The sequence below is a fragment of the Leopardus geoffroyi genome, chromosome E3 (genome assembly GCF_018350155.1).
Source record: "Leopardus geoffroyi isolate Oge1 chromosome E3, O.geoffroyi_Oge1_pat1.0, whole genome shotgun sequence".
NCBI lineage: Eukaryota > Metazoa > Chordata > Mammalia > Carnivora > Felidae > Leopardus > Leopardus geoffroyi.
The window spans coordinates 12,310,717-12,382,805 of NC_059340.1; the positions used below are offsets into that span (position 1 = coordinate 12,310,717).

At 45.8% G+C, this 72,089-nt stretch overlaps 1 non-coding gene across 1 annotated transcript; it reads right to left on the bottom strand.

Moving 5' to 3' along the window:
* Positions 1-23,311: 23,311 nt before the first annotated feature.
* On the bottom strand, positions 23,312-23,396 carry TRNAQ-UUG. The gene has a single exon. It is a non-coding gene; the product is annotated as a tRNA-Gln (tRNA).
* Positions 23,397-72,089: the final 48,693 nt, after the last annotated feature.

Genomic DNA, 72,089 nt, shown 5'->3' on the forward strand with positions numbered 1-72,089 from the left:
TGGGTGTCTGGGGACACCCAGACTTACCAAATTGTATCTGGGTATTTTTTGTGTATCAATTATATCTCAATGGAACTGTTAAAAAAAAAAGGTGTATGAAAGATGATTCTAAGAAGGCTGGTTGTATATGAGAATAAGGAGGGTGTTAAAAATTAAGTGAAAGAATGTGTTTGCCACAATGTGGTACACAGAATATGCGTCGTAAATGCACCTGCGTACAAGGTATTTCTCAGAGTGTTTGAAAAATACAATAAAATCCTAGTTTTAATTTTTTTCAGGTTTTTTTTTTTTTTTTTGAGAGAAAGAGAGAGAAAAAACACAAGTGCGGGAGGGACAGACAGAAAGAGAGCGAGAATCCCAAGCAGGCTCCGTACCATTTGCTCAGAGCCCCCTGTGGGGCTTGAACTCAGGAACCACAAGATCAGGACCTGAGCCAAGATCAAGAGTGGGACACTTAACCAACTACACCACCCAGACATCTCTAAAATTCTGGTTTTAAGATCAAGGAGTTGGGGGGACACCTGGGTGGCTCAGTTTGTTGATCATCTGGCTCTGGATTTCGGCTCGCCCTGATCTCATGGTTCATGAGATCGAGCCCCGGGTCAGGTTCCACACTGATGGTGAGGACCCTGCTTGGGATTCCCTCTCTCCCTCTCTTGTCTGCCCCTTCCTTGCTTGGACTGACTCTCTCTCTCCCTCTCTCTCTCTCTCTCTCTCTCTACTTAAAAAAAAAAGAAAGAAAAGAAGGAAGGATTAAACTATGGAGTGAGTTCTTTGCTTTTCTTTTTATAAATTCCCGCAGACAGATAAGCCTGCCCACTGATCACCTCCATGCCCCTGCCCTCTGCCTTAGGAGACGGGGGAGCCCCAAGGAAGGACTGAGGAACTACTGGTGGCCGGAGGTACCCACATTGGTTTACAAAATCCTTTCTGGCCTTTACGTCACCTAAGAGCAAGGCCAGGAGGACCAAAAAAGCCAGCTTGGTAGGACCCATTTAGGGTAGTACCTGCCCATGGAAGAGCTCCAGGGGTGGGCTTAGCAACCACGGCCTCAGGCTTCCAAAGCCTTTCCCTTACTCCTGCTCCCTGCTTACCTGGCTTAAATACAGTGGTTCTCAAAGCAGGGTCCCCAGTCCAGAGGCATCACCATCACCTGGGAACCTCAACGAGCCCGATATGGGGCTCGAACTCACAAACCACGAGATCACGACCAGAGCTGAAGTCAGACACTCAACCAACCGAGCCACCCAGGCGCCCACCAGCAATTTGTATTTGTACAAGCTTTCCAGCTGATTCTGGTACATCCCAAACTAAAAACCACCCTTCTAATAGAAGCTTGGCCTATCTCTCTAGCCTTATCTGCATCCAGCCCAGGGATGCTTGCCCAGCTGGAAGGAGGGAGGAGAAGACTCAGTTCACCACTGTCATCCCCTGAGGGGCATATCTAGCAGGGAGGAGCCTGTAGGAAAACAGAGTTAGCAACTTAGGGTTCCCGAAACACGGAACCAAAAAAATCAGAAGAGAAGGCTCTCGTGGGCTGATTCATTTCCCGAATCAGCGCTTACAGAACAGTAGCTAGAGGTCGTAACATGGAGGAAACTACAATTACCTGGCCTCCCCCGAGGCAGGTGAACAGCCTGAGGAGGTAGCCATGTGGGCGAATCTAAGAACTATGCAGTTGAGAGACCAGGTGTGATTCGGCATGGAGAATCCTTGGCTGGGCCATCACAAACCTGGCCGCTGGCCAGAGATGGAGAAAAGCACCCAGGCATCTACAGGAGTGAACCAGAAAAGACTGCGCAGTACCTCTGCCAGGTACCTGGGCAGGGCTCCAATCCCAGGGAGTAGCAGAACTAACAGAGACGCAGCATCAGAACAGGACGTGGAGGAAGGTGGGACTCCACCCAGCTAGCTGACGGACCCCTGGCTGGTGCACCCTGCCCAGTGAGGGCTGGCTCAGGGACCGACGAGCCTTCACTTTGATAGAAAAAGCATCAGGCACTCCTGGGAGGAAACGCTGGGGAGACGAGAGCTGAGGGGTCCAATCCAACCTTGCAGAGTTGAAATAAATTCAAGGTCTTTTCTTCCCCCAGGTGAGGGATCTCAGGGGTTCCCTGGGGCCGATGCCACTGACTCCCTGGGCTACAAAATGAAAGAGCCGAAGAACAAGGCAGGAAAGGTTTCCAAGACATCAGGCAACTCTGAGAGAACAATATTTCGTCAAGTGAAGAGTAAATTAATAGAAAATAAAGGGATTATATTTCTCCCAAAATACACACAGTTCTGAACATCCAGGCGGGGAGGGAAACTGGTGAAATCTGTTTGGGGTTTGGCAACATCTCATGCGTTCAGGAGTGAGGTGTAGCACTTCAGGGAACAGGTTTTTCCTATTATCTTTCTTTTTTTTTTTTTTTTCCACCAATAGTCAAGGGATGCAAAGATTTTTAGAGGGAGAAGACCTTAAGTCATCCACACGAGAAACCAGAGGCTTAAGGAAATTGACGGGAATGGTTTCACAAATAAATGGTAGCGAAACTTAGAGTAGCTGAGAGCCAGACCAGAGACAGTTGTGCCAATATGCATTCTTTCTCCTCCGCTTGCCTTCACGTGATACATCCAGGAGCCCTTCAAGACCACTGTGGGCCACTGAATCCACAGATGTTAGGTAACGTGGATATTGGGTAGAGTGGAATCCAGTGGGTCCATCCTAGTCTTGGTTAGACAACATCCTCACACATTATGGGAGCTAAACCAGGAACGGAAGTTCCATACTTGCCAAGTCTGTGTCTTCCGACTCAGTCTATTACCTGAAAGACAGGGTCAAGGTCTGGGAGTGAGGACCATTAATTAGTGACTCAGAATTCTGGCCATGAGATGCCAAAACCCCATTAGCTACTGAAATATACATACATAATTACATAATGATAAAAGGATCAACCCACCGAGAAGTTACAACAATCTTAAATGTGGATGCACCAAGCAACATAACCTCAAAATATATGGATCAAAGTTGAACAGAGGAAATAGACTAATCCACAATTAAAGTTGGAGACTTCAACACCCCACTCTCAGCCGTTGATAAAATTACCAGATGGAAAATCAGCAAGGATATAGAATTGAGTGACACAATCAACCAGTAGGATCTCATTGACAAATATAGAACACTTCACTCAACATCAGCAGAATACATTTTTTTACCAAAGGCCTGTATAACATTCACCACAATTTATGTTTAAAACGATGGCGGGTGCAGTACACTTAGGTCTATCGACTTGCCATTTATTATCTATTTGTCCCTTTAGTTCTTTGTGTCACTCTTTTTCTTTTCTTTCTTTTCTTAAATTTTATTTTAGAGAGAGAGAGCACCCAGACAGAGGAGAGGGACAGAGGGAACAAGAAGGAGAATCTCAAGCAGGCTCCACACTCAGCTCAGAGCTCAATCCCACAAACCTGGGATCATGACCAGAGCTGAAATTAAGAGTCAGATGCTCAACCAACTGAGCCACCAAGGTTCCCTACCATTTTTTTTTCTTTTTTTAAATGTTTTTAAATGTTTATTTATTTTTTAACGAGAAAGAGAGAGAGTGTGTGAGCAGGGGAGGAGTAGAGAAAGAGGGAGACACAGAATCTGAAGCAGGCTCCAGGATCTGAGCTGTTAGCACGGAGCCTGACCAGGGCTTAAACTCACAAGCCATGAGATCACGACCTGAGCTGAAGTCCGACACTTAACCAACTAAGCCACCCAGGCACCCCTGTCTTTTTCTGATCTTCTTGTGGATTAACCTAGTATTTTGTTGTTTCCCTTTTATCACCTATTTTTGCATATAAGCTATATCCCTTTGTTTTGTTATTTTAACAGCTTTTCGATTTATCACAGTTTACCTTCAAGTGACATACCATTTTACAAATAGTGTAAGAACCTAATAATAATACACTTTCTTTCCTCTCTTCTTTGTGTTACTGTTGTTGTGTGTATATATATATATATATAATGTTATATGCTTTATATTATATATATTATAACCCCCAAACTATATTATTAATTTGGTTTGAAACAGTTAATTATATTTTTTAAATATTTAAATAATAAGGGAGCATCTATGTGGCTCAGTCAGTTGAGCCTCTGACTCTTGATTTCAGCTCAGGTCATGATCCCATGGTTGTGGGATCAATCCCTGCCTTGGGATTTTCTGCATGGAGCCTGCTTGAGATTCTCTCTCTTCCCCTCTACCTCTCACCCCCGCCCCACGCCCCCACTCCCTGCCGACATTGTGTGCTCTCTCTCTCTCTCTCAAATAAAAACAAATTAAATAATAAGAAAGCATTCTTACATATACATCCATGTAGTTACCATTTCTGGTGCTCTCCATTCCCTACATAGCTTCATATTTCAATCTGGTATGATTTTCCTGCTTGAAGACTTCCTGTAATATTTCTTATAGTGTGAATATGCTCATGATGAGTGATTGCAGTTTTGTTTATCTGAAAGCTCCTTATCTCACCTGAAAGATTTCACTGGGTATAGAATTGTAGGCGGGCAAATTTTTCTTTCAGTGCTTTAAAAATGTTCCCCATCGTCCTTTCGCTTGCATTGTCTCTGTTGAGAAATCTGATGTCATCTGTACCGTTAATCTATTTTTACTTGTAGTATATTTTTTTCCTCTGGCTGCTCTTGAGATTTTCTCTCTATTGGTGGTTTGAACGATTTGATTACACTGCATTACAGTTTAGTTTTGTGATATTGCTTGTGCTTGGAGTTCATTGAGTTTCTTAGAGCTGTAGGTTTGTAATTTTTATCGTATTTGAAATTTGGGCAATTTTTTTTTCTTTGAATGTTTTAAACTTACCCCTCCTCTCCTCCAGGAACTCCAATTGCATGGATATTAAGCTGATCAAAGTTGCTTCACATTTTTCCTTCAATTTTCTCTTGATTCTGTGACTCATTTTGGATCGTTTCTATTTGTGTCTTCAAGTTTACTAATCATTTGTTCTGCCATATCTAACTTCTGTGAATCCCATTCTGTGTATCTTTTTTTAATCTCAGACATTATGGTTTTCGTCTCTGCACAATGAAGTACATATATTCCACGATGCTACTTAACTTCTGGAACATGCGGAATATAGCTATAAAATCTACCTTCCCGTCCTTGTCTGCTAATTCTAACATCTGTTCCATTCTGGGTTGCTTTGATGGACTGATTAGTCTCCTCATTACAGACCACATTTTCCTGCTTTTTTGCATAATCTTTTGTAGTATGGCAAACTATGTAAATTTTGCCTTGCTTGATATTGGATGCTTTTGTATTCCCACAGCTACTTTGGAGCTTTGTTTTTGGATATAGTCAAGATATTTAGGAATAGTTTCATCTTCTGTGAGCTTGCTTTTATCATTTGTTAGGCAGTTCTGGAGCAGGACTATTATCCCCCACTCTTGAAGCAAGATCTCCCTGAGTATTTCAACTCTATGCTCTGTGCATCATAAGTTTTCCAGTCTGGCTGGTGAAAATAGGCACTATTGCTCACCCCAGGTGAACCGTGGCACTATTGTCTAATATTTTGGGTTTCCTTCCACGCACGTGCTCGTCAGTACTCTGCTGAACACTTGAGAGGGATCTCTGCAAATCTCCAGGTTTCTCTCTTCGTGTAACTCTCTCCCCTTTGGTAATCTGCCCTATAAACTCTAGCCACCTTGGACTCCCTGGACCCTCAGTTCCGTCTTCTCAGCTCAGGGAAACTTCCAGTCTCCTCCTGGGGTCTTCTTCCATCACCACATGGAAACCCAAGACTGTAAGCCGAAGCAGTTGTAGAGCTCGCTTCATTTGTTTCTTATCTCTCAGGGATCACTATTCTTTAAAAAGAGATTGCTTTATATATTTTGTCTGAGTTTTTTGGTTGCTTGTTACAGAATCATACATCCCACACCTGTCACACCATCTCAGATGGAAGCAAAAGTCCTACAGGCATTTATCTGGGGCAGGAGCCCAGCCACAGGGATTTTGGCAAATATGTCAGAGCTAAGAATTTATCATCCAGAAGGAATGTTGTGTTTGGAAAGCTCTCTGGGTGCCCAGAGTCAGCAATCTTATCAGTCATTTTTAATCCCAGTGGTGCTGCTAAAATGCACATCAGTAGTTTCTCCTTGTGCTCATTCTGGCTGAAGAAGAGACAAAAAGAAAAGTTCAGAGTGAGTTTTATTTAACATGGAGTGTGCTCATTTAACAAAAATTAAAAACAGCCCATTAACCCAGTTTTTATTATACGTTAAACTTAATTTATTACAACCTTCATATAGTAGAAGAATAACATCATAGCTTTCCAAATAACTTAAAATAATGGCATTAAGGATGACTGAGTCAAAATAACCCTTATCATTTACAAAGCAACTTCATCAGCATTATCTTTTAAAATCTTTTCTCACTTCTTTAGAACAGATGCATGCACCATGGCTCTTAATGTTTATTTAACCTCAAATTTGCTCAGTTAGAGCTAGGACTCAGACTTAGATCATTATTTAACTATAATGGATAATGTACAAACAGATTCTAACTTTAAAAAAAAATTGATGTCATGGGGGAAAAGTTGGGGTCTGTTCTAAATTAAGATCAAAGAAATAAAATAAAATGCAAAGTATAACTCTTGAGTGGATCCTGGTTCAAAGAAAAAGCTGGTGAAAGACACATGGGAATGTGTTGGGAATTAGATGATATCAGAGAATTATTTGAAATTTTAAATTTCACAGGCGTGGTCATGATGTCATCTGTAGGGGAATATACTTATTCCTAGGACACATGTGATGAAATAATTGGGGGTAAGATATCATCATCTCTACAACTTGTAAGTGGTTCTGGAAAAACTACCTGTGTATATTCACACATATATATAAGTAAAGCAAATAGAACAAAATGAAAATAATTGTTGAATCTAAACTGGCAGGCACACAGGTATTCACTGTCAGTGTTTCTGTATGTTTGCAAGTATTGATAATAAAAAAAGATAGAGGGATCAAAATGCAACATTAGACTCTAGAAGGGAAGAAAAAATATCTATAGATGCACAAAGAATAGCTATAGAGGAATCCCCGCTGACCACGGGAATCCCAGGACCATGAATCTTCCTTTCTTGCATCAACTCCTAGTGCCATTTAAGATTCAGGTTAAGTGACATTGGAACTGCTTTTACCTTAAACTGGAAACCTATTTAGAGTATTGTTATGGGGCACCTGGGAGGCTCAGTCAGTTGAACATCCAACTCTTGATTCTGGCTTAGGTCATGATCCCAGGGTGGTAGGATCGAGCCCCACATTGGGCTCCATGCTGAATGTGGAGCCTACTTGGGATTCTCTCTCTCTTTCCCTCTGCCTCTCCCCATCTCTCTCTCTCTCTCTCAAAATAAATAAAGAAGCTTCAAAAAGTTATTAAAGATTAATGTTATTATTAGCGATTATGTAAAATTATACATGTGATATAACATATAACATAGTAAGATTATAAGATATTGAATATATATAAATAGAATCTTCAAACTAAAAGGAATGAATATTGGTAGATTTTATTTTCCTTATTTTGCTAAGGAGACAATGAAGTTCAGGGTGTGGAATGACTTTTCTGATGCCACCCTACTAACAGGTGTCAGAGCTGGGATTCAGACCCATACCCACCTGGCCCCAGAACCAGAGCTTCTGGTACTACACCTTGCTGCCCTCTGAGGTCTTCATTGTCTGGTCATCTGTGTATGAACGTTAAAATAAGAAAGAGTATGGCCTTGTTTGAATTCATCTGGAAATGTGCATGTTGGACAACTCAAATCTTTCAGTGTTCTGTGCTGTTTGGGAACGATCATAAAAGTGAAGCGAGCACTGATTTGGGGGTTACAAATAAATTTCAACAAGTTACAGGATGCCTGGGTGGCTCAGTCAGTTGAACGTCCGACTCTCGATTTCTGCCCAGGTCATGATCTCGCAGTTCGTGAGTTCGAGCGCTGTGTCGGGCTCTGCACTGACCGTGCGAAGCCCACTTGGGATCCCCTCTCTCCTTCTCTCTCTTGGTGGTACTCATGCTAAATTCAGTCTGTTATGCTCAACAGTGCTTCTCCATAGAAGACACTCAGTGCATCGTTGATAAATAGTGGAACGTAAAGTTGATACTCTAAACCCAATAGACGGTGCTTTATAGGCAAGACAACAGAACAAAGATAAACCAGACCAGATGGAGGTTGCCTCTAATTCTTGCCTTCAACGATCCAAATCAAAGATGAGCAAACACTCTGAAAAATGTTAAGGCTCATGGCATTGCCTCCAGACCCATGGTGGAAGGGTGGGCAAGAACACGCATTCAACGGTCGCCAGGTAGTTCCTAAACTACAAAATAGGTAACATACCTATCGAAATGGCAACTCACTGTTTAAAAAATCAAGACAAGTTTTCTCAGGTTCTGAATGGTGCTTAGTTCCCCGTTCACAAAAGGCAAATATTACACACCGTGCAGCCGGTTACTGTGTTATGTTAACGGGAGGTAAAATGCATACAATACAAACTTCAGTGCTAGTCCTTCGGTCCACAAATTACACCACCAGTGAACAATCACGTCCTTTCAGAATCCATCGGTGATTGGCCACCGGACGTCTGTCCTTCAGTTCACGCTCGGACAGCAGCGTGTAGACAAGTTGCCTCCTGATCTCTCGGGAATACACCCCTGTGACATCTTCTAAAAACGCATAAAGAAAAGAAGGAGTTGGCCAACAGAGATCAAGGTGCCGCAAAGTAACAAGAAATGACACCAGTGGAAATGAAATTTGGGTCTAAGGCAGATGGACTTAGAGAAAACCGTGCGACTGCTGACACTGTCTCTGAGACCCTAGACACGCAGCCAGAAGAATCCAGTTATGGCAAACTTATCGACATCAATGAGGAGGAATTTACCAAAAAAAGCGTGAGGATGTCCCAAAGGAAATGACGCTTGCAAGAGATTTCACATTAAAGGAAAGTTCAGAGATATCTCATGACGTTAATAACACAAAGAATGGAATTTGGAGAGTTGATTCAAGCGCTGAAAGGGGAAGGATGGTTCACCAACACGCTCACCACTGTGTAAGCCGAGCACCGTCCCGCTCTTGATCTCAGGGTCATGTCATGAGGTCAAGCCCCACATTGGGATCTGCTCTGGCTGTGAAGCTTACTTAGAAAACAAGCAAAAGGGGCGCCTGGGTGGCGCAGTCGGTTAAGCGTCTGACTTCAGCCAGGTCACGATCTCGCGGTCCGTGAGTTCGAGCCCCGCGTCGGGCTCTGGGCTGATGGCTCGGAGCCTGGAGCCTGTTTCCGATTCTGTGTCTCCCTCTCTCTCTGCCCCTCCCCCGTTCATGCTCTGTCTCTCTCTGTCCCAAAAATAAATAAACGTTGAAAAAAAAAATTTTTTTTAAAAAAAGAAAAAAAGAAAAAAAGAAAAAAAGAAAAAAAAATGTGCCTTCCTGTGGAACAAGCAACATATCGATGGAGCTCCAGAGAGTTGGGACTTTCTTCCATAAAAATTCGTATTTCTGACATTATCAATAAGAAACAAAACGTGTAACTGTTTACATTTAAATCGGTCAGCCTGTGACCAGAAGTGGTCAGGGACTCAGAATTGCATCTGACAGTGAAAACCCCCGACTCCCCTTGTGACACGTCAAGGTGTCCCCAAACCTGGGCGGTCAGGGCCGTGGCTCCCAGCCAGCCCGCCCTTCTCGGTGGTCAGACAGCATTTTTCTATAGTCTTCTTTTGCAGCCTCAATGCCACTTAGCTGTCCTAGGCAGCTAATAATTCAGCCATCCTTGTTGATTTTTTAGAGGACTTAATTTTTTTTAATATCCACATTTAATTGAGATAAAGCTCTCACCCTCTTCAAGCCCAGTCTACCCATTGCCCAGAATTATCATCTCCAAGTAGGACACGGTCCTTAAAGTCCCCAATACTCCTTACTTCACTGTGGGGTGGGGCAAAAGACAAGACCGGCTCTCAGCAGAGGGACACATGGTGTCTATTTCACCTGAAAACATGCAACACAGCGGAGAACCTGGGTGGCTCAGTCCGGTGAGCCTCTTGATTTCGGCTCAGGTCTTGATCCCAGGGTTGTAGGCTCGAACCCCGCCCCACCCCAACTGCCGCATTGGGCTCCATGATTCTCTCTCTCTCTGTCTCTCCCCCTTTCTCTTTCCCTCAAATAAATAAGTGAATCAATCAATACATAAAAGAAAACACAAAAGACAGAACCTTAAAAGCCCAGTTTAGTCCCCAAGTGTTCATTAAGCACCTACTTCTCTAGGCACGTTGCTGGAAGCGTGGGGCACAGATGTGCAAACAATTCTACCTGCCCTAGAGCTCACGGGCACACAGCCAGAGGGACAAGTGCACAAATGATAGAGACCCTACGAGGCTCTGAGGGAGTGCAATGAGGGAGTCGTTCCTTCTGTGAAGGAGTGAAAGGGAAGGTCCCAAGGGAGATGAGGTGACCCCCAGGCTAGCTATTCAGTGACAGCTCCAGAAGCAAGGCACAGAGGGCGGAGGAAAGCCTGGAGCCCAGGTTGCCCGGTGGGAATGACTGGGCATTGACGCTCACGGGCAGGATGCTGCCCTGATGACCTGGGACCTCATTTGTTCTTGGTCAAGGGAGACTCTTCCGTTCCTTCAGACGGAAGTGAAGCCTGGCTTCAACCAATTCCCACCTCAATCACCTGCAAGCTCTCGATCCCACCCAAACCCCGTCCCTGGGCTCAAAACCATAGAAGAGAGGGAAACGCTGGTAAGAATACGCCTGGAGAGAATAAGGACCATGTGTGTGTATGGGTGTGTGTGTGTGTGTGTGTGTGTGTGTTACTGCTGTGCTCCCATCAGGCAACAACAATGCCTAACAGATCATTGTCGCCCCGTCAGTGTGTGTAGATATAGTCACCAATGCCCTTAAAGGGGCCTTTGGTTGCCCGAAGGAAAAATCTAGAAGTGCTGCTAACAAAGAGCTTAAACCTCCCTTCCGCAGTGAAAGGTGGCTTTGATTAAGGCGCTTTGGCAGAGGATTTTTTAAATAATAGATTTTCAATGGTAAGAGACTGAAAGTTTCCACTTGACAGGCTCGGAGAATTTAACCGGGGGCTCAGGCAGCTGCGAAAGGTATCACTGGGTCTTTGCTCCAAGGAGGACTGGGCCTCCAGAAAATAACATTTGGCCGAAATCAAGGAGAAATATAGCTTTTGAGGGACCACCTGCGGCGAGCGTTGGCCAATAAACGTGGGGAACAGCAATATCCGCTCACCGGTTTGAAGTCATTCCCTGGCCCGTGCAGTCATTTCCCACCAGGCTCCAACCCAGAATTCTCTAGGGAAGTCAAGTGCGGCTCGGTGGGGCTGTGGGGTTGGAGGCAGGGCACCTCGGTTCACATCTGGGGTGAAGCAGTGAGAAAGGCACAGTATAGGTGCAGACGACCAGTGGATCGGGGGGGGGGGGGCAGGAAAAGCCACCGGCATGCCCTGAGAAGGGGTGGGGGGAGTCCGGACTTAACCGCAGGATAGAGGCTCCAGGTGTGGATAATTCGGTTAATAGGGATGCCTGGGCAAGTCTGGGACACTCAGGTTACCTGCCCGCTCCCCCTAGGATATCTCCTAGCTTGCCGATTTCTCCTGGTGGCCTCGGCCACTTTCCAGTTATTTGAGCCTCCGTGCACCGGGTCGTGAATCCACGCGCAAGTCTTCCCGGGCTCACACCAGCTTTGTGGCCTAAATAGTCCGCCTGCCACCTGCTAAGACCGACTACCTATCCCCTGCCTGCCCAGCCTCATCAGCCCGGATCCCCTGCTGCAGGCACCAAATGGGATGCCTCTTCTCAGCTCTTTGCTGGGGCAAGAACTCGCTAACCAATCTCCACACCCCACCCCCTGCACCCCAGTAAGAAGGCAGTGCCTCTGGAATCCCACTGGATTGTTCTTCTTTTCTCACTCCATTAAAAAGCTCCTGATCCTTGGGGCGCCTGGGGGGCGCAGTCAGTTAAGCATCCGACTCTTGGTTTCAGCTCAGGTCATGATCTCGTGGTTCGTGAGATTCAGCCCAGGGTCGGGCTCTGTGCTGAGAGCGCAGAGTCTGCTTAGGATTCTCTCTCTCTGTCTCTGTCTCTCTCTCTCTGCCCCTCTCCCGCTCACGTGCACTCTCTCTTTCTCTTTCTGTCTCTCTCTCAAAATAAATAAGTAAACATTTAAGAAAGAAAGTGCCTGATCCTTGTTATTCAACCATATCTCGTCTCCTCCATCAGGAGGTTTGTTCCCAATACGATAAGCAAATTGTCTTGAAAAGTCCCCCAAATAGAGCGTGGCCGTCTGAAAAGGGTTCGCTCATGCAACAAATGTTTCTGAGCTGTGTGCGAAGTGTAGGAAACGCAATACGGATTAAAAACAAAAGAAGAGACACAGAATATGGCTGCTGCCTTGTCAAGCTCAGTCTGTGGAGGAGACATCCACTCACCGAATTATCCTGTGGCTGATGTGAGTGCAAACTGCGGGGGGTGGGTGGGGGCACGGAGGGAGGAAAACTCACTTCTCTGAGTGTTTTTAAGAACAGCCTGGTGGAGCCTGGGAGGCCAAGAACGGCTTCCCTTGAAGAAGTGTCATGTGTGTGAGGCAGGAGTAAGTGACAGTTATCGAGGCCAAGGGGCAGGGATGGGAGGGCAACATGGCGGGCGGTGGGTGGGGAGTGCATGCGGACCAGGGGAATAGACAGCACAAGGCACTGAGAGGTCTCCAGAGTGGGAAAAGTACAGAACGTGCGAGGCAAGACCACGCGTGGCCTCTACCGAGCCGGCGTGTATGGGAAGGGTCTCGTCGTAAGCTGGCCCCAAAGATGGCTCCCTACTGAGGCAGTCCTCCCGGGACTCATGCCCTTGGGGAATCCCCTCCTCTCGAATCTCCGTGGGCCCTGTGACTCACTTGGGACCAACAGAACACAGTGAAAGTGACTGTGTGTGACTCGACTGCGGGACCTAAGAAGGTTTATGGCTTCCCCTGGGAGATCTTGGAAAGCTTGCACGGTCCTAAAACTGCCATACCGTGAGGAAGCCCGGGCTAACCACATGGAGAGGACACAGGAAAACGGAGTGATGCCCAGCTCGCCCAGCTGAGGTGCCAGACACTTGAGTGAAGAAATTATCTTAGACACCCATCGCAGTTGACCCTTCGGACCGTGTGACAGACCCCGAGTGAGAGCCCAGTCCACCCATAGAACCATAAGAACCAAAGAGAGTCTGCTTTTAAGCCACTAAGTGTTGGGCTGATACAGAAATCGGTGTCTAGAAGTTGGATGCTGTCCCTTCCCCCCCCCCCAAAAAAAATCTAAAATAAGGCTCAAGACGTGAAAATGTTCGTGTCGATCAAGAGAGCTGTCGTTTCATGTCCTGAGTCGTGAATGCTACCCCCAAAGGCTCGGGGCACAATGCCTGCTGGACAGAAGTCCGGCCCCTGTCTGCCTGTTGAATTTCTTTTTCTTTTTTCTTTTTACCTGTTGAATTTCTAAGCCTTTCATTTGTTTGAGTCCGGTGCTTCCCCGATGCACGCTGACAGCTCGGTGTGTCCTTCCGAGCGTCACTGTAAAATTGTAACCAAGCTGATTAATAAGGCGTCTGTATTTCCCTTCACTGCCATTTACGAGAAAACGGCAAAAGTGGGTGGCGAAACATAGCCCTGTCAGGATCCTGCCTTAACAGAAATAAAGAAAAATGGGCGACTGTCAAATCTCAAGTGTCCTATATCCAGAGGACCATTCCTCTGGCATCCCTCGACATCCCGTAATGCTCCCGTCAATGAAAAAAACACAAAAACGAAAAACAACAGTGTGATGGGCAGATGGCTCTTCTGGGTTTGTTTTCGTCTGGCGGGGTGATGACCAGGGTGAATTTTGAATTCCAAGAAGGCAGTTAGTTACCCGCGGTGTTTCCGCCTTCCCAACTGGACGACAATTTTATTCATCGTTCCAGCCAGACTAAAATGCTCAGAAAGTTCTCACGTTGGTCTGTGAAAGCGTTCTAGCACTATTCGTAGAGATTGTAGACTGGTCTGTCTCACGACCTGATTCACTTATTTCTTCATGCAAAAATCTTCTTTTGAGGGTCTCCTGTGAGCCAGCTACTATGCTTTATTAAGCCACCTTTTTCCATCGTGGCAGGTGACTGCAGTCTTAGGCGTTAGACCTTCATTTACTTTCAGTTCTGAAGGCGCTACGTCTGAGCCCAGGTTTGGGCACCTGACGGTCTGTGCGTTTCTATCACTCAGGTGTCCCGACTGGCGTTGGTGTCTTTCCTTCTGGAAGCCTGCTATTCAGTTCTTTCTTCCACTCAAGAAGTATTGCCCGTCCTGGGGCTCCTGGGTGGTTCCGTCACTTGAGCATCTGACTCTTGACTTCGGCTCGGGACATTATCTCAAGGTTCACGGGTTCGAGCCCCTCATCAGGCTCTGCACTGATACTGTGGAGCTTGCTGGGGATTCTCGCGCTCCCTCTCTCTGCCCCCTGCACATTCTCTCTCTCTTTCTCTCTCAAAATTAACAAATAAACTTAAAAACAAGAAGTACTGCCCATCCTTTTAATAATCTCCTTTCCATTGTTTAAATTAGCTGAAGGCTCTTTTCACTGCTTACGGCTAAGGAACGCCACCTGATACATCCTTACTTACAGATCAGCTGCCGATGAGTTTTATTTTCTTCAGGACCTCAATTCAGCTGCAGATAAAACAGAAAAGCCTACTTTGCGTCAGTCTTTAAAAAACAAAACAAAACAAAACTTTCCAGTTTTAAGGTCACTTATATGCAATGAAGCAGTCACTTCAGTTCATATTAGCCTTAAGCCTTCAATGGCTGCCATATGCCAGGCCTATGGAAAAGTCCAGTTCCGGGGCACCTGGGCGGACTCGGTCAGTTAAGCGTCCGACTCTTGGTTTCGGCTCAGGTCATGATCTCACAGTTCGTGGTGTCGAGCCCCACACTGGGCTCTGTGCTGACAGTGTGGAGCCTGCTTGAGATTCTCTCTCTCTTTCTGTCTCTGCCCCTCCTCTCTCTCTCTCTCTCTCTCTCTCTCTGAAATAAAGAAAGAAAGAAAACTTTAAAGAAAAAAAAGGAAAAGTCAGTTTCAGAAAGCTCTCAAAGCTGCTTGTGCACATCTTATCCAACGTACTAAGCTATCAACCCCTTCCTGTGAGAGACTATGGCGTCTTGATTTTTGTATCCTCAAAAATAGTGATTGCTAGGCGTTTGTGCTTCAAGGGCGGTAGAGACGGTCTTTGAGACCCATTGGTACACATATACACTGCCACTAGATGGGTGGGAGTCCTGGAAAAAGGTGACAGTGTCTTGAAATGTTGAGGAGGATTTGAGAACTAAACCCTAGGTCACATCAACATTTAAAAAGAAGAAAAATGGGGGAAGGGGGCAAGATGGCGGAACAACATGAAAGTTTCTTTTGCGTCTCTCGTCCCTGAAATGCAGCCAGACAAGAAGAAGAAAAACGTGGAAAGAAAAGCCAGCAACAGAGGCAGAGAAAGCAATCCGAGACGTAAGAACCAAGCACGTTCACACAGAAGCCAAAGGGGACCAGAATCTGAAGGACTGTAGTCAACAGTATTAAATCCAGGCCAATCGTACACTGAGGGCAGTTCAAAGAACTGGGCAAGAAAAAAAGCCACTGGTGACTCAGAAGGTCGTTCCCAGCACGGCAATGGGAACCAAAGCCAGATCGCCCTGGTTGAGGAGCTGAGTCAGGGCAAGTCCTGTTTTCATGGTGGTGGCAGAGAAGGAGAAAGAATGGGCCACGCTCTGTGGCAAAAACAAGAGAGAGAGGCTGGAGAGAGGCTGTGACTGCTCCTTGCAAAGGAACAGAGCAGTGCATGAATAATTATTTTCCAAATGAAATGTCCTATGTAGTGCCTAACTCTCTGAGTACCACTAAAGCCCAAATTCCATGTTACGATAACAAAAATAATCAGTGTCTGTGCAGGACTCCGTGGTTCACAACGCATGGGCTAGCGCTCTCTCTCTCTCTCCGGTGTATAAGCAAAAGCGATCTACTCAAAACCCCAACCCAAGAATAGTCTTATATTGAATCTCCGACGAACTAAGACTCTAAAACCCTTCCTTTGATCAGGGACTGAGAGCACTTGAGAAGAATACTGTGGTAATCCTTCTACTCTCCGCCCTGGGGAAAAAAAAAAAAAAAAGTACCAAGCACTGATGCAAATAGCAAGTGCTTCTTTGTGCTTTGAACTAAAAATCGCACAATGCCGGGGGAGCAAGAGAAGTGTCCACGTGAAGATTTTCTCTAATGGAGACGAAGACAAAAACCCACTTCGTAATATGATCAGTGGGGCTCAGAAAGTAAAGCCAAAGTCATGTTCATGTTATCTGGATGCCCAGACTTCTGGCTCTGGAGTCATGCATTTAGTTTTTAGCTTTTTTTTCTTTTTACAAGAATTTCCTCTTGCTCTTGGATGTCGAGAGCACCCATCCTTGGGCAAATGACGTCTATACCCCATCTTCACTGTGCACTAGCCGGTCAACTTCTTGAGCGAGGGGACCTCGTCCGTCCAGTGTGTCACGTGTCACAGCCTTAGCTTTAGACTTAGCTTAAAGCCCTCATTGTTTCTTGCCTGAACCAGAATGTTCCCTCATAGATACCCCTGCCTTTATTCTCTTCCCTTAAGCAGCTCTCTATTGCTACGGAATGAATCCTCACAAAATGCAGTGTCTTGAAACAATAGTAATCCTTTCTCTTGCTCTGAAATGTGAACTTTGGCCAGGGCTCAGCAGGGACAGCCCCTCTCTGTTCCATGTGGCATTAGATGGGATGGCTCACCTAGGGGCTGGGCGGTCCACTTCCAAGATGGCGCCCTCACAAGGCTGGTGAGTTGGTACAGGTTGCCAGCTGGGAGGTCAGCCCTGTCAGCTGGGGTCCCGCATTCCTCTTCGTGTGGACCTCTCCACAAATGCTTGGGGATCCTCACGGCGTGGTGGCTGACTTCCAAGAGCAAACATACCAAGAGAGCCAGGTGGAAGCTTTATTTCCGTCTCTGGTCTGGCTTGGAAGTCACTCGCATCTTAAACCTGCCCAGACACTCCTCAGCTCGGTGAAAGGAGGGTCAATGTCATCTTGTAGGAAGAGCCTGTGGGATGGCTGATACTGCTTCAGCCATTTAATACAATGTGTCACATTCTCTAACCACCTTTCTCGATGTTTCCAGAATGTTCTAAAACACAAATCTGACGGGGGCACCCCTCTGCCTGAAAACATCCAAGGTTCGCCTTTACTAAAATAATAAACTCTACACTGTTAGCAGAGGGTGCAGAGATGATGAAAGGCAGGAGAGGCTTCCGTGACCTGGTCCCTGAATCTCTCCTGCTTTCACCTCTCACGTGGTCCTCCAAGGTCACACTAGTCACCCCTGTTCCTTACTTGTTCTTCTGCTATCTCCAAAAAGACATTTCACCTATCTGATCAGGTGCTTCCTCACCCGGAAAGGATGAGTGACCAACCCCACTGTCGTCCCCCAACCACCACTGGGGTTAAGGTACCCTCTGCCTTAGGTCAGACAGACATCCTCCCATTGACGTTAGCTTTCTCCATTTAATGTAACCATTTATTTTTCAGCCTGTCCTTGAAAATGACCTCCTGGAGAAAACACACCTTGTTTTATTTACATATATATGTATACATCGCATACATATATTACACGTATATGTATACATCTCAGAACCTCACAACAATAATACCTATCACTGTATTAAAGGATAAAACAGACACACACAGAATAAGTAATCCACTCAATATCACCAAGTGACACAAGATAGAATTTTTTTAATGTTTCTTTATTTATTTATTAATTTTGAGAGAGAGGAAGGAAGAGAGAGAGCAAGCAGGGGAGGGGCAGAGAGAAAGGGAGAGAAGAATCCCAACCAGGCTCTGCACTGTCAGCTCAGAGCCCAAGGCGGGTGTGGATCCCATGAAATGTGAGATCACGACCTGAGCTGAAACCAAGAGTCGGATGCTTAACCAAGTGAGCCACCCAGGTGCCCCTACAGCTAGAATTTTAAGCCGGAGTCTTTCTGGTTCTAAAGCCCTCTCTCCCCACAGAAAGTGATCGACACGGTTCTTGAATAGACCACTAAGGTACTACGAAGACACAAATCAGGCTCACGGTTCCTTCAGTTCTCCGAACGAACGAAATAAGTTTGAAAGATAAATGTAAAGCCACCATAAAAACAGGCAGTAATCAAAAAACAAAGGGCCACAGCTTATGCCATAATCCTTTTTGAAGATCTAGGAGAAAGTTCTAGGAATTAATGCGTCTTGTAGCCATGTCCCCCCAGAAAGCAGAACAGACTGAAGATGGTCAATAAGCAAAAGCCTAGAGTATCTCACAAATCCCTCATTATTTCTAGAGAGGCAGGCTGAGGGATGTGTACCAGTCAGGGGAAAAGATGCAGAAAAAGCTTCAAAATCAGAAGCCCTCCTCCACAATCTCAGTGTCTCACCTTTGCTTTCCCCTGGCGGAGAGGAAAGCTAGAGAGGGAATAAAGAATGATTATAATTGCTCAAAGCTAATTACCTTCAGCAATAACAGGGATTTCGAATTGCAGTAAAGACAATAAATAAGACAAGCTATCCAGAGGGAGGGAGAAAGTTAGAAGAGGAAGAAACACCGAGAGACCTAGTTTTGTCCCCCTCTTCCCGTGATTTGAAACATGGCGGCTGGAATCACTGGGTTTCTCCTTCTGTAACTACCACGGGCTGGGAACAGAAGCCAACCGACCCCTGGGGAGGAGGGGTGGGGAAGTTTAAGAGAAACACTGGAAACAAATGTCTGTTTACAGTGGAATTTTAGAATTCTACCTGGAATTAGGAAAATGGCCCGCAGCCCAAGAGTGACTTCCGTGACCACCGTAGGACAACACTTTTAAACAAACTTGCGAGAGGGAAAGCAGGAATTGGACCACCCAGCCTAACGCCCACATGCCCAGCTTGTTCTCCAGCACAACAGCAGAGTTGAGTAATTGTAAGAATGACCCTCCGGCCAGCAAATCTGGCCCTTCACAGAAAAAGATTACTGACTCCTGATCTAAGGCATTTGCAAAACAGAAAACAAAAATACGAATGGATGGGTTAAAAGAAAAAAAATAACATAAAATAAATACCCATCTACGATAATATGTAAGACAGGGTAGGTGATTCAATTGAAAGTGTTCTACGGTCCCTTATTGTTTGAAGAGAAAAGTCACTGGTTCATTTTGGATGTTAAGTTTTTTAAGTATATTGAAATTTTAAGAACAGTGGCCAAAAGAATAGAAATAGAGTGAGATCTTCAAAAATAATAGAGGGGAAACATGAAATTTAAAAATACCATTGATTCCCGCCCCCCTAAAAAATGGGGTGCCCGGGTGCCTCGGTCAGTTGAGCACCCTACTCCTGATTTTGGCTCGGGTCATAGTCCCAGGATCATGGGATCGAGCCCCAACATTCTTTCCCTCTCTGACCCTCTCCCCTGCTCATGCTCTCTCTCTAAAATAAAAAATACAAATACAAATACCATCGATCCACAAGAAGACAGAAAAAGAAAATCAACAAAGCAGAGAAAAGGCAGATTAAACAGAGAGTGAACATGGGCTTCCAGAAAGACATTTAAATATACCCATCATAAATGTACACAGACAGACTAATATTCACCAGCTAATAGACAGAATGTCAGACTTCGTTTTTGAAAAAAAACAATGATATGCCAGCATACGAAATGAGAATTAAAAATACAAAAAAAAAAAATCTGTCATAGCTTACCGATATCGAATGAAAGAGACTTCAAAGCCAAACCACGCTGTCGTGAATAAAGAGGGTTGCTATCACATTCAAAGGTTTGCTTCACCAGGATAATGCGGCAATTCCTTATTTGTCCTGATTAACAGCACTGCCTCATTTATAAGATTGAAATTAACAGAAATAGAAGAGAAACCGTCAAGGCCATCAACGGAGTGGGAGTGAAATATATCTTTCCTAGGAAAAAATAAAGCATATAATCAGGGAGCTATAGAAGTTTTGAAGTACACAGCGAACGAGTTTCACCTAACGAATATGTCATGTATATCCCTATAGCAAACAGGGAAGTCGTATTCTCAACCACTCAAAAAGCATTTATAAGGACTGCAATGCCACAGGTCAGAGAGCTCTTAAGACTTTTCATAGAACTGGCATCAAATAGACCACGTTCAGCCAAATCCAATTAAGCTAGAAATCAACAATAAAAAGATAGGTTTAAAACCAACGCATTTGGGCATTTCAGAAACACAGTTCTAAAAAAAAAACCTTTTTGTTGTGGGAATTTCCAAGCATACATATAATCAATCCTCTGTTTGCATCACCACCTTTGATTATCAATGTTTAAACACATGCATACACACACACACACACACACACACACACACTCTTTAAAATAGCTCATGGGCCAAGAAATCATCATGGGAGCATGACGGGAACATTTAAATACCTGAGACTAAGCCCTAATAAAATCATATACATCAAACTGTGGCATGCGCTAAAGCAATACTCCCAAGGTTAATTTATCATCTTAAATGCTTATATTAGGGAAGAAAAACCCAAAAAGTAATGATCAAAGCATCATTTAAGGAGTTAGTAACAGAACACAGGATCGACACAAGGGAAGGAGTAGGAAGAAAATAATAATACATACAAAGTAAAACTAATGAAGTCTAAAGTAGCTGTAATAGAAAGGATCATCAAAGCCAAAAACAGGTTACTTGAAAAGCCTTAAAAAGTAAGCCATCTTTCACTGAGAATACTTAAGAAAAAGAAGGTACCATATAGTGATTTATCAGGTATAACTCAAAGAGAAAAGACAAAGGTAAACAGAAGGTGTGTTATACATAATAGGAGAATGCTGTAAACACGCCAATACCAATGTATATGAAAACAGAAGAAACGGACATTGTTTTGGGAAAACGCTTATCAAAGTTAACGCAAGAAGAAATAGAAGACCTGAATGCTCCAAAACCACCTAGAGATGGTACCTTATCCAGTAACAAAGAACAAACTCATGGAATAGGTAGGCTTTTCTATTCAGCCTGCATAAAGCCATGGCACCTGCTCACCAAATGTGGTAACTATTGGGAGACTCAGGGGAACCTACACAACCAGATTCTCCAAACACCAAGCAAACAGGTCCTAGAACTACATGAACCCAACCCGTAAGTTCTCCAAAACCACAGAGCGAGTCGTGGACATTTAAGGAGCTTCCAACAAACTCTTTGTGAAAGCTGAGCTTCACATCAAAGACAGGTATCCAAAGGGAAAGAGGCAATCTGTCAAGTCACCCGGATGAGGAATTAGTCCCACCCCCCTGAGTTTTCCTGGAAATCCCAAAGCAGATCTAAAAGTGCCTAAAAGTTTCCCAAAGATGTGCGACGTATCCCCAACTGACAGGGTTTACGGTTCTCTGAGCTGCAGGTTTGAACCTTCCTTAGGTTAAACATTTTCTTGAAGTTTATTTTGAGAAAGAGACAGAAAGCACAGGTGGGGCAAGGACAGAAAGAGACAGAGAGAGAGAATCCCAAGGCAGTTCTGCACTGTCAGCACAGAGCCCGACGTGGGGCTCAAACCCACGAACCTCGAGATCGTGACCTGAGCCGAAGTCGGACGCTTGAATGACTGAGCCACCCAGGTGCCCCATAACCTTCCTTAGGTCAAGTTTGTCGTGGAGAACACTCGCTGTCCCTTCTCTCGGCTCTTAGCTAGTTTCTTAGAGAGCCTGTAAGAGTGGCTTTGCGCTGTCAGAACAGAAACTAATTTGCAGCTTTGCAAAGGAGCACACCCAGGCACGCGCGCACACACACGAACACCCCACAGCTCCTCTGTCATGTGGAGAAGGAAAGAGCGATCCCCAATTTCCCAAGGGCGCCTCTGGGTGCTACTTAATCCTGTGGCATCTAGTGATCCGGGGAGTGGACACAGAAGGAAGGAAAAGCAATCGAGCCCTGTGCTTTTCCTGCTTGACTCCGCCCCATCCACATTTAGTGCAAGCTTATTACCATCATTTGCTTCTCCAGTGAATGCAATTAAACACACCTCCATGCCTGATCCGCTGGGAACCTGAAATGTTGCTTACAAATTACCCACCTCCCTTGGCCATTAGCGGGCCTGTACGAGCCCCAGTGCGTTCTAACAACCAGAGAGGAACGCGGAAAAAGCGAGGGCTTGGAAGGGTCGTGAACCCGAGGTTTGTGTCCTGCATCACGGTGGTCCCCACCTCACAGTCCTTCAGTAAAACTGAATCCTAACATATGGCTACCCATGTTTTCGTGGAAAACCCCAGTCCCTTTGGGGGCGCCCGGGTGGCTCAATCGGTTAAGCGTCGGACTTCGGCTCAGGTCATAATCTCACGGTTCATGAGTTCGAGCCCCATGTCAGGCTCTGTGCTGACAGCTCAGAGCCTGGAACCTGCCTTGGATTCTCTGTCTCCCTCTCTCTCTCTGCCCCTTCTTCGCTTGTGCTCTGTCTCTCTCTGTCTCTCAAAAATAAATACACACTAAAAAAAACAAACAAACAAACAAACAAAAAAAAACAACCCAGTCCCTTTGACTCACTCACTGTCCCGGATTCAGTCACGCCCTATCCCGGATCCACGATTGCCTTGCCTTCTGTCTGAGGGGGCCCTGGGTGTGGCCAGAAGTGCCTGCGGTTCTGAAACAAGGTCTCTGCTGCTGCTGTCATCGCCACTACAGACGCGGTGCCCATGGCGACAGCTGCTGCTGGTCCCTGATGTCACGAGTCAGGTGGCATCCTGCCTCACACCTGTGCCGTGCACCTCGGCTTCCCAGCCACCGTTCTGGGGCTTTTGCGTGGCCGCTGAGTGCAGGATGCACCCCTAAGCACCCACACTTAGCCTGAAAATGCAAGGAAAGCTTTGCGCAATGGGACGTGATGTCGGTAAATAAATTCTTCCTCCTTTCTCCTCTTGGCAACGTGGCCTCTCTGAGGGCTACCTGAGAGCCTGCGGGGTTGCCCTACGGTAAAGCTGTCGTCACTGGGCAACACCCTCTCCTACGTTTGTTCCCCACTTTTCCAGCCCCACTCTTGATCTCTGGGATCGCACTCCCCAATAAAGTGTTCGGCCTTCTGCTCTTTTCTTTTTTTAATTTTTTTTTTTTAACATTTATTCATTTTTAAGAGTGAGAGACAGAGTATGAGTGGGGGGAGGGGCAGAGAGAGAGGGAGACACAGAATCCGAAGCAGGCTCCAGGCTCCGAGCTGTCAGCCCAGAGCCCGACGCGGGGCTCGAACCCACGGACTTCGAGATCATGACCCGAGCCAAAGTCGGACGCTCAACCGACTGAGCCACCCAGGCACCCCCGGCCTTCTGCTCTTAAACCCTAGGCTCTGTTTTCTTGTTTGTTTGTTTGTTTGTTTGTTTGTTTGTTTGTTTTAGGGAACCCAGAATGAGATGCCATTCTTGAAAAGAAAATGCATTTTCTCCTTTTCTCTTTGTGCCGCCTCCTTTAGGAACTGGAACTCCTGTTCTTTGGCTGTGGGGCTCTAAGCAACCTTGCCTGGTCCCCACCTTGTACTAAATCTATCAAGGCACTGGCAATTGATTGTGTACGAAACAAACACTCAGCTGCAACTTTTACAAAGGCACTTTCTGCTGGAGGATTTCACAGCTCTGTTTTTGTTTTTGTTTTTTCTTTTTCTTTTTTTTTTTCACATAGCCAGAAAGCAAATCCTGACGAATCCAAATCCATTTGCAAGCAAAGGGTGGTTCAATAAAGTCAGAGGCAAGCAAGAGGGAGGAGCATCTGTCTTCAGGGTGGGTTTCCATCACAGATTAAAGTATGTTAGCATTCAAATATAATAACTTAGTTTCAGACGGTCGGCTGGTTTCTCTCGACTTCATTGACAAGAAAAAAAAAATTAATTGTAGAATTCCGAGTGTTTAAAAGCGATTTCTCTAATCGCACACAAGAGTGATGTAAAAAGGAGATATAAGGAGAAAATGTAAAATGGTGTTAGTCCACTAGGTATTGTGTTATGCTTCCCATTCCTGGATCAAAAAAAAAAAAAAGGTTTCAAAAAAAAAAAAAAAAGAAAAGGAAAAACACAAACAATAGGACTATTGTGATGTAGTTTTTCTATTGCTGGTTAAAATGAAACATTTTTACATGAAATATTCATTGTTATGTTTTTAAAGGCTTAGGATTTTAATTAGCAGAGGGAATGACGGGAAGATTTCATATTCCCTAGTGGCTATTCTGCTACCTTAGACTCTCCCCCTTCACAATCGGGAGCAGGGAGCTCTTGAAATGCCTGTTGGGGTTTTGAAAAACTACATCTTGAGATGTGAATTTTTCTATTGGAGCATTTCAGCCTTTTCATAAACCTCTCTGTTATCTTCTTTTGGAGATGCTAAATATATAGCACAAAGATCGGTTCTAAAATGAAATGTGAAAGGCACCGCAGGCTTTATATAAGCAAGCGTGGTCGCGCATTGGCCATTCATCCCGCTGAAACACCTGTTTCAGCCACAATTCGAGACTTTTCAAACAGACTTCCTTGGGCATATCAGGTCTCACAAAGATGACAACTAAACGAATGTGCTGTCTCGTATTAGATTCTGAATTGGCAGATAGACATATATCCTTCGTTCATTCAAAGGGATGAATAGAAACATTTATGAGCACTCTGTCAGTCACCGGGCTAATACATTTTGTATACAGTGTCGCCTCTGATTCTGTGCTAGTTAGGATAACGCTAGCTGCTGTAACAAAGAAACCTCCAAATCTCAGTGGACTGTCACACTCTGTCCCCTAATTATCTACAGTAGGTGTCCCCGGTTGACAGGTGGCTTTCCTCCACCTAATGAATCCAGGACCCGGTTTTTTCCTTGCCATGGCTCTATCGTCTGTGCTACAGGATTCTGGAGTGTTCATCGTCCGGCTGGCAGGCCCAAGAAGTAGGGAAAGCACACCCATCCCTAATCACTTCAGTTCACACGGAAGACGAATCCAGACATCACCCGGATGCAAGAGAGAGTCCGCAAATGTCGCAGCTGGCTGCATGACCCCTTCCCAGAGACCCCTTCCGCAAATGTCGCAGCTGGCTGCATGCACAGAGGGAGCACACATTTTAGGGGATAACTAACCATCTCCCTTCCTCCCTCTCTCCCTCCTCTCTCCTCCTCCCCCCCCCCCCCAGAGCTGTGAACCCACAAACAAACCCTATGAATTAGGCATAGTTTTTCCATTTCACTCACGATGAAACAGGCTTTTGCAAATTTCCTAAAGTCTCAGGGTAAGCGGGTTGGGATAATAACCCAGGTCTATAAGACTCTAAAACCCTGGATTTTTCTAACATATCATGTGACATGTAACAAGTATTTGTACAGCTTTTTCAATATACAAAGCACTTGGGGCTTATTGGGAACTGGTGTGTGAAACAGCACCCCCCCCCCCACCGGTTTATATAAATAATGTATTTCCCACAATTTTACCCATTGATTTTGAATGAATTAGTGTATACCCCTGGGGACTTCGAACATTGATATATTTGTTTATTCCTGACGGGTTTTTTTTTTCATGTTCATTTTAGACCATAGCCTATTTTCATAGTATAATTCTTAACATGGCAGAAATTGTTTTAGAAGATGTATAGATTTGGCTGTAATTTCCATGGAAAGCTTACTCATAATTTTTTTCAACAACTTTGGCTTGGTTTGTGGTCCACCAAAAATAAAAGTGATACTTGGAACTGCTTCTGCCTGGGTTCAGTGAATTAATGTGGTTAGTTCTGGTTTATAGTTAAGTTGAATTCTGATTCCTAGTAAAAACAAAGTCGCATTTCAAGTCAAATAGCCTGTTATACGTTTTATTTATTTATTTTTTTAATTTTGTTTTCAGCACAGAGCTGTTTCCTCCAGCACTGAGGCAGTAAATCTTGGGTCAGATGAAGATTTCTTCTTTCCTGTCACAGTGCCCCCTCCAGCTCTTCCCCTGATGCATTTCATGTCTATTTCGTCTTCCATGGTTTAGTTATATTGACTGTTCAGGTCATCAAAATGGTGTTTCTTTTTGTTTGTGGGGGAGCCACAACTAGGAAGTAAGCATGAAGGGTGTTCCAGTCACCTATCTCTGCAGAACCACCCAGCCTAAAAGCTAGTGACATAAAACAACCATTGTGTTACGTCTGTGGGTTCTGCAGGTCTGACATTTGCGAAGGACTCTGTGGAGACACTTTGATTCTGCTCCCTGATGTCTGGGACCTCAGCTTAAAAAGACGCAAAAGCTGGGGGTGAGTTGACAGCTGGGGGCTAGACCCATCTGAAAGTCTCCTCGCTCACCTGCTCAATGACTGATACTGACCAGGACCTCAGATGAACTCTTGGCTGGGCCATCTTTACCTGTGGCCTCCCCATGGGTCCTGAGCTTCCTCACGGCGTAACAGCTGGGTGCTAAGTGTAAGTGGCCCAAGAGAACAGGGCAGGATGACCTATTGGACACATCACATGGCATCATTTCTACCATAGCATTAGTTGGGCGCAATCACAAAGTTCTGCCCAGGTTCAAGCGCAGGGGACATGGACCCCACCACTCAGCAGGACGGGGTGGTCAAAGTCACACGGTAAGAAGGTGTGGGGTAGGAGACATGTTGGAGACCATCGTTGGAAGGTACAATCAGCCACAGGAGGTTCAGGAGACAAACCCAGGAAGGTGGGAGCTGTCACCACATTTCTCTCAGGCTGCTGCTACTCAATAAATCACTGCAGGTGTGGCCGGAATCAATGGAGGCCAGACCAGATGGTAACGCGTTATTGGACTTTACGAAAGGCTCGGGATTAACCAAACAGAATGACAATACAGAGAAGTTCATTTTATAGACCAGACGTAGCTGTTTACGGATGCACAGAGCTGGCCCCTACAGAGCAGGCCCCTCCATTCCAAGCTTCTGGAACGTCAGCCCCCCCCATCCTCCCTCCCACGGCAATGCCCAGGCATGTGTCCCCACCACACAAGGTCCAGAAGACAGTTCTCCAAGGCTCGGGTAAAGTCTGGGGTCTCCCTCTCAAATCTGCCCTCCCTATCCCAGGCTGAATGACAACGGAAACATCCACTCCTTCAAATGTATGGCCCTGTCTTTCATTACTGCCCAATGCATCAGAACACGTTAGTTTGACATTAGTTTATTTCTCAGGGCAGAGTGCGTTTGATACTGAGCTTACCAGATGTGAGGCCTCCGATGAATGGCCCAGGCTGGGTTTCAGCCATGGTGGTCAGGGTTCTATGAGCTATCCTCCCGCAGAAAGGGTGCGAATGTACCTTCCTATGTCTTCTGACTTTCTCTCCCAATTTCTTGTGAGCAAACGCACGAAAATACACGCACACACAGCTTCCAAGCACATAAGCACATCTGATACTCGAAATTACCTGTTGGAATAGGTATTACTATCCCCATTTTGCAGGCCATGAAACTAAGGCTTAGCCGGAGTTATGAGCCATGCCCAAACGTCTTTAAACCAGGATTAACAAGCCAATTTCTAAACTCCTTTGTGTTTTTTGCCTCAGACCGCACTGGCTGCGCGGATTCAGAAATTCTCATTTTGAATCTCATACACAGAAGTCAATATTTCCTACCTGATATTAACTCATTCATCATTTCCTTTGCAGTCTTTGCTTCGGGTTGTAGGTAGCTCCCCACCACCGCTCTCCCTCCTCCTTCCCCACCCCTCCCTTTGAGGCCATCAATTTATTTTCGATCATTATCGCTTTGGCTTGAATCTGCACCGGTTTCCTCTAAGTGATAGAACACCCTGTATCCCAAAGAGAAATGCCACTATTCTGCAAAGCAAGCCTTTGAGTCTCTTTCTAAAGAGAGTTCCTGCAGTGTGGCAGATTTTAATGACCCCCATCTCTCATGCCTGCATTGGGTCACCTGAGCCACACTGCTCAAAATGATCCAACCATCTCATAATGCAGGCCGTGGCAGACTCAGGCTCACCGCAGGGTACCCGGCCTAATTCATTACACCATCCAAAGCCATAAATCACAGGATTCTCCCCCTTCCCTCCCTTCCCTCCCACCAAAACGAGAGCTCACATGAAATCTATTTACATGGCATGATTATTCAATTAATTTTTTCATTACGCTTGCCAGGAAGCATTGCCAGGATTTCTAAAACTGCCCTGTGTGTTTGCATTACTGATGACGGTGGCCCGTGCTCCTTAATTTAGCGATCCTGGCCCCTTGGGAGGTCATGCTGAGCCATATGCAGACTGGGGACCAGGGAGGGGGTGGCTGCCTGGTGAGGAACCTGAGTGCCCGACACGTGTTTAGGATAATCACAGAGATATTAACAACTCTCCGTGCTATCCCTACGGCCCCATCCCCACTGCAGTGTTCTTCACACAGGCGTGCAACTGTCATCCTCAGCAGCCGAGGTGATTACAGGAGCCCCTGATTGTTCTGTCTCTTTGACCCCTTCCAATCTATCCCCCACACAGGCTGCCCTAGTGATCTCTCTCCAATGTGAATCCGACTTGCTCTTATACATCAGTGCTGCCTGGAGGTCCATGGGACAAAGTACAAACTCCCAGCTTGCTCTGCATGTGACACCCAGCGTGATCTGGCCTGACCCACCTGGCCGGCTCAGCCCATGCTCCCTAATCCCTCGGCCACATAAATACCTCCAAGGCGCTCACAATTCCTCAGCCAAACAGGCTCTCCCTGGCACCCTGGCTATTCTTCTGCCTGAGGTGCCTTATATTTCCTGACCACCGCCCCCCCCCCCGACAAATTTGTACCCACTGTTTAATACCCAGCTCAAATGTCACTTCTCATGGGAAGTTTTTGTGGCTCTCACAAGGCACCAGCAATCTTTTTCTGTGACGTCCATAGCACATTGTACATGCCTTTCTCGTAGCCCGGACCTGGGATTTTATTTCTCTTTCCCATGCACGAGTTAGTTAGATCAGAGCCCTGCTCATTATTTCCTGTTGCCCTTCAAGACAGGGACTCTCAAAATGACAACTTTGGGGGAAAAAAAAAAAAAAAGATGATTTGAAATTCACCTAGACCTCTTGAGAAGCCCCAGAACTGATATTTTTAACAGCTTGCAAAGTTGCTTCTTTTGCTGCTAACTTGGCCAAGTCTGTTGATCTGGAGTTAGAGACCTACCATCCCAGCACCTGCTCTGCCTCAGGAAGTGGTCTAATGGTTGTTTCCCGAATGAATGGAAAAACGTGTGCCTGTTAGGCCAGCAGAATCACAGAGCAAGCAGTGCTCTGCCGAGGAAGGCACAGAGCAATGGCCACCCTTTCTGTCCCCTGTCCCTTTGAGGCCAACACTGATCTGAAAGGTATCCCGGCGCTGTGAACTGTTAGAAAAGAAGTGGCTGGAGTGTGGATTTGGGTCTCACCTAAGTGCACTTGGACTTCTGGCTCTAAGCACAGTGCATCCTGGCTGCCCTTTCCCATGGACTCTGCAAGCCACAGTAGGATAGGGCGGTTACAACTCTGGTTACAGAGCATTTAAGGATGCCTCTGGAAGCCCAGCCTTCTCTTCCCTTGTTTGGGCCCTGGGAAGCCCTTTAGGATCCACCAGCCCCCCCCCGCCCCACCCCCCAGGCTGTAACCAGAGTTGTAAACATCACCTCCCATCCTACTGTGGCTAAAGTCAACCCCCCTGGACTGCTTCTGCCCCCTTTCTGGAGCACTGATGCCTTGGGCGGATTGTCTGTGTTTCCCAAACCGACCTCCCCTCCTGGTTTTCTTAGAGAAGGCAGTCTCTAGCACTTAAGTGTCAGACTATCTGACTCCAAAGGCTATTTCATTAGCCAATCCTTTCTCCAAGTGGTGCCTTCCAGCAGGGCCGGAAGTAAAAGTCCTTGTGTACCTACTCTGCATTTGAATTTGGGAAAAACCTGTAGAGAAAAAGTAAGTATGGCAGTCCCCCCCATCCACAGGGGATATGTTACAAGACCCCCAGTGAGTCCCTGAAACCATAGTGAGCACCAAACCCTATATATACTATGGTTTTTTCCTATACACACATACCTAGGGTAAAGTTTAATTCATAAATTAGGCATAGTAAGAGGTTACCAACAAGCACGGATAAAATAAAATAATTACAGCAATATGCTAGAACAAAAATTACATCAACGTGGACTCTCTCTCTCTCTCTCTCTCTCTCAATATATCTGATGATGCTGTATTCACGCTTCTGGTGATGATGTGAGATGCCAAAATGGCCACGCGGTGAGATGGAGTGAGCGAATGTTGCAGGTGTCCTTGCATAGCCTTAAGCTACTTACTGACCTTCTGAGGACACATCAGAAGGAGGATCATTGGCGTCCTGACTGCAGTTGACTGCGGGTAACTGAAACCACAGAAAGCGAACCCACAGGTAAGGGGGGGGGGGGGGCGGTGCTCATTACCAGGGCTGAGGCAGCAAAAGACCCCGGTGTTCCTAATCAAGTGGGCCATAGAAGGATCCAGGGCCAAGGATCCCTACTGAGCTTCTAGCCTGGGAAGCTCACTCCGCCTGGGTCCTGTGCAGGTGGGGAAGAACTCAGCCAACCCATTCATTCAGTTGGCAGGATAGCGTGAAAAGAGCCAGCTGCGGAAATTCAACCTCACACGCACATTTATTAAGGTGATAGGGGTCAGGGGAAGAGGGAGGAAATTCAAAGGCATCATAAGGTAAAATTTGTCCTCGAGGGAACGGGGTACAGTAGGACTCACAAACACAGAATTACAATAAACCTGAGTCTCACTGCATTCCGGGACCTAGAAATGTGCTAAAAATAGGGGGTGAAGGGCAATTAGCCCCAGTGGGCGCGAGAGGTGTAGGGAAAGACGTCCCTTGAAGGATGAGAACATTCCATCCCTGTGGCCTCAGCCTGCGTGAGAGTGGCTGGCAGGGGATGGGTGTCAGGAGCAGACAGTTCCCTCCCCACCACACAAAGGTGGCAGGTGATTATTTTGTGTCCCCAGGCAGGAGATTTATTTAACTTCCTTTTGGCGGAGACCAATAAATGTTATCGCAGTCCCTGCTGTAAAGTTGCGAAGTCCCTTTTAAAAACTCAGGCTCTTAATTCACCCCATTGCCTACCAGGGACCAGGAAGTCTTCAAGGGATGGGCAGGGTGGGGGAGGAGGCGGGGCTTTTATCAGCATGGATCGTGTCCCTTGAGGGGTTTCCTGCTCTTCCTTTCCATCTCCCTCCCCTCTCTCTCTTCCCCTGAAAGCTAGCCACAAAAGATACATGGGACCTTTGGAACGTGTTGGATGGTTTAATGGAGGTCTTTCTGCTTTTCTCCCGCCAGGCTTCCCCACACCCCCAGTCCCCGCCTCCCCCCACCCCACCGGAAACACTGCCGGGGCAGCAGCCATTTTCCCTCCTTTTGGGGGGATTAATGGTAAATCCTGTCACTGGGCCTTTGACCGGTCTTTAGCCACTCTTTGGGACTTTTTAGCAGACTGAGTCAAGAATTGACATGCTAGTTGATTCTGTGAAAGAGGCCACGTGACCCTCCTCTGCCTGTGCCCCCTGAAGAAGAAGGAAAAGACTGGAGGCTTTTGTTCCCTTGGTATTATTACTAAAATGAATATGTGGTGGGCTTTTTGGAAAACTCGAGATATTCCAGAAAGTAGTGAAAACAAAGTCTTTTGAAAAGAAAAACCTGGGGATCCCACAACTCAGAGATAATTATAAACATTTTGGTACAGTTCTTGACGCACATAATTTGCAATTTGTGACTTTTGCCCTGCTCTCACCACCGAGTTTTCATACGCAGACGATCATCTAGTACTCTTCTGTTGTGACAGAAAATACAACTCAAAGTACCTAAGCGGAAATGGGCGTTTATTGGCTCACGGAGCTGAAACTGCAGGGAACAGCACGTGTCATACGTGGTGGAACCCAAAGAGTCAAACTGTGTCCCTCAGACCTGACTTCTCTCCACCTCTGCCCTGCTTCCCTGTATTACCTCCATCTCAGTTTGCCTTTCTCCTCATGACAGCAAAATGGCAGTCAGAAGTTCTAGAATAGTCTTCCTCGGCTCAGAGCAAGTTCTAGAAAAAGTCCACTATCATTAGATCTGGTTCAGTCCCCTGCTCAGGTCTGAGCCGATCTGGGATGATATGATGCTCTGATTGGTCAAGACTTTGTCACACGCCCACTCCCGGAGCCAATAAGAGTAGGTATGTAGAATGAAGCCGCGAAGGGGTCCTGCCAGATTCCATCTTGACCCAAAGTGGCCCCAGTCCGTGCACATTGATTTGACCCCCAGGTTTCCGGAGGTGGGCCGGAAAAACTCTTTTGTCAGCCCTTCAGCTTTTATGAAAGTCAACTAAACATGTGAAATAAAACCTGCTTTTCTTATCCGATCGTCTAGGCTACACAGAGGCGAAAGTCACTCATTTCACTCGTTCAGCCAACATTTCATGAGCTGTTTATGTGCCAGACATTATTCTAGAAACTTGAGGCTACAGACTTTGAAACGAAGGATATAAATCTGCTCTCGGATAGCGAAGCAAAGCTTCTGCCCTTAAAGAAATCGGAACTAGGTGCATTAGCCTTACGGAGATGGAATGTTCCTAGGTAAAAGCAAGGCGTAGCAGTGAGCTACCTGACTTTATTAACTTATCCAGAGAACTATGTCAGTCAGAAGAGGGATGTGATCACAGAACATAGAAAAAAAAAAAAGGAAAATGAGAGATTCATTTTGTCGGTGCCCATCATAGCTCCTCTGTTATCCTAGGAAGTCCACAGGAACACATGAATTGTTTGATTTCTCTGTGGACGGAGATGCATCAGAGCCTGATGATATTAAACATTCAAATCTGCCACCAAGGCCCTTTGCTCTGATCTCTTATAATCCATGCAACCTTCTGACAATTTGGCTTTATATGCAGTTTTTCCTACATGGAGAAAATGTGCAGATCAGCCCAATGTGAATGCCTGCTCCTCTTGTACGTGGCACTTCCCGCTGTAAATTAGTGAATTGACGTTTTGATTTATATACATGAGATTCTTGTGAGCTGGGTTAATTTGCACCCTGAGAAATTGGCCCACTTAATATGCGGAGAGAATCAAGCTTCCAAGCCCCCGAGGCTGAGGGTTGGATTCACGAAAGCGATACCATCCTGTAGAGCTACCCGATGACCAGCCAACCTGCTTAGCACAGTGCCTGGTACGTAGAAGTTGTCCAACAAATGCCTCTTGGCTTAAATGGGTTTGGTCTGAATGGATCTGATTTAATTAACATTGGGAGAGAGAGAGGCTCATGGACTGGCGAGGTCACCAGGAAAGGTCAGTTGGGGCTCTGTGAGTGAATGAGACCATCCAGAAATAACGGGACCATAAGGAGTTGGGGGGGGGGGGCGATGCTGATGGCAATAATTCAGGGAACTACCGTAAGGAGAAGCTGGAAGAAGAAGGCCATCTGAAGGTCATTCAAGGAAGAACATTGAAGAGTAGGGCATTTGAAGGTCACTCAGAGAAGAAGCCTGAGTAGGGCTGAGATAAGGTAATGAAATACCCCAAGTTCTCGTCTGTTCCCTCTGTCTGTGCTCTTTCCGTGGATTGTGTATATCCCTGGCTTTAAGGACTATTTATAGATATTATCTAATAATAATCCAAACTCCTACGCCCAAGTGACCATTAGCCATCTATAGTGAGATATGTAATGGAGCTCCTTAATAGACTCGAAACAGGACTCTTGACTCTTCTCCTCTAAACCTTTTTTTCCCTTAGTGTCCTTGATGTTATAAAAATTTTTTTTTTCAACGTTTATTTATTTTTGGGACAGAGAGAGACAAAGCATGAACGGGGGAGGGGCAGAGAGAGAGGGAGACACAGAATCGGAAACAGGCTCCAGGCTCTGAGCCATCAGCCCAGAGCCCGACGTGGGGCTCGAACTCACGGACCGCGAGATCGTGACCTGGCTGAAGTCGGACGCTTAACCGACTGCGCCACCCAGGCGCCCCTCCTTGATGTTATAAATGGTGCTCCAGATGTTCAAGCTGAATATCAGGGCATCCCCCACAATCTGACCACGTTCTTCACGCACCTTCTCCCCCACATCAAATCTGTCACTACTTCCTGTGCCCGTCTCTCAAAAATAGGTCTCAAGTTCATAAACTGCCCTCCACCTCCACTGCTCGTAGTCAAGCCACCAATATTTCTTGCATACAGGCGATCTTCCTGATTGTATCTTTGGTGCCTCTGTTCCTTAAAAGCACACCTTGGTTCATATCACTCCCCTGCCTAGAAACATTTAATGGCTTTTCCATTGAAACTAAGATAAGGGGCGCCTGGGTGGCCCAGTCGGTTAAGCGTCCGACTTCGGCTCAGGTCACGATCTCACGGTTCGTGAGCTCGAGCCCCGCGTCGGGCTCTGCGCTGACAACCGGCTGGAGCCTGCTTCCGATTCCGCGTCTCTCTCTCTCTCTCTCTCTCTCTGCCCCTCCCCTGCTGGCACCCTGTCTCCCTCTCTCTCAAAAATAAATAAACGTTAAAAATTTTTAAAAAGAAGAGAAAAGAAAGAAACTAAGATAAAACACAAAATCCTCATCATGGCCTAAAAGTTACACGTGAACTCATCCTGAATAACCTTCCAACTCCTTCTCTGCCACTAACTTGTTATTGGCTACGACTCAGCCACACTGGCTTTTTTTTTTTTTTTCTTCTCTCTTGTGTGAACATACCAAGCTCATTCCGTTCTCAGGGGCTTGGCACTAAGCTATCCCTTCTGCCCCTAGAGTCTATCCCAATCTTTGCAGGACGGCCAGCTGTTATTTGGGCCCCACTCTTATGTCTCCTCCTAACCACCTGTAAGGACCTTATTAAACTCCCCAGCTCCACTTACAGCCACACTGTAACACATCACCTTATTCCATGCTTCCCATGACGCCCTCTTGCTAAGCTGCTAGTTGCCCTCTTTCCACTACCCACTCCCACCACTGTGTCTTCCAGAATCTATAAGACTACCTGGCGTTTACTGGATGCTCGGTTAATATTCATTCGATAAAAGATGAATAGGTAGGCGCACCTAGGTGGCTCAGTCAGTTGAGAATCTGACTCTTGACTTTGGCTCAGATCGTGAGTGATCTCACAGTTCGTGAGTTCGAGCCCCACGTCTGGCTCTGCACTGACAGCACAGGGCCTGCTTGGGATTCTCTCTCCACACCCCGCTTCTCTCTGCCCTTTCCCCACTCGCTTTTTCTCTCTCCAGATAAATAACATTTTTAAAAAAGACGAATGAATAGAAGGTAAGGATCTAAAAGGAAACTCTATGGGAGGAGGAGTTGGCAAGCAGCCTGCCCCCGTTTCGCCACAATATATATTTTCTCCACCAAGGATCCCCGTTTTAAAATCTGGTTCCATTTACAGTATTTTATTTTGCATTCGAGGACCCGAATACTTGATCTGCGGTTCTTCTTGACAGCCCCAGGAGTCATGCCAAAAAGATGAAAAATCCACCCATCCTGCTGAACTACTAGAAAGATGATTTTTTTGTGCATGCAAACCCAGTATTTACGCTGGAATACCGAAACGTGATTCTGGAAGAAAAAAAAAAAAAGTCACCAGAAGATACAATTCATTGCAATCTAGTCCCGCTTTCTATTTTTCACCTTGAGCGGACAACTTGAACTGTCTGAGCCTTAATATCCCAGCTGTAAAGTAGGCGTACCAATACTAGCCTCTTCTTACCTACCAGGTCTGGTTTAACTCATAAAATGGGAAAAATATATAACCATGGCTTCAGGTTAGAGATTTTAGAGTTTATAGAGCTCGTGAATTTTTTGATAGCTTTGGAGAAAAGAGTGAATTATTATTTTTACGGCCATAATTCAGAGACAGTTCATCACGTTATATAACTTTGAAAAGAATTGTTTTTTAACCAGAGGAAGAACATGTTTACATTATGGACTGTTGCGCTAGTAATGGGATCCGTCGCCACAGCATCAATGAAAAGGAAGACACTAGAAGGAGAGAAATGGGAAATCAATTTATCTACTTTTCCAACCCAACATTTATATGCTGACACCGAGCGCTGGCGGTTATTGAGTCAAGTATCAGATGTTTATGCAATGTCTCAAACACTACAGGCTGCCAAGGTTTTCTTCTGCAAATTCCAATTGCCTGACTTAAGTTCCAAGTAGGATTTCTTTCTTCTGCTACACATCCAGGGTATTGCATTGAATATTTTCCACCTGCGTTTAGTAGGGGGAGCTAAATGACCTCAGAGTTATGTAAGTTAGAATTGGTTATTGCTGCAAATAACAACAACAAAAACAACAACAATTGACTAATTCGCTCAAAAACATTGGGGTTTGTCTCTTCTAATAAGAAATCTAGGAGAGGGCAGTCAGGCTAAACCCATATGATAACTGGATGATGCCATCAGCGAGTGTGCTCTTTTTTTTTTTTTTTGAAGTTTATTTATTTTTTTGAGACAGAGAGAGACAGAGCATGAACGGGGGTGGGGCAGAGAGAGAGGGAGACACAGAATCCGAAACAGGCTCCAGGCTCCGAGCTGTCAGCACAGAGCCCGACGCGGGGCTCGAACTCACGCACCGTGAGATCATGACCTGAGCCGAAGTCGGACGCTTAACCGACTGAGCCACCCAGGCGCCCCAATGGTGCGCTCTTAAATACTTAATCACCATTCTGCAATTCGACCTAATTTGCATGTTTGTCAATTTCCATCGTGTGCCTACTTCCGCCACCTTTGATTTTAAGCTACCAACGTGACAGAACCAAATGCGGACTTCCAAAGAGATACTCAGTCGCATGCCGTCATAAAGTATTTCCATCATACATTTAATAGATGTAAATAATCTCCAGAGTATAATTAGATGATGGTGACGCATAATAGAAGAAGGAGGAAATTATGAGTTTGGTCATTATCCTCTAGTATAATTTATCTTATTTTATTGTGAGTATATATGAGGCCATTTTTAGCAATGGCTGTGCTTGAACAACAGGTTTGCAAAACTCCTGGAAATTGAAGCGTCAACTCTTGCAAACGGATGCAAGTCATGTCCAACACACCACTGAATGCAGGTTGTTCACGTTCTTTTGCTCTGCCGTCTTCAGTGTGCAGACAGACCTTCATCTCCATGCTTGGTGCCCCATGGTCACAAAATGGCTGCTGACCTTCTAAGCCTCGCATGTGCATTCCAGGCAGGAGGGAGAGAAGGGGGTAAAAAGCTTAAGTGGCATGCCAGTTCTTAAAAAAGTACTTCCTAAAGCCCTACTGACCGGCTTCTGGTTACAAGTCATTGACCAGAATTGTGTCAAATATGCCTAGATGAGTGACGGCTAGTCAGAAAGGATTCACGGGTGAAGGCTGGGTTGGCCAACCAAACGAGTCTCCCATGACCATAAAAATATATTTCTAGAACTCCAGCGTTCAAGATACTACGCCATGCTCAGCACAATGATGCAGAGATGAAAATAGAGCAGTTCAAGACTCGGTGCCTGCCCTCGAAGATTCTTGGAAGATAAGACATGCACGCACGGAACTATAGCCAACAATTGCAGATGAATTCTCCTTTAACAGCACGGCAAGAGCCAGGCATTGGTGCAGGAGCTAAGGACCTCTGCACTTGGAGGCAGGCGTCACTCTGGACTGGGTGGCCCATTTCCACAGAAGCGCTCATCATTGCAGAAAGAGGACTCGGGTCAAACAAGTAACAGCCGCCAGGTTTATAAATTCTGCTTAATTTGAACCATTCGTTAGTGTACATGGATATGGCCTTTGTACACTGCTCTATTTCAGTTATTTTAGCTAATTGCATAGGAGACTTAAATTCGCGTTGAAATACACGGACCAAAATTAAATTACTCTCTCTGCAATGACCTACCTGCTTTTTCTAGGTAACGGATAATTATCATTTTCCTAAGCTCAGTCCAAACTCTTCAAAGCCCTCCGGAATCACGTTACTGGCATCGAGTGGTTTTTCAAGTGCTCCGTTTTTTAAAAACTCTATCTGCCTACCCAAGAAAGGATACCACTGAAACGCTTTAAAGCGCCATGTGACACGTAAACGATGATACATAATCGAAATGATGGTGATAATACTCGTTGGAGTATTATTGTCATTTCTCTGGAAATTTCCATCCTCGCCAAGGTTGAATTATGTCATGCCTGCGTTTCTTCCAACGTTCCAAGCTTCCCCTTGCACCCGGACAGCGCGAGGGACCCTCACTCTTACCGTGAATGGATTTCACCTAAGTGAACAAGAATGAAGGTTGCTCTCGGTTGCTGTGCTATACAAGTCTTCGGGGCTGTGGAATCAGCCCATCAATTTTACCTGATGTAAAGGTCATTCTCTTACTGCCTTTTAGTTTTGCCCTTTTAGCTCTGTGTGGGTCACCATTGAATTCCTGCCTTAAAAATTTTTTTTTAGCATAATGGCCTGTCTGAAACAGTGATGGGTCTGGAAAGTTCAGAGAAATTCTTGCCACAAGGTCCTTCAGGACCTGGGATAGACAAATAGTAGCATCCTCCTCTCGCATCCAGAAACCTTTCTCTTCTCCCCATTGCCCTGTGTCTTTCCCCATGTAACTCGCGTTGCCCCAGCCAAGAATAATATGTTCATCAGCTCTTGCCACAATAAGCCTACAAAACTAACTTCCCTGAAACACATTGCCTTCCAGAAGCAAGCATTTCTTTTCCTAACTCCCAAATCTGTGCAGTTTCTGGGATGGCCCAGCATGTGGGCCAGCCTAGCTTGGCCGCAGACTTCCGGTGAGGTTCGGGTCTGCCCGCGTGGCTCCACCTGTCTTTGGATAACAAGCTTCCCGGGCCATTGGTCTTTTCATGACCGGCTTCAGGAGGGCAAAAGGCAAAGAGAAACACACAAGGCATCCTGAAGGCTCAGCCTAGGGCCCACCATGGCCAAATGTGTTCGGTTGCCCGTTGGCCAAACCCAATGTCGGTGGGAGGGAAATCTACTATCCTCACTGCAGTGGAAAGTAAGTAAAGTCACTTTAAGAAGCAAAACAAACCAAAAAACAAACCAAAAAAAAAAAAAAAAAAAACCCCAAACAAGCAAACAAACAAAAACCAATGAACAAAGAGAAAAAGAGAGACAAACTAAAGAAAAGACTCGTAAATAGAACAAACTGGCGGTTGTCTGATGGGAGGTGGGGGGTGAGAGGGATGCGTGAAATGGTTTAAGGGGATGACGAGGTAGAAACTTCCAGGTACAAAATAAATAAGTCACAAAGACAAAAAGTACAACATAGAGAATATAGTTAATAAGACTGGAATACGGCTCTTTGATGGCAGATGGTAATCACATTTATTGCGGTGAGCGCTGAGTCACGCATAGAATTGTTGAATCATTAGGGGCGCCTGGGTGGCTCAGTGGGTTAAGTGCCAGACGCTTAATCTCAGCTCAGGTCGTGATTTCCCGGGTTCGTGAGTTCGAGCCCCACGTTGGGCTCTGCACTGACAGCACAGAGCCTGCTTGGGATTCTCTGTCTCCCTCTCTTTCTGTGCCCTTCCCATGTTCGTGCTCTCTCTCTCTCTCAAAAATAAAATAAGTAAACATTTAAAAAAAGAATTGTTAATCATTATGTTTTATACCTGACACGTAACCCTGTATGTTAACTATATTTCATTAAAATAAATATAAAGTCACTCGGCAAAGGGTGGGAATGAATACAGAGGACCCTTGAACAGCTTGAACAGCTGTGCACCCCCACCCCTTGCACAGACAAAAACCCCCCTATAATTTTTGACACTTCTAGAACGTGACTACTGATAGCCAACTGTTGACCCAAAGCCTTACTGATAACATAAACAGCGAGTGAACACGTATTTGGTATGTTCTCTGTGTTATATACCGTATTGTTACCGCAAAGTCAGCTAGAGAGAAGAAAATGTTATAAGAAAATCATAAGGAAGAGAGAGAGAGAGAAAAAAAAAGTATACAGCTGTACCGTATTTATCAGAAAAGGTCTGCACGTCCGTGCACCTGTGAGTTCGATCCGCGTCGTGCTGTTGAGGGTCTGCTGTCATTCTCATTCAGAGAGGACTTGAATTGTGACTAGTGATCTCGTAGCTCACAGACAGCCTTCCCCTTTTAGCATCATCTGCTTCCCCACGAGCAATTCACAAGGGATAGTTTTGCAAAGAAGCTTTTCTGGGGACTGACTGTTCTCTTGTCCACGAGTGCACATTGAATGCCCATAAAACATCCCACTAGTCACCGGGGCGGGGGGGCGAAGACAGGGGTGCTGTTCTAAAGAAAAACTCAGTAATGGGAACAACTGGCAAAACCACACTTGGTTGGGTTGGCTGGCAATGCGAAGTAATTCGTGATTAAGAGCCAGAATGCAACCCGCTAGGCAGGATTTTGAGAGACACAAGGCATTTTCAAAAGGAGAGGCACATCTGAAGGAGGAAAGGTTCTGTACGGGAACAAGCATTTACCTCCATCATCCTAACTTTTTGCAAGTCTTATCTCCATTTATTTAGTCATCTCTACACCCAACGCGGTGCTGGAACCCGGAGATCAAGAGTCGCATGTTCTTCTGACTGAGCCAGCCAGGCGCCCCTCATCCTAACTTTTATAAGGTGAAGCGTGAGTGGGCAGTAGGCTGGTTGTATTTCAGCCCTGTTTTTCTATCTCTAATTTCTAACTGTCTTTCCATGGTTTGATTTGTTCATAATAATAATAATAATAGCATGCCACAAATGAAGGTTTTCTTCACAATGCTTTTTGTAATGCAAACATTCACAGCCGCCGAACAATCAATCTGTCTTATAGATTCAGGTTTCCATCTTTAAGAGCAGAAATACATTCCCTACAGAGACTAGTATCCGTGGCCGAAGAAATATCCCCCAAGGAAACAGTAACTGGGAGATTTCATTCCGGGCAAGAGGAGACCTTGACCACTCAGTTCTGTGGTCTCCTGGCAGGTTGCTGGATGTGTTTTATCCATTTCAAGTGAAAGCTGGAGGAGCAGGCATTTTAGCTCTGAGCTGGGCTGGCTCTCGTTTCTAAGTTTTGCATCCCGGATCCAGGAACTCTGGCCATTGGTCTGAATTGGATTCTGAGAACTAGATGTTCACTGAGCCTTCCCTTGTTTTACAGATGGTGGACGAGGAGCCCAGGGGCGTTATTCAAATAGCATTGAATAAGATTGGGACTGAAGTCCGGGTCTCCCGATTTCCCAGTTGAGGGCAAGTTTCTGCCAGTCACCTCCTGGGTCCTTCTCGGGCTCCTAGAGCGTTTCCTGTCAGCCTCTGTGAAATCAACTTCTCAGAACCAGCCTAGGAACCTTGACTTCAGATAGAACTTGTTTCCTCTCGTAACTCCCGCTTATTTGCTGGGTGTCCTTGGGCAAATCGCCTGGCCTCTCTGTGCTCCTCTTTCCTTCTCTGCAAAATGAGGCTAATGCTACCTAACATGCAGTGTCATTGGAGGAGTAGATGAAACAATGCGTTGCACAGAGCCTGACAGAGCAATAAAGAGTCGTAACAATTAGGCGACAAGTGACTGAGGCCCGGGGAGGGGGCGGGGGGGGGTACGTGTGCACAGAGCACTTGGTGAAGGGCTGCGGCATGATCTTGCCTGAGACCCGGCTGGGCTCCTGGAGGTTGTCTGCCTTGGGACAGCAGGACTCAGTCTGCTCAGTGAGAGAAGATACAGGCAGCTCCCGGCCCTGACAGACACCATGTTTGGGGACTTGGAGAAAGGGGACAATAATTCCCCTGCAGCACACCCTCGCCCACCCTGCTCAGGCTGTTGTCATTAATATAATGACAACTATTTGGAGTGGAATGCGGAGAGTGGTAACAGATCTTGAGATTCAGAGATTCCCCTGAGGAATGGGGAGAGAGATTTCCCAAAAGGTAAATGGAGCTGTGTGCCCCGTGGAGCCTGGAAGAATAAGACGCCTGCTAGAAAGGACCCGGCAGGTGGGGCACCGCTGGGGAAGGAGAGTGGGCCGTCAGGACCCTGCAAGCAGCCTGGTGGGCAGTGGGAAAACTATCCTGGACAGTCCGTTTCCTTCTCCAGCGTCTCCTGAATTACTCCCGAATCCAAGCGGCCGATCCGATCCAAGCTTGCGGGGTAATACGATGGAGAGCAAAATGTCAGGAGAATAACAAGAAGCAAAACCTGCCTGCATCGTCCTGGAGGTAAACCGTGGGCTCTACCCACACACCCACCTCCCAAGGGTAAACATGAGGTATGACAGTCAGCGCTGCTGAAATCCAGAAGGCAGAAAAATATTGTTCCCCGGTCTCGTGGTTTGAGAAGGTCTTCTTTTGCCCAATGGAGTCCGTCCTCCATATGACTGCAGAACCCTACTGGCGCCTGTCCTTTGCCCCCTCTTTTCAAATGGCACCATATGTCCCACCGGAAATAAGGAAGAACGCTTTGTTCAGTCCTGTCCGTACCTCTCCACGACTACACAAAGAACGGAGGGAAGCCTGGAATTACCACCTGTTAGGATAGCACAACTCTGTCTTAAGGGAGAGTTGCTATAACCTTATTAAGCCTCAGTTTCCCCAGCTGTAAAGTAGACCTGATAGCTCCTACTCTTAGGTTGTCACAGGGCTTAATTACGTGAGCCAAAGTTCTGGCTTTGCTGACAAACCTGTGCACCTGCCACATGGGAGGGGTTAATGCTAGTTTCCCTCTTCCACATCTTAGTTAACGCCCACCAAGGTCAACTCTCTCAGTCTACCTATAAAGAATGAGTGCTTCCAACAGCACTATGACAGAAGCTCAAAGCTGGGGGGCCCCAAGGAAAGATTTGTCCAAAAATATCTAATAGAGGCTCTTCAGAAAGGATACTTGGCCAGGACACCGTTTATAGGAATAAGGCACAGTGTTATTTCCAGAAAGAAAAAGTCACTGATTGGAAAACCAAAGTAGTTGGACGTTGTTCAAGTTCCCCCAAACTGGGTTGATTTCTACCAAGGTGCGGAGCCCTCGGCAGACATCTATTGTGAGGGATGGATTAAAACAGACTAAATGAGGCCTTAAAGGAAAAGCAGCCCCAAAGTAGTTTCCAGAAGGGGGTAAGCAGCCTTACCACCAGGGCTCAGAGACAGGGAGGGCTCCCTGAGGGTCGAGGGGGCTAATGGAAGGACAGCATATGCCCCAGGCTCTGGAGCTCTTTTTAAGAAACTGTTTGCAGAGTGACCTTGGTATCTCCAACTTTACTGAGCCCTGACCGCATGCATGCCAGTAGGCTGGGAGGCTCAGGCCATGACTTCACCCCAGGCCGGCCAGCACTGCCACGGCGGGCAGGTGGCTCCAAACTCTGGGGATTCAGCCTTCAGGCGTCTGTTTTCTGGAACTACTCCCGATGGGCTCTCCTGTGGGCCTCAGCACATTGTCCTCTCTGTGGGTCTCTGGAGGTTGTCAGAACACAAGCTGGTCCTCCTTGGCTGCTGAGCCCAGGAAAGGAAGGAGCAGAGGAGTTATGGACGTGGCTTTGAGGGTTTTTTTCATCATCTGAGGGTTCAATATTTAGAGCAATATTGATTCGATTTATCTAGTGTTGTAACGTTCCATTGGTTGCTAGGCAACAGAGTTCTTTCTTCTCTGTTTTCCGGGTGGCTCATGGGAGTTTAACTACCAAAGAGATTACTTTGTGTGTATGAAACTAAATGGACCATAGGTGCCATACTTAAGTGGAGGAATACTGTTTCACCGGGCAGTGCTAAGACCGCGTTTCCTATCACATCTCGGTAATTGCGATTCAACCCCCAGAACAGGGCCATTCATATTCACATTCCCTTGCAAGATACCCACTGAGAACAATTTAACACAAAGTTGGGCTGATGCATAAAACCCTGGGCTGTGTGCTCACCATTCCACCCTCATAAGGTTCTAACCCACGCTGGGGCAAGAATGGACTTATCCCGCCCCATTCTGGTCCCCTCGACACCCCACTGTAATAACCAAAAACAGCAACCTGGATTATGAAGGGCAAATTACGAAGTCTGCGCCTCAATCCTGGCACGGCCGGATCTCTCCTCCTTTCTCGGATCCCATCTTCTCCCCAAACTCACCCCGAAATCGCCTTCCCTCGTTCGGAAGCTCTTTTGTAAGTCCGTCATACGGATGTTCGCTGTTCCTTTAAAATCCCCAAGCAGAAGCAGCAGGCAACTGAGGACTGTCAGCTTGGGCTGTATGGTTCAGTGACTTGGCATTCATGACGTTTATTTTGGAACCTGCCTGATGGCCTGACCTATTTTAGGATCTCTGCTTTAACCATACCTTCCGCCCCCATTTTTCCAATTAGAAGTAAAGACAAAAGAGATGGGGGAGGTTGGACAGGAGGAGAGGGAGGAACGTGGAGCTCAGCAGTCTAGTTGTGACATCGGCAACTGCCCAAGCCGGCCATGGCGTTTCAGACACTGTCGGAAAGGTGATCTCCTGGAAAGCCGTGTCCCCGAAATGGGAGGAGGTTCCGGAAGCACTCCTGTGCTCAGGTTCCCGGGTGCGGCCACGATACACAAACCAAAGGCCACATTGGGTATTCTTCAGCGTTTTCCTCTCCGGAAAGACCTGTTCGGGAGAGGAATGATCTCGTTCTTCCAGAGAGAAAAGCTATCTGGAAGTGGGGGGGAACGGCGGTGGTGATGAAGCAAATGCAGGCAAGTAGCCAACTGTGCACATTTACGGAGAGTAGGAACGTAAAACAGATGTTTGGCAGGAAAATAAACCATTGCCCTGGGAGCATCATCATCGGCCTCTGGAGAATAGGGTTTCTCAGATCCAGGCAAATAACGCAGTGAGTCAGTGAAAGTTGCACACCCATCATAACCAGCTCTGAGGACCCAGCTTCTGGGTCGCCTGGTCCCCTGTCTCCACATCTTTTTTCTTGGCTCTGCAATAGCCAGAATACCTCTGAATAGATGTTATTCTGTCTCTCTAACCAGGAACGAGGTGTTCTCACACCAGAGCTTCTTCCATGCCATGGAGGGCCGGAACAGCGAGACCTGGCCCCCAAAAAGGGAGGCGGCAACTCTCTAAGCCTTCTCCTAGGGGCTCCAGTAGAATAACGCTGAGAGTTATACGAAAGCAGGGGACCCGAGCCACTATGCGGAGACCCTCCCAAAATAGTGGTAACCCTCATGGAGCCCATGGTGACGTGAGGGTCATTTGGGATGGAGTACCCATGGCAGGTGCTGCTGCGGGCAGCTCAGGAACGCTTCGATGGCTATCGGAAGACAAACAAAACAGTAGAAACAGACCCATACATACCGAGAAGGAACCGACGGTTACCAGGGGGTAGGGCGTTGGCGGAAAGGGCAAAATGGGGGGAAGAGAGTGGAAGGCACTGGCTTCCAGTCACGGGGATGGAAGTCACAGCGTAGGGAATATGGTCAAGGGTGTTGTCGCGCTGTATGGTGACAGATGGTGGCCACACTCGTGGTGAGCACAGCGTGATGGCTACGCTAGTCCAGTCGCCATGCTTACGCCTGAAATTAACGCACTCGGTGTGTCACCTAAATTTGGATTAAAAAAAAAAAAAAAGATTCTGTGCTTGAATCACCTGGTACCTTCGGGAGGAATGGAAAGAATTTAGAAAATGGGGGGCCCCAGCATGGCACAAGACGGAAGTCCGAGGTGTGATGTCTCCCGCCACTGGGATGGGGTCTAGGAAACGTGTCCATGTCCCTTACAGCCAACGGAACTCAACCCTACCTTAAGGACGCCGTAAACATAAAGGGCCACACAAGTCTTGAGAGAAATAAAATAGAGGAACAAGCATCCACCATGATGAGCCATCAAAGCTGAACACAGCGATAAGTTCGCACAGCGATAAGTTCCCTCAAAACGGAGCCCACAGAGCACATCTCATAATAATTTATTTACATCAGTAGCTTCGGTGACCTGTGAAGTTTATTGACAAAATCAGAAACGGTCCTCTTTCTGGGCACTCCTCTTTGCCTTTCGGAATCTTCTTTTAGAATTTCATGTGACAGGCAGACACTGATGTCTTTGGGGTTCCAAAATATTATTTTCGAAAAGCAAGCCCAAAATATCAACCTGTCAGACATTGTCTAAAGTTATTAGCCCGGCTGGTGGATGCCTTGCGGAGGCTGGCTGGAAATTTGGCCAGATATTTTTTCTTCCTTTCCTATTTCCTTCTTTTCTTTACTGACTGCGTTTTCCTGGGACTGGGGTGCACACATTTATAATTAGAGCAGGAAAATGGAGAAGGAGGAGATTGGTGTTCTTTCCCTATTCCTGGAAGTGTTTGTGCCTCTAGCTTAACCGTGTTACATATTGAGGGTCTGGAGAGAATATTGAGGAAGGAAAGTACAAGAAGGAGGAAGAGGGGGAGAATGAGGAGGAGGGGGAGGAGGAAGAAGAAGAAGAAGAAGAAAAGAAGGAGTTCCCCGCAAATTATATTTCCAGTTCTCAGACCCAGAAGGTCATTGTGACAGAAATCGCTTGCCCCTCTGTCTTTCTGTCCTGCTGAAAGAACAGACCTTTTCCTACGTGGAATCACGTCAAACAGAGGAATGTTGTGCCTTCAAATCAATTAGGACAAATGAATTCCTTAGTATAACCTACCAGCAAGCACGAAAAAACTAAAGGCTGCAGAGTATTAATGTGCTGATTAAAAAGAATGATCAGAGGGACGTCGGCCGATGGAACCTAGACCCAGGTGGCTTTGAAAGACACCCACCCTTCTGATGGTTGGATCACAGCCAACCGGTTAGTAACTGCTTGGTTGCTCAACTGAATTCAGCTGGTTTGTTGTGAAAATGACCCACGCTCTGCCTAGCCGGCATCGTCACTTTGGAACCAGTTTCCCGGGTGCAATCTTCACCGTCAGCCTGAGCTCAAATGGTGGGGTGGGTGACTACCACCGGTTTAAGCTGAGCCAGGGAAGTTGGTTGAAGGAGAAAGTTCACAGAAAGCCCGGCAGCCAGGAGAGGATCAAACGAGGGCTGCAGGGCGACAGCTAACTCCAATTTAAGAGGGAAACTGAATTGAGACAGTGGGACTGCCAGAGAGAAAGCCACGTGATTCCAGAAAATTCCATCTTAAAACATGTCATAGGAGCAGAGTTCTTCCCAGGCCCCAGTGCTCAGGATGCAACCCTAGAAAATGGGAAGGAGGAACCAGCGAGGCGGCCTGATCTCTCGTGTGGGGATCTGGTGAGGCGGGAGTATTAGTCAGTGGCACCTCAGCGCTCTCCTCCACACGGAACGCCATGTCTATTTCTGTAATCCGGAAGTTTTCAGGAAAAGCGCTCCACTGACCTTTTGTGAGGTCCAGGAGAAGGGCGGAGAAGTCTGCTGAGAGCTGGCTGCTTATTCTAAACAGCTGGGATCGAGGAGGAATGACATGAATGTAGACGTCCATTTCTGGCGCCGGGAGAGGCTCCAGGGAAAGGCAGGGGCAGTGGCTCTTTTCCAATTAGTCAGAGAAGCTTTTGATGACAACCCCAGGAGTCCCTTATCCCAAAATATCACTTGTCACCTGCGCACACCCGCCCACAAATGCATCCTGGATGAGATGGATGGGTGGTACCTAGTTCCCACTCTCCTGCCGGGTTCCCTTGACAGGCTGCTCCAATGATTTAGGGCACCATCGGTGGCCCTGATCTGATTCATCACTTGGTGATTCATCTTTCCCAACAAGCCATGGCTCCCGTTTCGTAACGCCCTTCCACTCTTCTCCTTTGAAGAGAGACAAATAGGTGATGAAAGCCAGGCTGGGGAACAGAATTCCAGCTCTTTCCTGCCAGAACTAACCCGTAGTAAGAAGAAGTGAACAGGTTATCAGATCAATTTCAGGGAAGACTATGCATATTGACAAAACAATGCCCTTTTGCATTTCATGTGTCGCTTTTAATGTTTTGCACATGGGCATAAGGCCCATGAACACCCATGGCAACATATGAACAAGTAAGTGGATTTTCTATCTGAACATTATGATTATTTAAAGGTAAACACATTTGGGGGTGGGGGGCGGCGCCTGGGTGGCTCAGTAGGTTGAGCATCCAACTCTTGATGTCAGCCCAGGTCATGATCCCAGGGTCATGGGATCAAGCCCCATGTTGGGCTCCGTGCCGAGTGTGGAGTCTGCTTTAGATTCTCTCTCTCTGTCTCTCTCTCCCTCTGCCCCTCTCTGCTCACATGTGCTCTCTCTCTAAAATAAAATAAAATAAAATAAAATAAAATAAAACAAAATAAAATAAAATAAATAAAGGTAAACACATTTTTTCTTTTTTTACCATGAAATTTATTGTCAAATTGGTTTCCATACAACACCCGGTGCTCATCCCAAAAGGTGCCCTCCTCGGGGCGCCCGGGTGGCTCAGTCAGTTGAGCGTCCGACTTCAGCCAGGTCACGATCTCTGACGGCTCAGAGCCTGGAGCTTGCTTCCGATTCTTTGTCTCCCTCTCTCTCTCTGCCCCTCCCCCGTTCATGCTCTCTCTCTGTCTCAAAAATAAATAAACGTTAAAAAACAAAAAACAAAAGGTGCCCTCCTCAATACCCATCACCCACTCTCCCCTTCCTACCACCCCCCATCAACCCTCAGTTAAAGGTAAACATTTTTAAGGGAAATTATATTTTGACCCTTAAGTATATAGACCTATCAATATACTAAATGGCGCATTTCTTTTCTAAAAGGTATTACTTCCATCTTGAATTCTGTTGCATATTGTCTGTTTTGGCCATTAGAATTGCCTATGCTTCTTATTTTTACAATATTTTTAAGCAATGTTTATTGTGTTTTTATAGCAAAAGCAATGCACAGGCATTATAGTGAGCTTAGAAAAAATGAAATTTCCGACTAATATAAATGAAAAAAAACCCTATCATACTACCACCCAAAGATCATCATGGTGCATAACTTGTTGAATATTATATATTTATATATAACGTACCTATTACACAAAAAACAGTGACACCTGGGCGGCTCAGTCAGTTGAGCGTCTGACTTTGGCCAAGGTCATCATCTCATCTCATGGTTCGTGAGTTCAGCCCCACATCAGGCTGGCTATTGTCAGTGAGGAGCCTGCTTGGGATTCTCTCTCTCTCTCTCTCTCTCTCTCTCTCTCTCCCTCTCCCTCTGCCCCTCCTGCACACAAGCCCTCTCTCTCTCTCTCTCTCAAAAAAAAAAAAAAAACTTAGAAAAAAAATAGAAAAAATATATATACATACATGAATTAGTATCATCTAACATACGGGTGACACAGTAACATTTTGCCTTTGTCCATGAATGGCCTTCATCCTACCCACCCCCAATCAGCCTGTGATGCCCATCGATCCAGAAGGAGTTTCTTAGGAAAAAACAAGCACGGAGCTAAAGCAAAATTCAGCTTCTGGAAATCAAAACGAGGACTTGGCCGCCGACAATCCCTTGCAATCCTGGGCAATTTTCTTAAGTAAGTTTTGTCTACATCTTGTAATCTCCTCTATCCCCACGTATCCCCAACCAACTGTTTTAATCATCCAGATTAGAGAGCTTCAGTTAAGAGAGGTCCAGAGGGAAAGAGGAAACGGGAAATCCCTCCCTCCAGTGGAGGTGGGCCAAATCCCACCCCCAACCTCAGCCTGAGAAGGGCAGGCACATAGACGGATGAAGGTACCATGAAGAGTAAAGGAGATCGTCTTAGTCTCTTTAGGCTGCTATAACAAAAATACCAAGCCTGGGTGGAGGGACAAGGGAGCTCCCATTAAACAGGGTAGGGAGACACCCCGGGGTGTGGCTCTCCCGGGCCATCCTGGGTTCCTGAATAACAAGGCCACAGAGTAGTAGAGGGCCAGATGGGCTGCCCAGGGATTTGGCAGTGCAAGGTGGACTGGCCTAGGCCCCCCAGACTAGCAGGCTAGATGGAGAATGGGGGCAGGAGCTCGGAGATCGTTTTTTGTTTTTTTTTTAATGTTTATTTTTGAGACAGAGAGCAACAGAGCATGAATGGGGGAGGGTCGGAGAGAGAGGGAGACACAGAATCTGAAACAGGCTCCAGGCTCTGAGCTGTCAGCCCAGAGCCCAACGCGGGGCTCGAACTCACGAACCGTGAGATCATGACCAGAGCCGAAGTCAGACGTTTAACCGACTGAGCCACCCAGGCGCCCGGAGATCATTTTTTATACCAAAGGTATCATACCACTGACCTTTTTGAGCTCATAATATTGATTCAGGTCTAGGTCAACTGGGCAATGTCTCTGAACAAAAGAAAAATCCCACAAAGGGCAAATAGTTGGTAAATTTCCTAGGTCCTTACATTTCCTAGAATATTTTGCTTCTCCCTTCATCCGTGAATTAAAATTCAGCCAGGCTTAAAACCCATGGATCTAAACATTTCTCCTGTCAAAACCCCTGATTATCCCAACATCTTTTGATTATTTTTTCAGCACCTTTCGGCATTTCGTGTTAAAGGGTGAAAGCCTGAAGCTGACCTTATTTTTCGTTCTCTTGAGGGCACTTTTATTTCTTTTCTGCTGGATATTTGTATTATTTTATATGGCTTATTTTAATTCTTAGAATTAAAAACAATTTTTTTTTTCCAGGCTAAGAACGTGTGTGTATTGCCTGGGATATACAGTAAGGCATTTCAATCTTTAAATTCAAAGTTTTTTTCAAATTCATATAGATTCCTTAACTACACTTTGAATTGTTACATTTTATTCCATTTGTTCTGTTTCTTCCCTCTATAAAACTTAATTTTATCTTTGTTTTATGTCCTTCATCTCTTTCTAATTCTTGCTTTTATCTACGACTTCTTTTCCCCTGAATTCTGAGAGAACTTCTCAAATCTGCCCTCCACAGGACTGAGAATTGTGATCTTGGCAATGTGCATCAATTTATTTCATTTCTTCTTGTAATTCTCCTTTCTCCTTTTTGTCTTTTTTTTTTTTTTTATCTCCGCTGGCTAAATCTGAACCTCGTCCCATTAAACCCTTCACCTGTCCTACGTCCTTCTTAGAGCTTTGTTTCTTCCCTCATCAGGACCGCGCCTTCTTATAACTATTGCGGTCACCAAATAGTTTTCTAAAAGGTTCTTTTTGTCCTGGCAGTATTTCCAGAACCGTATTTCCCCATGGAGTCCACTGAGCGATGCTCTCCTTTCCTTTCCCTGCAGCGTGTTTTCCAACTGGGCTGTTACTTTGTTGTAAAGTTCTCAGTGTGAAAATACAAGAGTATAATTGGGGTTTCTCCGTAGATCCCGCGCGAAATTCTTTGGGCCCTGCTCACAAGCCCCGTAAGTGTCAGGAGAGCCTCTTCTTTAATCTTACCCTAGAGGGAACATTTTTTTAGGATCTGATATGCATTTATCTAGTTCTAACTTTGGTTTTCTCCCATCCCCACGGCTCAGCCCTATAATATTGAGAAATGAAATCTATGTTTACTGATTAGAAGGTGGAGGCAGTAAAAATGAGACCCAAAGTTTACAATAGCTCCAACAGAATAGATACACATTTCTAACTTACTTAAGAATTCGAGAGTTCCTACGCAGCACCTGGGTGGCTCCGTGGGTTAAGTGTCCGACTTCGGCTCAGGTCATGATCTCGCGGTCCGTGAGTTCAAGCCCCACATCGGGCTCTGTGCTGACAGCTCAGGGCCCGGAGCCCGCTTCGGATTCTGTGTCTCCCTCTTTCTCTCCCTCCCCGCTCACACTCTGTCTCTCTGTCTCTCAAAAATAAATAAAAGCATAAGAAAGAAAGAAAGTAAGAAAGAAAGAAAGAAAGAAAGAAAGAAAAGAAAGAAAGAATTCTTGACCGCATCTAACAAGGGAAGCTGGAAATGCAGTCTAGCTGTGTGTTCAAGAAAAAGGGAATACTGCTTTTGGTGAACAAGCCCCCCGGAGTGTTGGACACCAGGACCACCGGCACATATAGCTGTGTAGACGGTTCCTCTCTCCCTGTCAACATTATTTTTCTTGGTTGCAGAAGATGCAACTCTCCGTCCTCAACTACTATGACTTCTCCGTCTCCTTGCTTCCTGGCTATTTTGAGGAAGACATTCCACCCGTCCCAGTCTGAGCCCCTGGAAGGCAGGCTCCCCAACCAGGCCAGGCAGCCGGAAGACATGCTGGAAATTAATCAGAGAAAATAAACAGGAGAAGAGGAAGTGTCCAACGCAAACTAATCCCTTTTCTTTAATTACTTGGGAACACACTTGGGTCTTTCCCTGGCGGCAGAGGCAAAACAAACCAATCTCACTGAGCCGGCGTACCTCTAGTTCAACAGTTCTCAGAGTGTGGTCCTTGGGCCAGTGGCAGCAAGGTACTCATTCAAATGAGTCATCCGGGTCCTCATTAAAATGGCAGCATCCGGGTCCTCATTAAAATGCAAGTCTTCAGGCTCCACTCCAGACCTAAGGAAGCAGAAACTCTGGGAAGGAAACCTGGCAACCTGTAGTTTAACCAGCCCCGCAGGTGATTCTGTCACTACTGCTCTTGGCCGTGACCCGGACCATAGCACAGTACCCGTTGTCAGCTCATGGCCCTCCATTTTAGTCGCAAGCAAAACACTGTCGGAGGTGTATTTGGAATTCTAATCTTGCAAAACTGAAAGCACAGAGCGATGAGAGTAAAACTCACTCTTCTGGTTGGACTCACCGGGAAAACTTGAAACTTAAGCCTTTCTGCGTAGGAAGCTTCCAGCACTCACGAACTATCACCTGTTTGTTTTCTTTGGCACTAATTAGCTAATTCTCTGCGCCAGGTCAAGATGACCATCGGTAATGAACACGGAGTCATAAAATATCTGATGGGAAGGGATCTCATGGGTCATCAACTCCATCTACCCATTTTATAAATTGGAAAACTGAGGTCCGGGAAGAATAAATGGGGCGTCCAAAGCCCCACCTCAGGTTGGAGGGAGAGCCACAGCTAGAACCCAAGACTCCCCATTCCTGATCCGGCTCTCTTTCTGCTAACATCATCTCATGAGATCCTACTTGTAAAGCCATCTGAAACACACCCAGTGTAAAAAGGGGTTGTGTTACATTAATATTGAATTGGGTCCAGATAATTTGAATTCCAAATCTTAAAGAGCCAAAGTTAAACGTGTGTGCAAATTTGTTCTGTAAGCCTTGTCCAAATGCAAATAAAAAATGAATGAACAGTATTGCCTTAGAATTATAGAACACTCCGGAACATTGATATTGATATTAAGAAGTGCAATGAAAAAGCATCAGACTGCAGCCTCTGATATCTCCTTTTCACGGTTTCCCCTGAAATGCCTGTGATGTCATAAAAACCTGAGAGAAATGTCCACCAAACGTAGGGTCGGTATTTCTGAATAGAGGAAAACGGTGTGCAGGTGCCTATACCTTATTTCACAGAGAGAGAGAGAGAGAGCCATGCATCGTAGAAGAAGGTGGGGAGTCCGAAACTTTCTCTTTCTCAGTCCAACAAGAGCCACACACTGTTCCAGACCTAGAACATTTCAGAGATTGGGATCAAGGGAGATGGGGGTGGGATCGTGTCCCGGGTCACTCACTGATCAATGGAGACGAGTGCCCCTGGCTTGGTTTTACTGGTGGTCTGCTGCCCGGGGCCCAGTTGGAGTGGAAATGGCAGCCCCACAGAGCTGGGGTGGCCTCTTCCCGGGAAGAACGTTCCTCCCGGCTTATCGTTTAGGGATGTCAGCTGAAATCGACTTCTTTCTGCTTTCACTTTATCACTGGCTTCGCTGGGTCATTGAATGGAGAATCTTTTTTTTCTTTTAACACCTTTCTTCATTATGTAATTCGCGTGCCAAACAGTTCACCTATTTAAGGTGCACGGATCAGTGGTTTTAATGCCCTCACAGATCTGTAGAACCATTAGCACAGTTTCAGGACCTTTTCAGCACCTTATAGAGAAACCCTATACTCCTCAGTTATCGCATCCTCAACAACCATTAATCTACTCTGTCTCTACAGATTTCCCTGCCCTGGAAGTTTCATAGGAATGGAATCATATATAGTCTGTGGTCTTTTTGTAATTGGCTTCTTCCACTTAGCATCGTGTTTCTATGGGTCATCTATGCCGAAGCAGCGTACCTTTTTTTTACAACAGAATACTATGCCATCACACGGGTCCACCACCTTTATTTATCTGTTCGTCCCTTGATAGACATCAGGGCGTTTCTTCCTTCCAGCTCTTATAAATTTTCCAACTGCGCGTATTCGAATTGTCACCTAGTCCAAGGGAAAAGAAATTCTGAGTAAGGGAATTACCTTCGTAAGCAGCCACTTTTACACTGTTCAGCGTACTCCACAAATGTTGGGCCCCTCAACAATGAAAACCAGGACAGGAGCTACTTTGAGGTCGCTCTGAAAAATATTTGTAACAGTAGCAATGAGAAGGCTACGTGTTCCAAAGCCTTTTGACGTTACCCAGGTAACCCTTATGATAGGGCTACGAAGCCTGTACTGTTAGTCCTGTTTTACGGAAGACATGAGCTCTGAGGATTCAGAATCACCCATCGAGTGAGTAGGAGACGGGTCAGAGAACCTATCATTCTGTCGCTAGTTACGATCTATTTTCATCTAATTTTTAGAGGGAAGAAATCCCTGTAGGAACGTTGTCCTACAGTAGTGGGAGACTTTGGCATTTCCCGGTTCTCAATCAGCACATCCCTTCCCTTCTAAATGCCAATTGCTTTTTTTTTTTTTTTTTTTTTTTTTTTTTTTTGCTTTTAAAAATATATCACCTTTGGCCTTTTATCGTCGTGTTTGTGTGAAGGGTTACCCCCTCTGTTAGCTGCTCATAGCAGAAAGACTGGACCAGAAGTCCTCTGAGAAATCTGCTAGCCGTAAAGGTTCTGAGGGATTTCTTCAGTGATACACAATGATCCTACCATTAAAATAAGGTTTCTGGGGGACGCCTGGGTGGCTCGGGGGGTTGAGCATCCAACTTCAGCCCAAGTCATGATCTCACGGTCTGTGGGTTCGAGGCCCCCGTCGGGCTCTGTGCTGACAGCTGGGAGCGTGGAACCTGCTTCGGATTCTGTGTGTCCCTCTCCCTCTACTCTGCCTCTACTTGTGCTCTGTCTCTCAAAAATAAACACACAAAAAAATTAATAATGTTTCTGGTTTTTTCTAAGTTCATTTATTTATTTTGTGAGAGTGCATGTGAGAGGGGCAGAGGGGGGTGGGGAGGGAGAGAATCCCAAACAGGCTCAGCACAGAGCCCAACACAGCGTTCGATCTCATGACCATGAGAGCATGACCCGAGCCAAAATCGAGAGGCAGGCGCTTAACCAACTGAGCCACCCACGTGCCCTAGTGTTTCTGGTTTTCTTATCGGTGACTCCCTTTCCATGAGACTGGGCAAGTCCAGTAGAAATGCTGGCCCTGGGGGCTCATGCTGGGGAGATTTGGAATGGCTGGAAGCCAGGGGCCCATGCAAGTGAACACCAAGGAGGGTCGTGTGTCTGCTAAAGGAGTGCCATCATGAGAAAGGTACCCGCCAGAGACAGGAAATGAGTAAGAAGTCAGGAGCCAAGGACACCAGGCAGAGGTTGTAACTGGAGAGAATGTCAGATGCATCCAGGGGGCTCATGACCAGGCCCGTGGATACGTCAGGGTACCTGAAGGCTTACTGATAGGGTGTCCTTCCTGGTAAAGGGCACAGTTGTCCAGCTGAAGAAAATCATGGCACAACCGAACATCCTAGACGATTACTAGTCTAGTTTTCTGAGTTGGGGTTTTAAGGGTATCATTATTACCAACTTTAGTGCACAATGGCTACCTTGTGGCCTGAATAAAAAAAGAAAGAAAGAACCCGTCTAACTGTCCATCCTTTGGGAAAAGTTAAACTGTGAGTCCGTACAGCGGCTGGTCGAACTGTTGGTTCTTCAAACGGTGGTGGAGATCCATACACCTTTCTGAGAAGACATTCGTGATGCGGTGCCGATTTTTGTCGGAAGTTGTAAAAAGAAAAAAAAATGTCTATAAGAAAAAAAAGTTCGTAGATACAGAGAACAGATGGGTAGTTGCCAGAGGGGGAGGGGGAGGGGTGGGAGAAATTAGTGAACTGTTTTGTTTTGTTTAAATAAATGGAACAATTTGTATATATTTTAAAAGGTCACAAGATGCCATGGATATTATGCCATTCGTGTAAAATTGTGTGTCGATATGTGTGTGTTTACGAATGTGTGTATGTACATAATTTTAGGTCTCTAAATATAAAAGGAGTGTTGAGACCTCTTGCAACTTACAATTATATTTACCAGGGCACCTGAGTGGCTCAGTCGGTTAAGCATCCGACTCTGGATTTTGGCTGAAGTTGTAATCTCACGGTTTGTGAGTTTGAGACCTGCATCAGGCACCGTGCTGGCAGTATGGAGCCTGCTTGGGATTCTCTCTCTCTCTCTCTCTCTCCCTCTCTCCACCCCTTCCTAGCTCTCTCTCTCTCTCTCTCTCTGTCTCTGAAAGTAAATAAATTTTAAAAATATATATATTTACCAAAATTAAAATTGCTTTCAGAATAAGTGGATTTTTCAGTGATGTTTTTTAACTTTTAGCTCTTTTCTCTATTATTTTATCACTATTCTTATCCTTAAGACTTACTAAATGCTCAAAATTCATAAAATAGTCTGCTTTAAGATAACACTATTTATTGTGCACCCACCAGTTATTACATGATTTGTCTTTTTTTTTTTTTAATTCTTTTTAAGTTTATTTAAAGAAAGAGACAGCGTGAGCGGGGGAGAGGAAGAGAGAGAGAGAGAGAGAGAGAGAGAATCCCAAGCAGGCTCCCTGCTCTCAGCTGCAGAGCCAGCTGTGGGGCTCAAACCCACAAACCATGAGATTGTGAGCTGAGCCGAAACCAAGAGTCGAGGCACAACCGACTGAGCCACCCAGGTGCCCCACGTGATTTGTCTTGTTGGAACTTTGCAGCAATTCTTGGAAGTATAATATTTTTTACCTCCATTTTTTAAATGAGGCAACTAACACTTTGATGTGTTAAGAAATCGGCCCACGGCCACACGGCAAGCGAACGGCAGAGCTGGGACAGTAGTTCGGGACGGTCATGCTCTCCGTCATTGTACTGAGCTGCTGTGAAAAAGGCAAACAACTCGGGCCCTATCCAGGAAGGACTTAGCACGACATCCGCGAGCGCAATTTCTCCGTGCTATCTATTCTCCAAAGCCGTAATGAGCAAATCATCGTGAACGCAGATCAGGCTTGACAAGAAATGTTCGGCACTCACAGGCCTGTTCGAAATCGAATCGCTCGATCCTCTTTATATACCGATATCAGATACTGAGGTGTAAACATGTCTGTAAATTGTTCGACTTTCTTCCCATGGAGACGCAGTATCTGTGCCCCCTTCCCCTGAAGCTGAACTGGTCTTAGTGACGGAACACGTAGAACACACTAAAAATAATACCCTGCCAAGGCTTTCATCTGGCTCACTGGGCCACTCCCTTTTGAGTCTGGAAACACCTACGGCCACCCCGACTGAAGAAGCTCAGGCCACGAGAAAGTGGTCCAGCTCACAGCCCCTGCTGAGAACCCGGCCAACGGCCAACATTGACCGCCACACGCTCCAGCGACGATGCCTCCGTACAAAACGTAGCCTCCAGATGACAAGCCACCCCCAGCCACGGAGTCTTCCCGGCTGGAATGGAGACCCCGTGGGTCAGAGACAAGCCACCTCTCTCTAATTACTGACCCACACGTTTCATAAGCATAATATAATGGTTGCCTCGTGCCACCAAGTTTTGGAGCGGTCCACTGTGCCTCAGTGGTCGTCAGTGTGCACATCAGCTTTGATGTCGGCCCGTTCCTTTCACGCCTGTCCGTTTTGCTGAGCTCCTGCCAGTTGGACTGAAGGCTTGGGGGTTATTCGGCCAGGAGTGACGGGCTCTGATTTCCTTTTCCATAAAACTAGCACAAGCTGCAAGCTCCCTGAAGGCAGGAATGAGTTTGTCATTTTGACAGTTGTGTTTCAACCACAGCCACGGTGCCTGGAGCCTACGGGCAGGCTGCTTCGGTTATCTATCACGTTCTTGAAGCCACTCTAAAACGTAGTGGCTGAGAACAGGGTCAGCAAATTACGGGCCGCAGGCAAATCCAGCCTGCCAACTCTTTTTGTAAATAAAGTTTTATGGGAACACGGCCACGCTCATTTATTTACATATTGTCTACAGCTGCTTTGGCTGCAGTGGCAGAATTGACCGGTTGCCACAGAGACTATGAAGCCCTCCTTCTAAACCTAAACTATTTACCATCTGATCCTTAACCGAAAGTTTGCCAGCCCCTGGCTTAATGCAGCGATGATTTATTATTTCTCTCAATTCTGCGGTTGGCCGGGCTTGGCCGAGCAGGGTTTTTTCCTCCTCTGCATGACCACTGAGGAGGCTGCTTTCTCCTGAGAGCCAGCCTGGTGCTAGAACATCCCAGGTGGTCCACTGGCGCGTCTAAGGCCTTAGTGCTCTCGGCTGGGCATCTTGGTTTTCCTCCGTGCAACCAACTTCTCTCTGGCTTCTCAACGTTCATTCGTCTATCCCAACTGTCTTCACTGAAACTTCCAAGAAGGAACAGAAGCAGAAGCTACCAAGCCTCTCAAGATCCAGGTCCAGAACACCCTTGCGTTCTGTTGGCCAGGGCAGGTCACAAGTCAGTAGAGATGGAAGGAGAGCGACCCTCCACTCCCGCTCGGAAGGAGCACCTTGGAAATACAGCGAGAGCAGAAACTGTGAGTGGCCATCTCTGGATCTACCACATAAAGCACGCAACCAATATTCGCTGAGTGAACGCAGGAGAGCCCACAAAGGCACAACAGTAGAAAGAAACGCTTATCTACGGAGGGAGGCCAGGTCTCCACGAGCTGTCGGCACTAAGAAAGTGCCGTTGGAGCTGAAGAAATGCACAGGTTCTGGGTGAGCACAGAAGGAGAGAGACACCAGGAACACAGTCAATGAAGTCATTTGGGGACGGGAGGCTGCAAAGGGGAAATGGAGGGGAGATCAGATACCAGATCTGCATGCCAGGAGACACCAAATATCCTCAGAACAAATACGAGAATCAGACTCCATGGGTCAATGTCAGACAAGAGCTAGCACAGTGACTGACGGGGAAGCAAAGGAACGGACTTCTGTGGGTTTCCACAACGTGCAGATGAACGTACGGGATGGCCTTCTACCATATTGGTGCTGTGTCAGACCAGATGGCTGAGCTCGTGGATGTGATGGCCCAGGCTCATGAGTTGTGTCACAACAACATCTGACAGAAAACAGTCTGAACTTAGCTAATAGACTTGGAGGAACTTGTTACCACTCGAGAAAAGAGCATAGCATCTTCAGCAACAGCCAAAAAGCATTACCTTCCAATGGTAGATGTAGGGTTGCAACCAACAGGGCCAATGACTCAGCTGGCACAATGACGACCCTTGTTCTTTATCTCACTTAATTCTGTGAGGAGGTTAAAATGTCCCCCACTTTACAAAAGAGGAAAACTGAGGCTTAGTGAGATTAAAGAGCTCTCTCAGACACATGTGGTTAACATACAGAAGGGGCAGGATATGGACCCAATTCCGCTGGAGTCTAAAACAGTCACGTTGCTTCCCCGTGGAATACAGAAATTGCCATGTAAGGAAAAAATAAAAATATGAGGCTCTGTCTGCCTAGAGGAATGTGTCTCAAAATATGTCCCAAGCAAGACTAGTATTCTGAGATGGTCCCCCAAAATAATGACCCCGAGGTAAATAAGCATGAGAGCTGATATAAGGTAGGGTCCCCTTTTGAAAGTCACACGATCACTCACGTAATTAGACAGAAATCCGAATCTCTTTACATGTACTGTCCAATAATATCCTGAGAAACTAGTGTTTTTAAGGAACATACTTTGAGAACACGCCTGGGTGGCTTGAGCTTCCCACGTCGGCTCAGGTCCTGGTCTTGCGGCCATGAGATCGAGCCCCGTGTCGGGCTCTGTGCTGACAGCTCGGAGCCTGGAGCCTGCTTCCGATTCTGTGTCTCCTTCTCTGTCTGCCCCTTCCCCGCTCACTCTCTCTCTCTCTCTCTCTTTCTCAAAAAATGAATAAACATTAAAAAAAAAGAAAAGAGAACATACTATCTAGGAAGAAGCAGCAGTCAGACAGCACTATTTTTATAATCTCATTAGATATGTAACCGTTGAGAACACATTTTTGGCAACCGCTAGAATTTGGAGTACCCAATGAAGGCTGAAATGGTTCTAAGACAAATAAAAAGAGGCCTCCTTCTTCGCAGTCTAAAATAAGCTTATAAACCTTGCTGCCACACTAAATTAAAATATTTAAAAGCCCTAATCAGGTTATTAAAAAATAGACCCCGCGGGCCTCCCAAGAGTGGCTGTAGGTCTCAGCGTTAGAGACACAACGTTGTCCCGGAACCTCTGTACCACTCCAGCCCTTTGCAGAAACAGAGAGCCAATCCGACCCAGTTCATCTGGCCTGTCGTGGCTGGCTAGGGGTTAACTTCTCCTGCCTGCTCTGTAAGGCTACCTGGAAAAGTCAGCCTCTTTCTATCTTGCCACGTTTACGTAATCCCGGTAACTTAGAAAGGACGGGGTAGCTACTGGTGCATTGCCGGTGGAAATGTAAATGTTGCAGCTGCTAGAGGAGGCAGCATGGAGTTTCTCCAAAAATAAAAATAGCATTGCCATAGGATCCAGCAATCCCACTTCTGGGTACGCGCCCAAAAGAATTCAAAGCAGGGGCTCGATGAGATATTTGCACGTCGGTGTTCACGGCAGCACTAATCTCCGGAGCCGGAAGGCAGAAGCAACCCGTGTCCGTGACAGGCGAACGCACGAAGAAAAAGTGACAGATACATCCGATGAAGTATTATTCAGCCTTTAAAAAGGAAGGAAATCCTGACACCTGCTCTGGCGGCTGGAACTCGAGGGCATGATGCTTGGTGACATACGCCAGTCACAAAACGACATACCATACGATGCCACTCACAGGAGGTGCTTACGGTAGCCAGATTCATAGAGACAGAATGCAGCGTGAAGGGTGCCAGGGGCTGGGGGACAGGGAACAGGGAGTTCCTGTTTTAAGGGTAAGAGTTGGAGTTGCATAAAATGGAAAGCGCATGAGACGGACGGAAGTGACTTGTATTTAATAGCATCAAACTGCATGCCTGAAAATGGCTAAGGTGGCAAATTTTGGGTTGTGTATGGTTTAGACAATAAAAAAAAGAAAGAACTGATGTGAGGGCTGGATTGCATTAACTTGCATCTAGCAAGGGAAAAGGGAGCCTTTCTAACACAGAAACTGAGCCCTGACCTCTCCATGCTCCTGGCTAGAATCAAACGAGGACAGCATGGGGACCTTCCGCCCAGTCCCCGGAACGGCTCTCCCAGAGGGAAGAGGCAGGTGAGTCCATACCCATGGCAGGGGCCACGCGTTCGTCGCCTGCCACCCAATCCTGCATTCACACCAGGCAGGGGGCAAGGATCCCACACGTCTAACTTACCGCCGGCCTTAAGGTCCTTCTCCTCCCGCAGAAAGTTTCACGCTGAACAAAAGAACCAGTTTCAACAACAACAAAGAATCGCTTCAAACCTAATGAGGATCAGGTATTGAAACAAGTAGGAAACCCCGTCTCCCCTTTCTGTTTCCTCTTTTTGCCATGAGAACAAGGCTGGGCTCATGACACCTGGCTCTGGAGGGCACCCAGGACGGGTCGGCCTTCGACAAGGGCTGGCATTCACCCGCCTCTGGGTTACCTGGTCCGCGAAGCCTCTTAGACCCTGTAAGGTTTGTGTTAACGCATCTAGGTGGTTCAGCCTCCAACTCTCAGTCTCAGCTCAGGTCTTGATCTCAGGATCATGAGTTCAAGCTCCGATCCTACTTAAAACAAAACATAACAAGAAAGAAAGAAAGAAAGAAAGAAAGAAAGAAAGAAAGAAAGAAAGAAGTGATACAAGTAAATACACCTTTTCACTCAAAGGCTTTGTTTTCAAGAGATAACTTCTGCACAAAAATCTATATGCATTAGAATACGGATCTCAGAATAATGTCCAATATTTTTAAATTTTTTTAATGTTTATTTATTTTTGAGAGAGGGAGAGAGAGCTCACAAGCTAGGGAGGGGCAGGGGGGTGGGGACAAAGGATCGGAAGCAGGCTCTGCTGTCTGCACGGAGCCGGATGTGGGGCTTGAACTCACAAACCACAAGATCATGACCTGAGCCAAAGTCAGACGCTTAACTGACTGAGCCACCCAGGCGCCCTGAATAATGTCCAGTATTGAGGAACTGCAGATAATCTAAATACCTGATGATCTTAGAATAGCTAAGTAAGGTATGAGAAATTCATTTGATGATATATTATACAGTCACTAACAATAATTATGAAGAACGTGTCACATAGAAATTTTCTAGTAAAGCATTAATTAAGAAATTGAGAATTTACATTTACATCTATACTCTGATTATAAGTATATAGTGTATAGAGATCTACTGGAACAGAATGGAACATTGAATATTGTTATCCTAATAAGGGTGGTAGAATTATCACTGACTTTCCTTCCTTTTTAAAGTATGTTGTTTAAATTTCAAATTAAACATTATTAGCAGAATGACTTAAAGGCCAAGAAGCACCACCAAATTTACCATCAGTCTCCATCATAAGACCCAATTTTCAAAGACTTATAACTCAGATCTTTCGATATGTATGGATCATACAAGCAGAGAGAGAGAGAGAGAGAGAAATATCAAGAAAATACATGCCTTAAAAGATTCACATTTCAAATACTGTGTCCTAGACTGAGCCAGCTCACTGCCAGGAAGCACAAGAATGTAACGATGTGAGAGTGTGGAAAGAAAGGTTGGTGGTTCGTCCATACGTTGAACAACGATTACCACATAACCCAACAATTCCACTCCTAGGTATATACCCCCAAAGAGCTAAAACAGATGCTCAAAACAAAAAGTTGTACACGTGTTTCATAGCGGCACTATCTGCTGTAGCCAAAACGTGGAAACAACCCAAATGTCTAAGACCTGATGAATGGATAGACAAAATGTGGTATAGCCATACCATGGAGTATTACCCAGCCACGAAAAGGAACAAAGAACTGATATATACAACACAGACAAACCTTGAAGACATTATACTCAGTGAAAGAAGCCAAACACAAAAGGCCACGTGTTCTGTGATTCCAACTACATGAGATATCCAAAATAGGTAAATTCATAGACTGAATGGAAATCAAGTTGATGGTTGCCAGGGGCCAGGACAAGAGAGAAACAGGACGTGACTGCTTAATGGGCATGAGGTCTCTTTTAAGGGTGATGGAAACTCTTTGGGACGAGATGGAGGTGATAGTTGTGTGACGTTGAGAATGCACTAAACGTTGCTGCATATACACTTTAAATCGCAAAAATGGTGACATTTTTGTTGTGTATATCTTACCACAATTAAAAGAAAAGCAACACTGGGTCCATGCCCTCCAGCTCATGACCCCATCGCCAGGAGGTAGGCTGAAATGTAAGAATAGTTGCTATAGTTGTATCCACAACGCCCAGAATAACGCTTGGCACATTGTGGGGCCTGGGTAAATACTTGCAGAGAGATAGGAGGGAAAAAAGAAAGATAAGAACTGAGGAAGGAAGAGAGGGAGAGGGTAGCCTGGCACGTATGTCTATTGAACTAAGCACCTTACTACAAACTGTACCTTAGAACCACACGTTCCTTCTGGATAGTTTCAAGGTTATATTCGCATCTCCTCCTTCTGGACTGCCTTCATGAAAATTTTAACATGCTGCAGCCATACTCTCTCCCTGGAAGCGCTGGGCACTCGAGTTGAATAGACAAGTTGCTTTTCCCCAGAGACACAGAAGACAGCTCTAAAATGCAGTTGTCAATACTGAGCCAGGTATGACTTTAAGCAAATGACTCACCTACTCCTTGACTCATCCATCCATGGATGGAGACTGTTCTTTGACAATGACCTTAATACCCCTTTTAGCCCTGGTGCAACTCCCAGTCTGTTGGTTAAGAACAGCCTCTCTTGAATCTGGTTCTAGCCCTGACTCCTTGTGCACTGCTAGTGGGAGGGCAAACTGGTACAACCACTGGGGGAAACTGTACGGCGATTCCTCTTAAAATTAAAAATAAACATGCCATTTGACCAGAAATTCCACTACTGGGTATTGACCCAAGGAAAATGAAAATACGAATTTGAAAAGATACATGCACCCCTGTGTTCTTGCAACATTATTTACAATAGTTAACAGACATTTGGAAGCCACCCAAAGGTCTATTAATAGATGAATGGATAAAGAAGATGCGATATACGTGCACAGAGGACTATTACTTAGCCATAAAAAAGAATGAGATCTCGCCATTTGCAACGACATGAATGGACCTAGAGAGTATTAGGCCGAGTGAAGTAAGTCAATCAGAGGAAAACACATACCGTATTATTTCACTTAGATGTGGAATCAAAAAAACAAAACAGAACGAAACAAAACAAATGAACAAACAAGCAAAGCAAAACAAAAGACCCTTAAGTACGGAGCACAAACTGGTGGTTGCCAGAGGGGAGGTAGGTGGGGAGACGGGCACAATAGGTCAAGGGGATTAAGAGGTCCAAACTTCCAGTTATAAAATAAATAAGGGGTGACACAGGGAGACCACACCTATCAAGGTGAGCACTGAGTCATGTACAGAATTGTCGAATCAATGTTGTACGCCTGACTAATACAACATGGTATGTTAAATATACTTCAGTTAAAAAGATCCAAACTCCTGGGGCGCCTGGGTGGCTCGGTTAAGCGTCCGACTTCAACTCAGGTCACGATCTCTCAGTCCGTGAGTTCGAGCCCCACGTTGGGCTCTGGGCTGACAGCTCAGAGCCTGGAGCCTGTTTCGGATTCTGTGTCTCCGTCTCTCTCTGCCCATCCCCCGTTCATGCTCTGTCTCTCTTTGTCTCAAAAATAAATAAACGTTAAAAAAAAAAAATTAAAAAAAAAAAAAAGATCCAAACTCCTGATGGTGCCCTGGGCCCTTTATGACCTGCCTCTGTCTCTTCTTGGACCTCATTTCCACCCTGCCCTTCTGTTTCTATTGATCAACCACACTGGCCTAGCTCCGTCCTTCACCTGGCTGTTTTCACTAGTCATTCTTTCTCCCTATATGCTCTCCACCTTCTTGGCTCCTCTCTAACTTGCTGATCCCAGCCTAAATGTTAACACTTTGGTGAGTCTTTCTGTCACTCACCCAAATTATATGACGTCATCAACTCACTGTATTTGAAATATCCGCATAAAGCTTAAATTTTGTCTTAAATGATTACTTATTGGATTACTTATCCTTTATTTACTTATTTGTGGTATATTAGGGTTCTCCAGAGAAAAAGAACCAATAGGAAATAGATATAGACGATGATATATAGATAGATAGATAGAGACGATGATGATGATGGATGATAGATATAGATGATAGAAATAGATGATAGATAATAGATAGATAGATGATAGATAGATAGATAGATACAATGATGACGATGATGATAGATATAGATAATAGAAATAGATAGATAATAGATAGATGATAGATAGATAGATAGATAGATACAGACAGATAGACAGATACAGACAGAGATGTAGGGTTATTATGAGAGCCTGGCTCATGTGATTATGGAGGCTGAGAAGTCCCACAATCTGTCATCCACAAGCTAGAGACCCAGGAAAACTGGTGATTCAGTCCAAGTCTGAAGTCCTAAGAGCCGGGAGAGCCAAGGGTGTAAATCTCAGTCTGAGAACAGAAGAAGATGAGGTGAGACATCCCAGTCCAAACAGTGAGACACAAAGAAAGGGCAAATTTCTATTTCTTCTGCTTTTTGTCCTGTTCAGACCCTCCATGGATTGGACGATGCCCACGTGCTTTGAGGAAGATAGATGTACCTTCTTGAGTCTTCCAATTCACATTCTAATCTCATGCAGAAACACTTTCGCAGGCATACCCAGAAATAATATTTAACCCACGTGCAGTCGAGTTAACACATAAAATTAACCATCTCATTTGGATTATTACCCTTTTCCTGCAGAGCCCTTCAAGTCCCATGAGAGCAAGAACTTTATCTGTATTATTGACTTCTGTATCTCCAACATTCAGGACTATGCCTGACACACACAAAATGCAACAGTTACCTATTGCTGTGTAACAAATTATTCCAGAGGTGTTACCCTTTTCCTGCAGAGCCCTTCAAGTCCCATGAGAGCAAGAACTTTATCTGTATTATTGACTTCTGTATCTCCAACATTCAGGACTATGCCTGACACACACAAAATGCAACAGTTACCTATTGCTGTGTAACAAATTATTCCAGAGGTTGTAGCATAAAATCACAAGAAACATGAATTTTCTCATACAGTTTATGTGTGTCAGAACTTTGGGAGTTGTTTTTGTTCAAGGTCCCTCCTGAGACCGTCACATAGTGTTATTTCTATGATATCTTCTTGGTTACATAGTTTAGTCCTATTCACTCTGGTAGAGGACAACGTCCTGGTGAATACCAGGAGGCCATCTTGGAAGCTGGCTCCCACACGAGGTGTTCAATTAATATACAGTTGACCCATCGAACAACATGCAGGTTTGAACTGCATGGGTCCACTTATACGTGCGTTTGTTTCGGATAAATACCATGCAGTACTATAAATGAATTTTCTCTTCCTGATGATTTTCTTCATAATATTTTATTTTCTCTAGCTTCCTTTATTGTAATAATACAGTATATAGTATGTATAACACATCAAAATATGTGTTAATTGACTGTTAATATTATTGGTAAGTCTTCCCATCAACAGTAGCCTATTTATTAGTAGTTAAGTTTGGGGAAAGTTGAAAGTTAAGTGCAGATTTTTTATCGTGTGGGGTGTCGGTGCCACGAACCTGTGCATTGTTCAAGGGCTAACTACCTGCATATTGGTGAACACTCATGATTCAATAGTAAAAAAAAAAAAAAAAAAAAAAGTCTAAGTTCTTGGATTTACACTGTGGTTCTGACACTCGTTAGCTGTGTAGTTTTCGCAAGGGGTTTGACTTCTCTAAACTTCAGTTTCCACATCTATAAAATAAAATCGCTTTACATATTAAATCACATATTCGATGCAAAAGCACTTAACATGATGTGAAGCATATAATAAGTGCTCAACAAATGCTGGCCACTTTTTACTATAGTTACTATAAATTCTTGGCCATAAATCTCCTCCTTAACACTCCTTGTGAAGATTCCTTATTCAAGGAGAGAGAAACTCACTCATCTAGAGAATAATGGTCAAGTCATTTTACCTGGGTGAGAAAAAAAAAAAAAAAGATTGCCCTGAACGCAAGATAAGTGGCAATAGACATTTTAAGATTTACTGGGAGGAAAATATCAAGGCCGCTGGAGAAAAGTGGTATTGGGGAAAATTGGATCAATATGGCAGCTGAGCACATGCTTTGGTCACTCTTCCTACGCAGGAAGAAATAGAAAATCAATGTGATCACCGGAATATGAGAAAGTAAAGTGTGCCATCAGCAGACCAAAGGCTTTCGGGAGTTCATAAAAAAAAAAGAGAGAGAAAGCATATGGGCACTGTAGATAACAGAACATATTTGTGTTGGTCACTGTCCCCAGTTTCTTGACACAAAACTCCTAAAACCCTTGTCAATTCCCATCCATACACTCCCAATAGGAGGGGCTTCAGAGAGCCTCCAGATGAATGAACATATCCAGACAGGAAAGGTGATGCACCCCAACGCCACGGGGACAGAGACTCTGTGCTCAGGACCCTCCCAGACTTTGCTTTACGTACCTCTTCATCTGGCTGTACATCTGTATACTTGATCACGTCCTTTAATAAACTAGTAAACATACGTTAAGTATTTCCCTGAGTTCTGTGAGCCCCTTTAGCAAATTAATTGCACCCCATGAGGGGATCAATGGAACCTCCAATCTATAGCTGGTTGGTCCGAAACACGGGTGACAGTCTGGGCTTGCCACTGGCATCTGAAGCATGTGTGTCTGAGGGAGATGTGGCGGGACAGTCTGGAGAACCGCGTCCTTAACCTTTGGGACCCGATGCCATCTCCAGGTAGATAGCGTCAGAACGGGGTTAAATTGTAGAACACCCAGTTGGTGTCACAGAGAATTGCTTGGTGCGGGAAAACCTCCACACATTTTATGGCCAGAAATGTCACAAGTGTTTGTGTGAGTGGTAAAACAAAACACCAAACACACCGTACATGGGCTGAACTGAGGCTTTTTCTCTACGACAGAGAGGAAAGACTGTATTTTTCATTTTAGGCACAACCACATGCTTGTTGGTGGTAATGTCAGATGATAAATAAAACCTTCCTCCGAGGGCCTGGAATGCATGCACTTCCTCCCCCCCCCCCCAAAAAAAATGTTAATATGCGCGTTGTTGTAACCGTTTCAATACTAGGAATCTATCTTAACGATATAGGCTAGAACGTGTGCCAAAGAATCACCTGTGAGTGTCTACGTGGGAGTATATTCACCAAAACATTGTCTTGTAATTGCAGAAAAATTAGAAACACCCAAAAGGTATAGGAATGGTCATTACTAAAGAAATTATGAACAGACTCTTAAATACAGAGAACTGGCAGTTGCCAGAGGAGTGATGCGTTGAAGAGGAGAAGTGAATCAAGAGTACGTCTGTCGTGAGCCACCTGGGTGGCTGAATCGGCTCATGATCTCACGGGGTTCAAGCCCCGCATCAGACTCTGTGCTGATGGCTCGAAGCCTGGAGCCTGTTTCGGATTCTGTGTCTCCCTCTCTCTCTGCCCCTCCTCCGCTCATGCTCTGTTTTTCTCTCTCTGTCAAAAATAAATAAACATTAAAAAAAATTTTTTAAATCAGGTGAAAAGGGCAAGTTGTGGAACCGTGGGCAAAGCACGTAACGCCCTTTTGTAAAAATAAAGTCACGCACATATGATTAACCATAAACGCATGTGTGTATGCACGTGGGTGTAGAAACACACGGGAAAAAGATCAGAAACTTAAAAATCAACCTGTTGAAAGTGGTGTATCAGTCAGAGTCCAGTCAGGAATCAAAAGTCACAAAAGTGACTTCAACACAGAGGATGTAACAAGAAGGCGTCAACTGGGTAACTGGAAATTACGACCAGGGTAGCAACAACAGGAAGCAGCCACCACCTCCAGGGCTGCAGGAACAGAGAGAAGAAACTGGAATTATTAAAATGTAAGAGAACTTAGAGGAGTAGCCATGGGGCCCCCAACCCCTGAGGAGGGGAGAACGGCCAGTTGGTGCTGGTGCTTCTGAGGAGGCATAATGAAGCTCATCTGCAAGAGCTCGAGGAGCTGCAAACTGGATTCAGCTACTACTACCAGAAGAAACCACCACTCCTGGGTGGCACTAACAAGGATGGAAGTCCACAGGGAGCAGACGGGAAGTCCTCCGGGCACAGACAGGAAGTCCTCAGGGCACAGACAGGAAGTCCACAGGGCACAGACGGGAAGTCCTCAGGGCACAGACAGGAAGTCCTCAGGGCACAGACAGGAAGTCCACAGGGCACAGATGGGAAGTCCTCAGGGCACAGACGGGAAATCCTCAGGGCACAGACAGGAAGTCCTCAGGGCACAGACAGGAAGTCCTCAGGGCACAGACGGGAAGTCCACAGGGCACAGACGGGAAGTCCTCAGGGCACAGACGGGAAGTCCTCAGGGCACAGACGGGAAGTCCTCAGGGCACAGACGGGAAGTCTTCAGGGCACAGACAGGAAGTCCACAGGGCACAGACGGGAAGTCCTCAGGGCACAGACGGGAAGTCCTCAGGGCACAGACGGGAAGTCCTCAGGGCACAGACGGGAAGTCTTCAGGGCACAGACAGGAAGTCCACAGGGCACAGATGGGAAGTCCTCAGGGCACAGACGGGAAGTCCTCAGGGCACAGACAGGAAGTCTTCAGGGCACAGACGGGAAGTCCACAGGGCACAGACGGGAAGTCCTCAGGGCACAGACGGGAAGTCCTCAGGGCACAGACAGGAAGTCCTCAGGGCACAGACATGAAGTCCGCAGGGCACAGACAGGAAGTCCACATGGCACAGACAGGAAGGAGCAATTCTCTACTTCCTCCTTCCACCTGCAGTCCCCCTCTAGCGCACCTTCGACCGAGCCTAACAGAGCCACATGTGGTTTTCACGATTCCTGCTCCAGGATCACAAAGCCGACTAAATACTGGAGTCAATGACCCCATGGAGAATCAGAATGATTCCGGTGGTGCAGGGTCTTCCTGAGGTGGTGTTGACAAGGCTTTGAGACTCGAGGCAGATGCTTTTGCAAATTCTCTGAGATGTAATGAGCAATTAATTTCGGTGATGAGTGAAATGCCGCTGAATCCATGGACCATTATTCAGAAGCAAGGTAGGGCTGGAAGCTAGTAATTCAATTACTAAAGGTAGCACTTCTCCACTCAAAACAGCACATATTTCCATTTCTGTGGAGGAGGAAGAGTCTTTTATGTTTAATTTTCATCAAGCTGTGAAATGCGGTTGTAGCTGTGGGTATCTCATTGATGCCAGCCATGCTCAGGAGGCTCTGTCTCCCCAGTGTCTTTAATATCATGTCCCCACAGTGTCCCCCATAGGCAAGAAAGATCACACGGCCCAAACGAGAGGCAACTTTTTACTTAAAAACTTCCCAAAGAGTTGTCTTTATTCACAATTTTTCGCCAATTTTATTCATCCTATCTTCTCAGAAAGCCCCCTGCAATATCAGTAATCAGTAATCAGTATCAGATACTCATCAAAAGCATGTCTAAATAAAGGCTTCAAGGGAGCCAACCTGTCTTTTTCATACTAAGCTAATGGATTATGGTGTGTGTGTGTGTGTGTGTGTGTGTGAGAGAGAGAGAGAGAGAGAGAGAGAGAGAATGAGACAAGGTTTGTAATTTTGCTTTTCCAAGACACCCCAAAAAGCCAACTGAGACTTGAAAAAATAAAACAGCTCTTACAAATTTCCCTTAAAGCAAAGAAATCGATGTGCATCAGAATAATAGTCTATGAGTCAGCCCCTTGAGTTTCAGTCCATTGGGTTAGGTCCACTTGGGTTGTTTGATGGTTTGGGGAAAGCAGAATAATGGAAAATCTAGTGCTAGCCACACCTCCAAGCATAGAACCAGTGAAGAACTAAGAAGGGAAAAGTTTCTCTTGTTCCTAATCTTTGCAAGCTGACATCCAGAGAAGTGAAACAATCTACCCAGAGTCCTACAGCTGCTAAGAGGCTGAACTGGGCATAGACTCCAGGTTTCCCAGTTCCCTGGTCAGTGCTACGTCTAGTGCCCCACAGGGATTTTGCATCTTAGTGAATGCATACGGAACAAGAATATGAAATGGTCACCCTGAGGTCCCTTGGGATCAGTAGACTACGTGTTAAGAAAGAAATAGTTGAAGATGCATTGAGAATACGATTTAAAACCCAAAAGGTAAATCCAAGGAGTTAGAGATGGTTTCCCAGCTATTTTCAAAGACTGGGTCCTATTAACTGGAGATCTACTGACTTCTTTCTTGAGTTCAGGAATGTAGTTCAGTGTCAGAAAATGTGATAGAATAGCTGTGCTTAACAAAGTACTCAGCAAAGTAAAATTCAGATTAGAGGGTCATAATCTCGTGGAAAGGAAGAGAAACTAACAAAATTGCCTTGTTTGGAAAGGAAGGGAGGACACTAGCAGCTTTGCAGGAGACGAATTTTGGGGAAGGAAAGTGTCTCAGAGGGATTCGTAGGTTACTGGCTGTGTTGCATGCGATATAAACTGTGTTGGTTAGGGCAAGGTGAGCCGGTGAAACAAACCCCCAAAGGTCAGTGTTGACCATCATTTCTCACTTATGTAAAATTCTAGGGCAGATGCTCCCAGTCAGTGGAGAACTGTTCTCCACATGGCGTTCGGGGACTCAGGCTTCTTTTACCCTATGGGTCTCCCACCCTCTCAGCCCTTTGAGTTTTTGCTTCCAGCTGGTGGAAACAGAATAAGACATTGGAGAAAGCACGCCCACTCCTTTAAAACTCAGACTCAGATATGATACGCATCCTTCCCATCCACATTCCAATGGCAAAAGCACGCCACTGGGTTCACAA